Source organism: Oncorhynchus mykiss, chromosome 23, assembly GCF_013265735.2.
Source record: "Oncorhynchus mykiss isolate Arlee chromosome 23, USDA_OmykA_1.1, whole genome shotgun sequence".
Lineage (NCBI taxonomy): Eukaryota > Metazoa > Chordata > Actinopteri > Salmoniformes > Salmonidae > Oncorhynchus > Oncorhynchus mykiss.
The window spans coordinates 4,002,299-4,070,385 of NC_048587.1; the positions used below are offsets into that span (position 1 = coordinate 4,002,299).

Genomic DNA, 68,087 nt, shown 5'->3' on the forward strand with positions numbered 1-68,087 from the left:
TGATGTGCCATAATGAATATGACCCCGATCTCAGTCCCCCCGACTCTCCTCTCTGTTGACCCTTCTCTCTTGTCCAGGTACTGTTCAGTAGGCACGAAACTGAAGAAAACCCTACAGGCTACTCTCGGTGTGAATAGTTTTCAGGACAGTGATTTTGGCTCAATTTGAGACCAGGGTTATTAGTCCCAAAGCGATCTCCATTGGGCGCGTTCGATGCAGATCACTTTTGTCAAGTGCCTTTCAAAGTTATGTGGATAAACATTGTCCCACTTGCAGACGAACCTCGACCCCCAGACTTCCTGCATTGGCTAACGAAGTTTGACGCGATGGTACACCAGAGGCTTGGCATTTGGGAGGAAGGGTAATGGGAAGGAGATTACACACAGACTGACAACACATCCCATAGAATCAGATGATTCACTTTATAATATGCTCACATAAGCTCATAGCAAGTTTAAGGCATTATACTGGTCGGTGTTACCCATGATGGAGTGTTACCCATGATGAAGGAGTGTTACCCATGATGAAGGAGTACTACCCATGATGAAGGAGTACTATATGTCTGGAATTGGAGCAGTGCCAATCACTCCATAGAAAGTGAATGAACATGTAGTGCCTGTGACACTTTTATAAAAGGTGCATACATGCTTATAACAAGTTATAAGGCATTATACCAGTTGGCTCTTACGTAACGTGTTACCAAACAACCTTCCCCATTAGAAGCTTTCAGACAACAACAGATGGGTCAAATCACCTTCTACAGCAACACGCTATGGGACAACACATTCATTCAACCCTTTAGGTTTGATAGGAGCATTGACATGACATACCTGACAACACATTCATTCAACCCTTTAGGTTTGATAGGAGCATTGACATTGCATACCTGACAACACATTCATTCAATCCTTTAGGTTTGATAGGAGCATTGACATGACATACCTGACAACACATTCATTGACATTACATACCTGACAACACATTCATTCAACCCTTTAGGTTTGATAGGGACATTGCATACCTGACAACACATTCATTCAACCCTTTAGGTTTGATAGGAGCATTGACATGACATACCTGACAACACATTCATTCAACCCTTTAGGTTTGATAGGAGCATTGACATGACATACCTGACAACACATTCATTCAACCCTTTAGGTTTGATAGGAGCATTGACATTACATACCTGACAACACAGCATTGTAACAAATGGACACGTTAGTTGACAGGGTTGCACTCATTAGGGCATGCAACTGAAAACGTTTTTAAAAACGTTTTAAAAAACGCTTCTTATTGGAGCCCAGGTAGTCTCTTCCCGTTGCAGTCTGTTGTTCTTCCGTTCAGTACCTAATGAATACTTCTACCTTGTGTAGAATAGACTGGCCTCTGGGACAGAATCATGTCCACTCGTCTCATTTCTAAATCAGAAACATTTTGTCAGAACATCGCCCCCTCTTGAACGGACCCCAGTCCTCTTGTAATTAGTGTTGGGCTTTAACGTTGTGGATGGAGTGTTGGGAGTGGATAGCTGCAGTGTCAATCATACGAGAAAAGGTGTGTGACTGGTGAGAAGGGGGCGGGACAAAGGTGAAACTGCTTCTTATAGGTCCTCAGTGAGAGTACACGGTGCTGATAAGCTAATAATAATAATAATCTATCGACTCATTCTCTCAATAGAAAAGTCCTATTGAGTTTGACTTCCTTTCTCATATATTAGAAACATATACAGTTGATTTCCTGCAGGTACATTTCAACTTTGATCCTGTATCAAATGTTAGTAACACCTCAAAGTAGTGCTTCACAAACATCTACGATTGTCAGACGTTTTCAAACCTCAAGTGGTGAGATAAATCCCAAATTGGCACACCTCAGATTTGACAGAAACTTAAAAAAAAAAAAAAAGGCTAAGTATGCATCCCAAATGGCAGCCTATTCAGTTTATAGTGCACTACTTTGACCAGGACCCTATGAGAATAGGGTGCCATTTGGGACTCATTCTAAATGTGTTCCTGGCTTTAGAGGAAGGTATCTAGGCACTGTCTATCTATTTCCTACCAACTGTCTGTCTGGCACTGTCTATTTATTTCCTACCAACTGTCTGTCTGTGCACCCTGTGGCCTTGTGGTATCTAGACACTATCTCCTACCAACTGTCTGTCTGTATGTCTGTCCACCCATGCGGTATCTAGACACTATCTCCTACCAACTGTCTGTCTGTCTGTCTGTCCACCCTGTGGCCTTGTGGTATCTAGACACTATCTCCTACCAACTGTCTGTCTGTGCACCCTGTGGCCTTGTGGTATCTAGACACTATCTCCTACCAACTGTCTGTCTGTATGTCTGTCCACCCATGCGGTATCTAGACACTATCTCCTACCAACTGTCTGTCTGTCTGTCTGTCTGTCCACCCTGTGGCCTTGTGGTATCTAGACACTATCTCCTACCAACTGTCTGTCTGTGCACCCTGTGGCCTTGTGGTATCTAGACACTATCTCCTACCAACTGTCTGTCTGTATGTCTGTCCACCCATGCGGTATCTAGACACTATCTCCTACCAACTGTCTGTCTGTCTGTCTGTCCACCCTGTGGCCTTGTGGTATCTAGACACTATCTCCTACCAACTGTCTGTCTGTGCACCCTGTGGCCTTGTGGTATCTAGACACTATCTCCTACCAACTGTCTGTCTGTATGTCTGTCCACCCATGCGGTATCTAGACACTATCTCCTACCAACTGTCTGTCTGTCTGTCTGTCCACCCTGTGGCCTTGTGGTATCTAGACACTATCTCCTACCAACTGTCTGTCTGTATGTCTGTCCACCCATGCGGTATCTAGACACTATCCCCTACCAACTGTCTGTCTGTCTGTCCACCCTGTGGCCCTGCGGTATCTAGACACTATCTCCTACCAACTGTCTGTCTGTCTGTCTGTCCACCCTGTGGCTGGTGGGGCAATTCAGAGAGAAAATAAATACAATTAAAAATGATCTTTGGATTCAAAACGTTAAAACTCGATGTGTCCCTGTTGATTCTCACCGGAGAGGTTAAAGTTGAACCTCGGTGTAGTAGGCTCCACACCAACTTCCTGGACACAAATGAAAGATAGTGCTGGACTAAGAAGCTATTTCAATATGGATTCTCCATTGAGTATGTTTTTAAGTCCAGGACTAGACTTAATTTGTGGGAAGGTTTCCTGGTTGATTGTAGGGTCCAACTCAAACCTTTATAAATGCTGATATTGCAGTTTATGTAAAGATGGTGTAAATGAAATGTACTGGGGTAGTGAAGAGGTAACATTTGTTACTAACACCAAAGGAGGCTTTAGTCAACACACACACACGCACGCGCACGCGCACACGCACACGCACACGCACACACACACACACACACACTACTACAGCAGCTTTAGGCTTATCTCCTAGTTGTTGCTCTAAGGACTTGGGACAGAAGGCCAGTTCAGTTTAGAGGGGGCTGGGATCGGCCCTGGTGGCATATAAACAGAACTATCTAAAAAAAAAAGGACCTGGGTTCAAATGCTATTTGAAATCATTTCAAAGACTTAAAACTGTGCTTGATTGATCTTGCCTGGATTAATGAACCAATTGGAGTCTAAACGCTGCAAACCCCGCCCATCTGGCACTTCAGGCCGGCTAGAACAAACACTGAAATTATTTTTTATAAAATGTCAAATACTATATGAACCCAGGTCTAATATCAAACAGGCTCTCCTAGCAAACAACCACACAGGACAACAACGTACGCAAACTAAACAATTCAAGTTGTTCAACACCAAGTCGGTGTAAATAGTAGAAAGTACCTGGTTGTATGTGATACATGACATATTAGTCAGCTATAAAAAATAAAAAGAGTCCCTCCCTCAAACAGGAATGGAGGGAACAAGACAGTCACGTGGAAAGAGGAGAGAGAGAAGGACAGACAAGACAGTCACGTGGAAAGAGGAGAGAGAGAAGGACAGACAAGACAGTCACGTGGAAAGAGGAGAGAGAGAAGGACAGACAAGACAGTCACGTGGAAAGAGGAGAGAGAGAAGGACAGACAAGACAGTCACGTGGAAAGAGGAGAGAGAAGGACAGACAAGACAGTCACGTGGAAAGAGGAGAGAGAGAAGGACAGACAAGACAGTCACGTGGAAAGAGGAGAGAGAGAAGGACAGACAAGACAGTCACGTGGAAAGAGGAGAGAGAGAAGGACAGACAAGACAGTCACGTGGAAAGAGGAGAGAGAGAAGGACAGACAAGACAGTCACGTGGAAAGAGGAGAGAGAGAAGGACAGACAAGACAGTCACGTGGAAAGAGGAGAGAGAGAAGGACAGACAAGACAGTCACGTGGAAAGAGGAGAGAGAGAAGGACAGACAAGACAGTCACGTGGAAAGAGGAGAGAGAGAGAAGGACAGACAAGACAGTCACGTGGAAAGAGGAGAGAGAGAAGGACAGACAAGACAGTCACGTGGAAAGAGGAGAGAGAGAAGGACAGACAAGACAGTCACGTGGAAAGAGGAGAGAGAGAAGGACAGACAAGACAGTCACGTGGAAAGAGGAGAGAGAGAAGGACAGACAAGACAGGCACATGGAAAGAGGAGAGAGAGAGAAGGACAGACAAGACAGTCACATGGAAAGAGGAGAGAGAGAAGGACAGACAAGACAGTCACGTGGAAAGAGGAGAGAGAGAAGGACAGACAAGACAGTCACGTGGAAAGAGGAGAGAGAGAAGGACAGACAAGACAGTCACGTGGAAAGAGGAGAGAGAGAAGGACAGACAAGACAGTCACGTGGAAAGAGGAGAGAGAGAAGGACAGACAAGACAGGCACATGGAAAGAGGAGAGAGAGAAGGACAGACAGTCACGTGGAAAGAGGAGAGAGAGAAGGACAGTACACAAGAAGGAGCTTTATGAATCTTTACACCATTTCAAAATGGCAGCCACAACACACCAACGTTGTATATACACATCCATCTGTAGAGTAACAAAACCACAAAACCAAAATGGGGCATAGGACCGCTCTTCTTCTCCCTCTCCCCCTCCTTCCCCTCTCCCCTCCATGTGTTTTTGGGGTTTATGTCATTGAGGCTTCATGCCTGCCCCCGCAGCTCCCGCACGCCACCCCGGCCCGGTGGCAGGCGTGAAGGGGCGGGTACAGACAGAGACACGGCGCCACTAGGGACAACCCCAGCAGAGCTGCCCAGCGTGTGCCCAGCCTCCCCTCGCCACCCCCCTCACAGGAGCAGGGGTCTGAGTAGTCCCCCTCCGGGTCAGACATGCAGTGGTACAGCAGTGTGTCGGCCAGCCACATGCAGCTGACCCGCCGGACGCACGCCCTGATCGGGTCCGGCGCGTCCTGGCAGCGCCCCCGTCGGTTGTTACCGCCGTAGAACGTTTCGCCGCAGTATTGGCACTGCAGGCGCTCGCCAACCCCGCCCTCCTCAGACTTCTTGTCCTGTCCATCAGACGAGCCAGGGAGGAGGGGCTGGGGCTGGGTAGAGACCACGCCCCCACCGAAGCCCTGATCCCCTGGACGGCGGTGTTGCGAACCCAAGCCGGCGTAGTGGTGCCTCTTGGGTAAAGGTCTGAAGGTAGGTTTGGGGTCGGAGGAATCTACCGGTGTGGAAACCAGGGGATAACTATAGTGGTGTTTGTGTGGCTCGCTCTTAGCGAAGTGGACATAGGACTCAGAGTCGTCTGGCGGGCGGATGTATTTGTGGCGCACGGTGGCGTGGCGGTAGTCCTCATAGCCCGTGAGCCAGGAGCGATCTAGTTGGTCCATGTGGAGTTCCGAGCGGGAGGAGGATTCCGAGGGGAGCTCCCAGGAACGTTCCCGAGGGTTGATCCTGACGATCTCCTCGTCGTCCTGGAAGGTGACGTGGCGAGGGATGCGGGGCAGAGGCTGCAGGGAGGAGAGCGAGAGGAGAGAGAGGAAAGGGAGAGAGGAGAGAGAGAGAGGAGAGGGAGAGAGAGAGAGAGAGAGAGAGGAGAGGGAGAGAGAGAGAGAGAGGGAGAGAGAGAGGGAGAGAGAGAGGAGAGGGAGGGGGAGAGAGAGAGAGGGAGAGGGAGGGAAAGAGAGGAGAGGGAGAGAGAGGAGAGGGAGAGGAGAGGGAGAGAGGAGAGGGAGAGAGAGGTGAGGGGGAGAGGAGAGGGAGAGAGAGAGGGAGAGAGGAGAGGGAGAGAGAGAGAGGGAGGGAAAGAGAGGAGAGGGAGAGAGGGAGAGAGAGGAGAGGGAGAGAGGAGAGGGAGAGAGAGAGGGACAGAGAGGAGAGAGAGAGGAGAGAGGGAGAGAGGGAGAGAGAGAGAGAGAGAGACAGGGAGAGAGAGGAGAGGGAGGGGGAGAGAAAGAGAGGGAGGGAAAGAGAGGAGAGGGAGAGAGAGAGGAGAGGGAGAGGAGAGGGAGAGAGGAGAGAGAGAGGAGAGGGAGAGAGAGAGAGAGAGGAGAGAGAGAGAGAGAGAGGGAGAGAGAGAGAGAGGGAGAGAGAGAGAGAGAGGGAGAGAGAGAGAGGGAGAGAGAGAGGAGAGGGAGAGGGAGAGAGGAGAGGAGAGAGAGGAGAGAGAGGAGAGAGAGGGAGGGAAAGAGAGGAGAGGGAGAGAGAGAGAGAGGGAGAGGAGAGGGAGAGAGAGAGAAGAGGGAGAGAGAGGTGAGGGAGAGAGGAGATGAGAGAGAGGGAGAGAGGAGAGGGAGAGAGGAAGGGAGAGAGAGGAGAGGGAGAGAGAGAGAGGAGAGGGAGAGAGAGGAGAGGGAGAGAGAGAGAGGAGAGGGAGAGCGAGAGAGGAGAGGGAGAGAGAGAGAGGAGAGGGAGAGAGAGAGAGGAGAGGGAGAGAGAGGAGAGGGAGAGAGAGAGAGGAGAGGGAGAGCGAGAGAGGAAAGGGAGAGAGAGAGAGGAGAGGGAGAGAGAGAGAGGAGAGGGAGAGACGAGAGGGAGAGAGACAGAGAGAGAGAGAGAGAGAGAGAGAGAGAGAGAGAGAGAGAGAGAGAGAGAGAGGAGAGGGAGGGGGAGAGAGAGAGAGGGAGAGCGAGAGAGGAGAGAGAGAGAGGAGAGAGAGAGAGGAGAGGGAGAGACGAGAGGGAGAGAGAGAGGGGGGATGAACAAATGCCTAGAATTGAACAAATGTCATAGGATAACTAGCTACAGACATGGTGTGGATGGTGCTGTGTAACTTTCCTATTTATAGTTCCACTGTGTACATTTTACTACACAGTATTTCTAAATATATGCATTACTATTAGTAATATGCAGTGATGAAGTGGTAAACAATGGGAAAGGGAAGTGTGGAAAGCAACCGAGATTGCGTCATCTGTGGATCTGTTGGGGCGGTATGCAAATTGGAGTGGGTCTAGGGTTTCTGGGATGATAGTGTTGATGTGAGCCATGACCAGCCTTTCAAAGCACTTCATGGCTACAGACGTGAGTGTTACGGGTCGGTAGTAATTTAGACATGTTACCATGGCGTTCTCGGGCACAGGGACTATGGTGGTCTGCTTGAAACATGTTGGTATTACATACTGGGTCAGGGAGACACATCCAGTGTCAACATCATCCCATCCCTTACTCTCCTCCCATTGGCTTACCAGATCTAGGAAGTAGTGGTCTGACAACCTATAGGGTTCGTAGAGGTCGTTTCCCAGGATGCAGTTGTTGTGTAAGTGGGATGAGTCAGCGAGGGGGGAGGAGTCCAGTGGCTGCAGACAGGGCTCCAGTCTCTCGAAGGAGGAGTTAGACGAGCTGTCTGTGGCATTCTGATTGGACAAAAGACAAAACCACAGAAGAGTCAGTAAAGCTCTTTTTGGACAAGCAGTTGTCAGTGGGCAACTTTGGTTTGAGCAACTTGTCTATATTGTTGTTTGAGTTGTTTCACTGGCCATCAGTCACCCCAAAATGTCTCTCTCTGATTCTGTTTCTCTATGGCCTCTCTTTACACAGATCTACCTCTGCAGTTCCAGGACCGGCTTCAGTGTATTTCTCTCTCCAAATCTCCCCCCTCTGTCTCTGCTCCCCCCTCTGTCTCTGCTCCCCCCCTATGTCTCTGCTCCCTCCCCTCTACCCTCTTTGCTCCCCTCCCCTCTACCCTCTCTGCTCCACCATCTCTGCTTCCCTCCCCTCTACCCTCTCTGCTTCCCTCCCCTCGACCCTCTCTGCTTCCCTCCCCTCTACCCTCTCTGCTCCCCTCCCCTCTACCCTCTCTGCTTCCCTCCCCTCTACCCTCTCTGCTCCCCTCCCCTCTACCCTCTCTGCTCCACCCTCTCTGCTTCCCTCCCCTCGACCCTCTCTGCTTCCCTCCCCTCGACCCTCTCTGCTCCCCTCCCCTCTACCCTCTCTGCTTCCCTCCCCTCTACCCTCTCTGCTCCCCTCCCCTCTACCCTCTCTGCTTCCCTCCCCTCTACCCTCTCTGCTTCCCTCCCCTCTACCCTCTCTGCTTCCCTCCCCTCTACCCTCTCTGCTTCCCTCCCCTCGACCCTCTCTGCTTCCCTCCCCTCTACCCTCTCTGCTCCCCTCTACCCTCTCTGCTCCCCTCTACCCTCTCTGCTTCCCTCCCCTCTACACTCTCTGCTTCCCTCCCCTCTACCCTCTCTGCTTCCCTCCCCTCTACCCTCTCTGCTCCCCTCGACCCTCTCTGCTTCCCTCCCCTCTACCCTCTCTGCTTCCCTCCCCTCTACCCTCTCTGCTCCCCTCTACCCTCTCTGCTTCCCTCCCCTCAACCCTCTCTGCTCCCCTCCCCTCTACCCTCTCTGCTCCCCTCCCCTCTACCCTCTCTGCTTCCCTCCCCTCTACACTCTCTGCTTCCCTCCCCTCTACCCTCTCTGCTTCCCTCCCCTCGACCCTCTCTGCTTCCCTCCCCTCTACCCTCTCTGCTTCCCTCCCCTCTACCCTCTCTGCTTCCCTCCCCTCTACCCTCTCTGCTCCCCTCGACCCTCTCTGCTTCCCTCCCCTCTACCCTCTCTGCTTCCCTCCCCTCTACCCTCTCTGCTTCCCTCTACCCTCTCTGCTTCCCTCCCCTCTACCCTCTCTGCTTCCCTCCCCTCGACCCTCTCTGCTTCCCTCCCCGATAACCCTCTCTGCTCCCCTCCCCCTACCCTCTCTGCTTCCCTCCCCTTTACCCTCTCTGCTTCCCTCCCCTCTACCCTCTCTGCCCCCCCCCCCCCCCCTACCCCCTCTCTGCTCCCCCCCCCCCCCTACCCCCTCTCTGCCCCCCCCCTACCCTCTCTCTCTCCAGGTCTACTTCCAGCCTGTTTGAGTAGCATTATCCTGGCCCCTTTCCTCCTCAGGCTTTGGTCCAAGTCAAACCTTGGCCAGACACAAAACACACCAGGCCGCCGGCTAGCCGACCAGCAGCCAGCTGACTCTACACATTGTGGGTGTCTGTGTGACTCCACATTGCTGAGCGCCCAGACAGATATTTTGGACAGGCAGGCAGGTGGACAGCCTCTGGGGGCATTGCAGGCAGCAGAGTACTGACTGACAGGCTGAACATGATTTTTGCCCTCTGTGTTCCAAATGGTGCCCTATATAGTGCAATACTTTAGACCAGAGCCCTATTCCCTATATAGTGCAATCATTTAGACCAGAGCCCTATTCCCTATATAGTGCACTACTTTAGACCAGAGTCCTATTCCCTATATAGTGCACTACTTTAGACCAGAGTCCTATTCCCTATATAGTGCACTACTTTAGACCAGAGTCCTATTCCCTATATAGTGCACTACTTTATACCAGGACACTATTCCCTATATAGTGCACTACTTTATACCCAGGACACTATTCCCTATATAGTGCACTACTTTATACCCAGGACACTATTCCCTATATAGTGCACTACTTTATACCCAGGACACTATTCCCTATATAGTGCACTACTTTATACCAGGACACTATTCCCTATATAGTGCACTACTTTTAACCAGGACACTATTCCCTATATAGTGCACTACTTTATACCCAGGACACTATTCCCTATATAGTGCACTACTTTTAACCAGGACACTATTCCCTATATAGTGCACTACTTTTAACCAGGACACTATTCCCTATATAGTGCACTACTTTATACCCAGGACACTATTCCCTATATAGTGCACTACTTTATACCAGGACACTATTCCCTATATAGTGCACTACTTTTAACCAGGAAATAGGGTGTTATTTAGGACGCAAAGGCACTCCCTCTGACCTTTCTGTCTGTCTGTCTGTCTGTCTGTCTGTCTGTCTGTCTGTCGCTGCCCACACCGGCAGGCCAGGGGGAAGTGTGTAGAGCCACATAGAGCCACTTTATTTAGCTTTTTCAACCGGCCCCCCGGTTTGCTTTATGGGGGTCCGTGTTGGACTAAACTTAACCCCTCCCTCCCTCCATGGCCAGCGTTGAGATCTACCCACAGAGTGGACTGTAATGTTGATTGGTTGTTACAAAGCCCTTCAGAATGGCTGGCCCAAAAATAACAACACCCCCGACCCAAACCCCCTGTACCACCCCCTCCTCCCCTCTCTCTCTTGGGCTGCAAGTGGGTGGATCTTGGGGTACTCCTGTCTGTCAATTGGTTCTGGCTACCCCTGCCACCAGCTCTGGGTCATATTCATTAGTGCACATCGTAGGAAAAAAAATTTGCAACAGAAAACAAAAAAAACGAGTGTTTCTTATTGGCCAAGTTGAGGTAGTCCCTCCCTGTTTCGGTGTTTTCTTCCATTTGGTGTCTAGTGAATACAACCCTGCTCTCATTACTGCTGATCATTCACTACACAGACCACCTCTCTTCTGTTTCTACTGAAGCCCAACACACACAGGGGAGACAGACTGAGAGAGGACAGAGAGAGAGAGAGAGAGAGAGAGAGAGAGGATGTTGTGGAGAGAAGAGGGGGAAAGGAGGGGGGTTGAAAGAGGAAGACAGCAGCTAAATGTCTCAAAACTAGAAGAATGGTAGCAAAATACACCTCTGTCTCTCTGTGTCTCACTCTCCTTCTGAATTTCTCTGTCTCTCTGTCTGTCTCTCTGTCTCTCTGTCCTCTCTCTCTCTCAACATAAATAGTGTCCGCTCAGCGAGAGGCAGGGGAGGGGGAGTTGGGTTAAGTATAGGCTAGCCCACGAGGAATAATTGAGGAAGAATGTGCTTCCTAGCCCTGTCCCCCAACCACTCCCCCTTCTCGTGTGTGTGTATGTGTGTGTGTGTGTGTGTGTGTGTGTGTGTGTGTGTGTGTGTGTGTGTACACAGGGTAGTAAATCACTACATCCTGTCTGACACGCCACCACCCACCTCGCAACACACCGGGCCACTGCTGATAACTTTAGGAGAGGTGGTCAACAGGAGCCTCAGCCTGTGCAGAGGTGTGTGTGTGTAAACTCAGACCATTCATCTAGCTCTAACAGACAGTTGGAGTCAAGATGAGCCACATCCTCTACCCCCCCCCCCCCCCCCCCCCCCCCCCCCCCCCCCATCTCTCTCTCTCTGACTGCTGGTAAATCACAATGTCACAAAGCTTAGATGCAGCTGCCAACGTTAGTTTGATTGTGGTGAGTGGTGGGGGGGGGGGGGGGGCTAACAGGAAGTGACCTTTTGACCCTGCCTGCTGCTCCCAGTGTCACGCTACAGGAGGATGGTGTAGGTAACACACACACACACACACCACAGACCCGTAACAGAGGGTGTAGTGGGAAGCAGTGGGGGGTAGACAGGTAACAGTGGTGCTTTAATGAGTGACCTATGATAGATCAGGGCTTTGGGCTGGGCTTATGTAATGTAATGATGGTCATCACTATAACCACATCTCTGACAGTTAAAACATCTAAATGAGACAGGTCGTGTTTACGGTGAACACATCATCTCTGACAGTTAAAACATCTAAATGTGACAGGTCGTGTTTATGGTGAACACATCATCTCTGACAGTTAAAACATCTAAATGAGACAGGTCGTGTTTACGGTGAACACATCATCTCTGACAGTTAAACATCTAAATGAGACAGGTCGTGTTTACAGTGAACACATCATCTCTGACAGTTAAAACATCTAAATGAGACAGGTTGTGTTTACGGTGAACACATCATCTCTGACAGTTAAACATCTAAATGAGACAGGTTGTGCTTACGGTGAACACATCATCTCTGACAGTTAAACATCTAAATGAGACAGGTCGTACTTACGGTGAACACATCATCTCTGACAGTTAAACATCTAAATGAGACAGGTCATGTTTACGGTGAACACATCATCTCTGACAGTTAAATATCTAAATGAGACAGGTCGTGTTTATGGTGAACACATCATCTCTGACAGTTAAAACATCTAAATGAGACAGGTCATGTTTACGGTGAACACATCATCTCTGACAGTTAAACATCTAAATGAGACAGGTCGTGTTTACAGTGAACACATCATCTCTGACAGTTAAACATCTAAATGAGACAGGTCGTACTTACGGTGAACACATCATCTCTGACAGTTAAACATCTAAATGAGACAGGTCGTACTTACAGTGAACACATCATCTCTGACAGTTAAACATCTAAATGAGACAGGTCGTGTTTACGGTGAACACATCATCTCTGACAGTTAAACATCTAAATGAGACAGGTCGTGTTTACGGTGAACACATCATCTCTGACAGTTAAACATCTAAATGAGACAGGTCGTACTTACAGTGAACACATCATCTCTGACAGTTAAACATCTAAATGAGACAGGTCGTACTTACGGTGAACACATCATCGTCGCCCAGTTCTGCCTCGTTCTGGAGTGTTGAGGAGGACGTCGTGGAGCCTACGGGGAGCAAAGAGTGCCAAAATTAACTAACTCAGGTTGTGCACTATTTTCAGGTATAGACTTTTCAATCGCATTGTTACACTTTAATTCATAATAAACATTTGAAGCATGCTTATATTTGTCATATTTCACACGTACAAATGTATATTAGAGACAGCAGGGTGGCCTAGTGGTTAGAGTGTAGGGACGGCAGGGTAGCCTAGTGGTTAGAGTGTAGGGACGGCAGGGTAGCCTAGTGGTTAGAGTGTAGGGACGGCAGGGTGGCCTAGTGGTTAGAGTGTAGGGGCGGCAGGGTGGCCTAGTGGTTAGAGTGTAGGGACGGCAGGGTAGCCTAGTGGTTAGAGTGTAGGGACGGCAGGGTGGCCTAGTGGTTAGAGTGTAGGGACGGCAGGGTGGCCTAGTGGTTAGAGTGTAGGGACGGCAGGGTAGCCTAGTGGTTAGAGTGTAGGGACGGCAGGGTGGCCTAGTGGTTAGAGTGTAGGGACGGCAGGGTGGCCTAGTGGTTAGAGTGTAGGGGCGGCAGGGTGGCCTAGTGGTTAGAGTGTAGGGGCGGCAGGGTGGCCTAGTGGTTAGAGTGTAGGGACGGCAGGGTGGCCTAGTGGTTAGAGTGTAGGGGCGGCAGGTAGCCTAGTGGTTAGAGTGTAGGGGCGGCAGGGTGGCCTAGTGGTTAGAGTGTAGGGACGGCAGGGTGGCCTAGTGGTTAGAGTGTAGGGGCGGCAGGTAGCCTAGTGGTTAGAGTGTAGGGGCGGCAGGTAGCCTAGTGGTTAGAGTGTAGGGACGGCAGGGTAGCCTAGTGGTTAGAGTGTAGGGACGGCAGGTGGCCTAGTGGTTAGAGTGTAGGGACGGCAGGGTAGCCTAGTGGTTAGAGTGTAGGGACGGCAGGGTGGCCTAGTGGTTAGAGTGTAGGGACGGCAGGGTGGCCTAGTGGTTAGAGTGTAGGGGCGGCAGGTAGCCTAGTGGTTAGAGTGTAGGGGCGGCAGGGTGGCCTAGTGGTTAGAGTGTAGGGACGGCAGGGTGGCCTAGTGGTTAGAGTGTAGGGGCGGCAGGTAGCCTAGTGGTTAGAGTGTAGGGGCGGCAGGTAGCCTAGTGGTTAGAGTGTAGGGACGGCAGGGTAGCCTAGTGGTTAGAGTGTAGGGACGGCAGGGTGGCCTAGTGGTTAGAGTGTAGGGACGGCAGGGTAGCCTAGTGGTTAGAGTGTAGGGACGGCAGGGTGGCCTAGCGGTTAGAGTGTAGGGACGGCAGGGTAGCCTAGTGGTTAGAGTGTAGGGACGGCAGGGTGGCCTAGTGGTTAGAGTGTAGGGACGGCAGGGTGGCCTAGTGGTTAGAGTGTAGGGACGGCAGGGTAGCCTAGTGGTTAGAGTGTAGGGACGGCAGGGTGGCCTAGCGGTTAGAGTGTAGGGACGGCAGGGTAGCCTAGTGGTTAGAGTGTAGGGACGGCAGGGTAGCCTAGTGGTTAGAGTGTAGGGACGGCAGGGTGGCCTAGTGGTTAGAGTGTAGGGACGGCAGGGTGGCCTAGTGGTTAGAGTGTAGGGACGGCAGGGTGGCCTAGTGGTTAGAGTGTAGGGACGGCAGGGTGGCCTAGTGGTTAGAGTGTAGGGACGGCAGGGTGGCCTAGTGGTTAGAGTGTAGGGGCGGCAGGTAGCCTAGTGGTTAGAGTGTAGGGACGGTAGGGTAGCCTAGTGGTTAGAGTGTAGGGGCGGCAGGTAGCCTAGTGGTTAGAGTGTAGGGGCGGCAGGTAGCCTAGTGTTTAGAGTGTAGGGGCGGCAGGTAGCCTAGTGGTTAGAGTGTAGGGGCGGCAGGTAGCCTAGTGTTTAGAGTGTAGGGGCGGCAGGTAGCCTAGTGGTTAGAGTGTAGGGGCGGCAGGTAGCCTAGTGGTTAGAGTGTAGGGATGGCAGGGTAGCCTAGTGGTTAGAGTGTAGGGGCGGCAGGTAGCCTAGTGGTTAGAGTGTAGGGACGGCAGGGTAGCCTAGTGGTTAGAGTGTAGGGACGGCAGGGTGGCCTAGTGGTTAGAGTGTAGGGATGGCAGGGTAGCCTAGTGGTTAGAGTGTAGGGGCGGCAGGTAGCCTAGTGGTTAGAGTGTAGGGACGGCAGGGTAGCCTAGTGGTTAGAGTGTAGGGACGGCAGGGTAGCCTAGTGGTTAGAGTGTAGGGACGGCAGGGTGGCCTAGTGGTTAGAGTGTAGGGACGGCAGGGTGGCCTAGTGGTTAGAGTGTAGGGACGGCAGGGTAGCCTAGTGGTTAGAGTGTAGGGACGGCAGGGTAGCCTAGTGGTTAGAGTGTAGGGACGGCAGGGTGGCCTAGTGGTTAGAGTGTAGGGACGGCAGGTAGCCTAGTGGTTAGAGTGTAGGGACGGCAGGGTAGCCTAGTGGTTAGAGTGTAGGGACGGCAGGGTAGCCTAGTGGTTAGAGTGTAGGGACGGCAGGGTAGCCTAGTGGTTAGAGTGTAGGGACGGCAGGGTGGCCTAGTGGTTAGAGTGTAGGGACGGCAGGGTGGCCTAGTGGTTAGAGTGTAGGGACGGCAGGGTAGCCTAGTGGTTAGAGTGTAGGGACGGCAGGGTGGCCTAGTGGTTAGAGTGTAGGGACGGCAGGGTGGCCTAGTGGTTAGAGTGTAGGGGCGGCAGGTAGCCTAGTGGTTAGAGTGTAGGGACGGCAGGTAGCCTAGTGGTTAGAGTGTAGGGACGGCAGGGTGGCCTAGTGGTTAGAGTATAGGGGCGGCAGGTAGCCTAGTGGTTAGAGTGTAGGGACGGCAGGTAGCCTAGTGGTTAGAGTGTAGGGACGGCAGGGTGGCCTAGTGGTTAGAGTGTAGGGACGGCAGGTAGCCTAGTGGTTAGAGTGTAGGGACGGCAGGGTGGCCTAGTGGTTAGAGTGTAGGGATGGCAGGGTGGCCTAGTGGTTAGAGTGTAGGGACGGCAGGGTAGCCTAGTGGTTAGAGTGTAGGGATGGCAGGGTGGCCTAGTGGTTAGAGTGTAGGGACGGCAGGGTAGCCTAGTGGTTAGAGTGTAGGGATGGCAGGGTGGCCTAGTGGTTAGAGTGTAGGGACGGCAGGGTAGCCTAGTGGTTAGAGTGTAGGGATGGCAGGGTAGCCTAGTGGTTAGAGTGTAGGGACGGCAGGGTGGCCTAGTGGTTAGAGTGTAGGGACGGCAGGGTAGCCTAGTGGTTAGAGTGTAGGGACGGCAGGGTAGCCTAGTGGTTAGAGTGTAGGGACGGCAGGGTAGCCTAGTGGTTAGAGTGTAGGGACGGCAGGGTAGCCTAGTGGTTAGAGTGTAGGGACGGCAGGGTAGCCTAGTGGTTAGAGTGTAGGGACGGCAGGGTAGCCTAGTGGTTAGAGTGTAGGGACGGCAGGGTAGCCTAGTGGTTAGAGTGTAGGGACGGCAGGGTAGCCTAGTGGTTAGAGTGTAGGGATGGCAGGGTAGCCTAGTGGTTAGAGTGTAGGGACGGCAGGGTAGCCTAGTGGTTAGAGTGTAGGGGCGGCAGGTAGCCTAGTGGTTAGAGTGTAGGGACGGCAGGTAGCCTAGTGGTTAGAGTGTAGGGGCGGCAGGGTGGCCTAGTCTTTAGAGTGTAGGGGCGGCAGGTAGCCTAGTAGTTAGAGTGTAGGGGCGGCAGGTAGCCTAGTGTTTAGAGTGTAGGGGCGGCAGGTAGCCTAGTGGTTAGAGTGTAGGGGCGGCAGGTAGCCTAGTGGTTAGAGTGTAGGGGCGGCAGGTAGCCTAGTGGTTAGAGTGTAGGGGCGGCAGGTAGCCTAGTGGTTAGAGTGTAGGGGCGCAGGTAGCCTAGTGGTTAGAGTGTAGGGGCGGCAGGTAGCCTAGTGGTTAAAGTGTAGGGGCGGCAGGTAGCCTAGTGGTTAGAGTGTAGGGGCGGCAGGTAGCCTAGTGGTTAGAGTGTAGGGACGGCAGGTAGCCTAGTGGTTAGAGTGTAGGGGCGGCAGGGTAGCCTAGTGGTTAGAGTGTAGGGACGGCAGGGTGGCCTAGGGTTAGAGTGTAGGGGCGGCAGGTAGACTAGTGGTTAGAGTGTAGGGACGGCAGGGTGGCCTAGTGGTTAGAGTGTAGGGACGGCAGGGTGGCCTAGTGGTTAGAGTGTAGGGGCGGCAGGTAGCCTAGTGGTTAGAGTGTAGGGACGGCAGGTAGCCTAGTGGTTAGAGTGTAGGGACGGCAGGGTGGCCTAGTGGTTAGAGTGTAGGGGCGGCAGGTAGCCTAGTGGTTAGAGTGTAGGGACGGCAGGTAGCCTAGTGGTTAGAGTGTAGGGACGGCAGGGTGGCCTAGTGGTTAGAGTGTAGGGACGGCAGGTAGCCTAGTGGTTAGAGTGTAGGGACGGCAGGGTGGCCTAGTGGTTAGAGTGTAGGGATGGCAGGGTGGCCTAGTGGTTAGAGTGTAGGGACGGCAGGGTAGCCTAGTGGTTAGAGTGTAGGGATGGCAGGGTGGCCTAGTGGTTAGAGTGTAGGGACGGCAGGGTAGCCTAGTGGTTAGAGTGTAGGGATGGCAGGGTGGCCTAGTGGTTAGAGTGTAGGGACGGCAGGGTAGCCTAGTGGTTAGAGTGTAGGGATGGCAGGGTAGCCTAGTGGTTAGAGTGTAGGGACGGCAGGGTGGCCTAGTGGTTAGAGTGTAGGGACGGCAGGGTAGCCTAGTGGTTAGAGTGTAGGGACGGCAGGGTAGCCTAGTGGTTAGAGTGTAGGGACGGCAGGGTAGCCTAGTGGTTAGAGTGTAGGGACGGCAGGGTAGCCTAGTGGTTAGAGTGTAGGGACGGCAGGGTAGCCTAGTGGTTAGAGTGTAGGGACGGCAGGGTAGCCTAGTGGTTAGAGTGTAGGGACGGCAGGGTAGCCTAGTGGTTAGAGTGTAGGGATGGCAGGGTAGCCTAGTGGTTAGAGTGTAGGGACGGCAGGGTAGCCTAGTGGTTAGAGTGTAGGGGCGGCAGGTAGCCTAGTGGTTAGAGTGTAGGGACGGCAGGTAGCCTAGTGGTTAGAGTGTAGGGGCGGCAGGGTGGCCTAGTCTTTAGAGTGTAGGGGCGGCAGGTAGCCTAGTAGTTAGAGTGTAGGGGCGGCAGGTAGCCTAGTGTTTAGAGTGTAGGGGCGGCAGGTAGCCTAGTGGTTAGAGTGTAGGGGCGGCAGGTAGCCTAGTGGTTAGAGTGTAGGGGCGGCAGGTAGCCTAGTGGTTAGAGTGTAGGGGCGGCAGGTAGCCTAGTGGTTAGAGTGTAGGGGCGCAGGTAGCCTAGTGGTTAGAGTGTAGGGGCGGCAGGTAGCCTAGTGGTTAAAGTGTAGGGGCGGCAGGTAGCCTAGTGGTTAGAGTGTAGGGGCGGCAGGTAGCCTAGTGGTTAGAGTGTAGGGACGGCAGGTAGCCTAGTGGTTAGAGTGTAGGGGCGGCAGGGTAGCCTAGTGGTTAGAGTGTAGGGACGGCAGGGTGGCCTAGGGTTAGAGTGTAGGGGCGGCAGGTAGACTAGTGGTTAGAGTGTAGGGGCGGCAGGTAGCCTAGTGGTTAGAGTGTAGGGGCGGCAGGTAGCCTAGTGGTTAGAGTGTAGGGGCGGCAGGTAGCCTAGTGGTTAGAGTGTAGGGGCGGCAGGTAGCCTAGTGGTTAGAGTGTAGGGGCGGCAGGTAGCCTAGTGGTTAGAGTGTAGGGACGGCAGGGTAGCCTAGTGGTTAGAGTGTAGGGACGGCAGGGTGGCCTAGTGGTTAGAGTGTAGGGGCGGCAGGTAGCCTAGTGGTTAGAGTGTAGGTGCGGCAGTGTAGCCTAGTGGTTAGAGAGTTGGACCAGTAACTGAAAGGTTGATAGATTGAATCCCCGAGCTGACAAGGTACGAATCTGTCGTTCTGCCCCTGTACACCTGAACATGTGTGAATTGGAGATGTGTCATTTACATGTTCCAACTCCCCCTGAGATTGTTGGAGTCACGACCAGAGTCACCATTGCCCAGTACCCCTGGTGCAATTATGGTGAAGTGACTTGCTCAAGAGCACAACGGCAGACTTTACCATCGTAGCACCTAGCATGCTACTCCTTTAAAAAGGCCCATGTCAGACCATTCCAGAGTTTCCCCCCACCTTCTGCCATGTCCTCCATGGCTTTCCGTACGCCCCTGTCGAAGGCCCGAGCATCAGCAGGCCTCTGGAACGTCAGGCCAAACCTCCTGTCCTCCACCATCCAATGGTGGAAGGTGGGCGTGGCCTTGGTGTACACAAGGTTCTTCCTCAGAGCACACTCCAGGATCACCTGAGTAATCACACAACAGACACGTCATTCAATCAGTCAACCTGTCAATCAATCATCATGATAATTATTTAGCAGTGTTGTATTGGAGACCAACTTCAGTCGAGACGAGACCAGAACAATGAGTCCAATTTAACACTATCTTGTACTGTACTAGTTGTCATGGTGACAGCATGTTGACTACAGAAGACTAGACTATCTTGTACTGTACTAGTTGTCATAGTGACAGCATGTTGACTACAGAAGACCAGACTATATAGTACTATACTAGTTGTCATGGTGACAGCATGTTGACTACAGAAGACTAGACTATATTGTACCGTACTAGTTGTCATAGTGACAGCATGTTGACTACAGAAGACTAGACTATCTTGTACTGTACTAGTTGTCATAGTGACAGCATGTTGACTACAGAAGGCTAGACTATATTGTACTGTACTAGTTGTCATAGTGACAGCATGTTGACTACAGAAGACCAGACTATATTGTACTGTACTAGTTGTCATAGTGACAGCATGTTGACTACAGAAGACTAGACTATATTGTACTGTACTAGTTGTCATAGTGACAGCATGTTGACTACAGAAGACTAGACTATATTGTACTGTACTATTTGTCATAGTGACAGCATGTTGACTACAGAAGACTTTTTGACATTTGTGTGTGTGTGTGTGTGTGTGTGTGTGTGTGTGTGTGTGTGTGTGTGTGTGTGTTTGTGTGTCTGATGCTCACATGAGTTTGTCCCTCACCTGTTTGTCCCTCACCTGTTTGTCCCTCACCTGTTTGTCCCTCACCTGTTTGTCCCGTAGACGTTCTCCATGGATGAGAAAGTGGGAGCGACCCAGGGGGGCGAGTCCCAGCCCCAGCTCGGGGGGCAGGACCCTGCAGACTCCCACTCTACTCAGAGCCCCCCCGTCCTGGACCAACCAGCCTCCACTGGAATCATCCCTCACCATCACCACGGCTTTTACACACACGATGTAGCTGTCACTGGAGAGGGAGGGAGAGGGACCATCAACACCATTATGAGTCAGAATTATTCATCATCACATTTCCTTCAGGTTAACCATGTAGCTGTCACTGGAGAGGGAGGGAGAGGGACCATCAACACCATTATGAGTCAGAATTATTCATCATCACAGTTCCTTCAGGTTAACCATGTAGCTGTCACTGGAGAGGGAGGGAGAGGGACCATCAACACCATTATGAGTCAGAATTATTCATCATCGCAGTTCCTTCAGGTTAACCATGTAGCTGTCACTGGAGAGGGAGGGAGAGGGACCATCAACACCATTATGAGTCAGAATTATTCATCATCACAGTTCCTTCAGGTTAACCATGTTATGCTCCTGGATTCTCACTCTGGTGATGATAGACTGAGGGAGGGTGTGTTTCACATTGCAGCCGACTCTTAAGGCAAGTTGAGCCTGAGGGTTGTACATCACCTTCCATCATATACAACGAATCAATAGTACTGGGCTTCTAAATACAACTAATCAATAGTACTGGGGTTGAGAGAGAGAGAGAGAGAGAGAGAGAGAGAGAGAGAGAGAGAGAGAGAGAGAGAGAGAGAGAGAGAGAGAGACTTCATTGAGAGAGAGAGAGACTTCATTGAGAGAGAGACTTCATTGAGAGAAATAGAGACTTCATTATGAGAGAGAGAGAGAGAGACTTCATTATGAGAGAGAGAGAGAGACTTCATTGAGAGAGGGAGAGACAGAATTCATTGAGAGAAATAGAGAGACTTCATTATGAGAGAGAGGGAGAGACAGAATTCATTGAGAGAAATAGAGAGACTTCATTATGAGAGAGAGGGAGAGACAGAATTCATTGAGAGAAATAGAGAGACTTCATTGAGAGAAATAGAGAGACTTCATTGAGAGAGAGAGAGACTTCATTATGAGAGAGAGAGAGAGACTTCATTATGAGAGAAATAGAGAGACTTCATTGAGAGAAATAGAGAGACTTCATTATGAGAGAGAGAGAGAGAGCGAGAGACTTCATTATGAGAGAAATAGAGAGACTTCATTGTGAGAGAGAGAGGGAGAGACAGACTTCATTGAGAGAAATAGAGAGACTTCATTGAGAGAAATAGAGAGACTTCATTGATATAAATAGAGACTTCATTGAGGGCCCAGCCGTATACTGTATGGTAACCTGACACAACACCAGCCCAGCCTCCTCTCAATAACTACACAGGACAGTGGAGGAGGAGGAGGGGAGGACGGGTAGGAGGTGGGGGAGGGAGAGTAGAGGAAATTGTAAAGAATGACTGAAGTGAATGGTGTCGTGAGGTCATTTGGGGTGATAGACTGATGGCCATATAGACTAGCCAGTAGAAATGAACAGAATACAGGCTATCTGCCCTCCATACAGTTTAGTCTACCTGATTACCATGCAGGGTACCAACAACACAACACCATGTAAGTCAGAACAGAACCATCAGGGTACCAACAACACAACATCATGTAAGTCAGAACAGAACCATCAGGGTACCAACAACACAACATCATGTAAGTCAGAACAGAACCATCAGGGTACCAACAACACAACATCATGTAAGTCAGAACAGAACCATCAGGGTACCAACAACACAACATCATGTAAGTCAGAACAGAACCATCAGGGTACCAACAACACAACACCATGTAAGTCAGAACAGAACCATCAGGGTACCAACAACACAACATCATGTAAGTCAGAACAGAACCATCAGGGTACCAACAACACAACATCATGTAAGACAGAACAGAACCATCAGGGTACCAACAACACAACATCATGTAAGTCAGAACAGAACCATCAGGGTACCAACAACACAACATCATGTAAGTCAGAACAGAACCATCAGGGTACCAACAACACAACATCATGTAAGTCAGAACAGAACCATCAGGGTACCAACAACACAACATCATGTAAGTCAGAACAGAACCATCAGGGTACCAACAACACAACATCATGTAAGTCAGAACAGAACCATCAGGGTACCAACAACACAACATCATGTAAGTCAGAACAGAACCATCAGGGTACCAACAACATAACATCATGTAAGTCAGAACAGAACCATCAAGGTACCAACAACACAACATCATGTAAGTCAGAACAGAACCATCAGGGTACCAACAACACAACATCATGTAAGACAGAACAGAACCATCAGGGTACCAACAACACAACACCATGTAAGTCAGAACAGAACCATCAGGGTACCAACAACACAACATCATGTAAGACAGAACAGAACCATCAGGGTACCAACAATACAACATCATGTAAGACAGAACAGAACCATCAGGGTACCAACAACACAACACTATGTAAGTCAGAACAGAACCATCAGGGTACCAACAACACAACACAACATCATGTAAGTCAGAACAGAACCATCAGGGTACCAACAACACAACATCATGTAAGTCAGAACAGAACCATCAGGGTACCAACAACACAACATCATGTAAGTCAGAACAGAACCATCAGGGTACCAACAACACAACATCATGTAAGTCAGAACAGAACCATCAGGGTACCAACAACACAACATCATGTAAGTCAGAACAGAACCATCAGGGTACCAACAACACAACATCATGTAAGTCAGAACAGAACCATCAGGGTACCAACAACACAACACAATGTAAGTCAGAACAGAACCATCAGGGTACCAACAACACAACACAACATCATGTAAGACAGAACAGAACCATCAGGGTACCAACAACACAACATCATGTAAGTCAGAACAGAACCATCAGGGTACCAACAACACAACATCATGTAAGTCAGAACAGAACCATCAGGGTACCAACAACACAACATCATGTAAGTCAGAACAGAACCATCAGGGTACCAACAACACAACATCATGTAAGTCAGAACAGAACCATCAGGGTACCAACAACACAACATCATGTAAGTCAGAACAGAACCATCAGGGTACCAACAACACAACACAATGTAAGTCAGAACAGAACCATCAGGGTACCAACAACACAACACAACATCATGTAAGACAGAACAGAACCATCAGGGTACCAACAACACAACACTATGTAAGTCAGAACAGAACCATCAGGGTACCAACAACACAACACCATGTAAGTCAGAACAGAACCATCAGGGTACCAACAACACAACACCATGTAAGTCAGAACAGAACCATCAGGGTACCAACAACACAACACCATGTAAGTCAGAACAGAACCATGCAAACTGGTGGAGGTTCATACAACATAATGCACAAGCTCTTCAGTCAAGTCAGTAGACTACAATTAATTCTCAAGTGTTTAACTAACTAACTCTCTTGTCTGTCTGTCTGTCTGTCTGTCTGTCTGTCTGCCTGCCGGCCTGCCTGCCTGCCTGCCTGCCTGCCTGTCTGTCTGTCTGTCTGTCTGTCTGTCTGTCTGTCTGTCTGTCTGTCTGTCTGTCTGTCTGCCTGCCTGCCTGCCTGCCTGTCTGTCTGTCTGTCTGTCTGTCTGCCTGCCTGCTTGTCTGTCTGTCTGTCTGTCTGTCTGTCTGTCTGTCTGTCTGTCTGTCTGTCTGTCTGCCTGCCTGTCTGCCTGTCTGTCTGTCTGTCTGTCTGTCTGCCTGCCTGTCTGCCTGTCTGCCTGTCTGCCTGTCTGTCTGTCTGTCTGTCTGTCTGTCTGTCTGTCTGTCTGTCTGCCTGCCTGTCTGTCATGTATGGACCCAGAACTTCATCAAGCATCTGACCAACTACGTGAGACTTTAGTTCATTGGAATTGGAAGGGACACACACAGGTTGCTAACCTCGTTCACCTACACACACACACACACACACACACTACCAGAGACAGACACACACACACACACTACCAGAGCCAGCCAGCCAAAGTGTTATGACCAGCGTTATGCAGGCAGCTCTGCTCCAATACTGTCTGGATTTCTAGGAGAGCTCAGAATCTACACACACACACATCCCACTAGTAGGTTGGATTGCGTCTGCCTCACACACACACACGAACACACACACACGCGCGCGCTGCATGAGTCACCAGCAGACAGCGTCTCTGCCTTCAGTCTGCATACAGCCACCAGACGACTCTAAATATATGACAGACGTATGTATTGTTGTTGAAACTGGCCAAATAAAAACATGGAGAGTAGCTCTCATCCACAATGACATAAGACTGTCTAGCTGGTCTGTCTCACTGTGATAAAGATAGGCTGTAGATCTGGTCTGAACGGAGAGGAATTCATATGAGAGGGTAGTAACATATCCACCCTGTGACGACAGCAGGGTGAAACACAGCAGACAGACAGACAGACAGACCCTATAATCTGAGGTCAGGCCACAACACAGACCTACTGCACCGGGCAAGAGAAGGGTGTGCACATAACCACACACTGGAGAGAGAACACACACACACGCGCACACACACACACACACGACAGCTACTAACTTCTGCCTATCCTGGCTCCTTCCAAACCCTCCCTCGTGGTCACACCTCATCAAACACACAGGTCATTAAAAGACAGAGACGTAGAGTCTGTCTGTCTGAGTGGCGTCCATCCCTCCACCACTCCTTCCTAGCAGACTGTGTGATGCGATTCTAATCTGTTACCTAGGCCTGCTTCAGGTAGACTGTGTGATGGGGTTCTAATCTGTTACCTAGGCCTGCTTCAGGTAGACTGTGTGATGGGGTTCTAATCTGTTACCTAGGCCTGCTTCAGGTAGACTGTGTGTGATGGGATTCTAATCTGTTACCTAGGCCTGCTTCAGGTAGACTGTGTGATGGGAGTCTAATCTGTTACCTAGGCCTGCTTCAGGTAGACTGTGTGATGGGATTCTAATCTGTTACCTAGACCTGCTTCAGGTAGACTGTGTGTGATGGGATTCTAATCTGTTACCTAGGCCTGCTTCAGGTAGACTGTGTGATGGGATTCTAATATGTTACCAAGGCCTGCTTCAGGTAGACTGTGTGATGGGATTCTAATATGTTACCTAGACCTGCTTCAGGTAGACTGTGTGATGGGATTCTAATCTGTTACCAAGGCCTGCTTCAGGTAGACTGTGTGATGGGATTCTAATATGTTACCTAGACCTGCTTCAGGTAGACTGTGTGATGGGATTCTAATCTGTTACCAAGGCCTGCTTCAGGTAGACTGTGTGATGGGAATCTAATCTGTTACCAAGGCCTGCTTCAGGTAGACTGTGTGATGGGATTCTAATCTGTTACCTAGGCCTGCTTCAGGTAGACTGTGTGATGGGATTCTAATATGTTACCTAGACCTGCTTCAGGTAGACTGTGTGATGGGATTCTAATCTGTTACCAAGGCCTGCTTCAGGTAGACTGTGTGATGGGAATCTAATCTGTTACCAAGGCCTGCTTCAGGAGATAGAGGCAGTGAGGCCAGTTGCAGACCTGAGGGGCAGACCCATTCTGTGTGATAGAGATAGAGGCAGTGAGGCCAGTTGCAGACCTGAGGGGCAGACCCATTCTGTGTGATAGAGGCAGTGAGGCCAGTTGCAGACCTGAGGGGCAGACCCATTCTGTGTGATAGAGGCAGTGAGGTCAGTTGCTGCACCAAGGGACTGGTAAACTACCTACAGACAGACTGGGGTCAGTTATGGACATAGAGGTTGGCTGATCTACTCATATTCCTAGTTTGCATATGACATACAATAACCCTATCATGACAGGCTGATTATAGGAAGAACCATTCTAGTCATATTGATCATTCTAATTATAGGAAGAACCATTCTAGTCATATTGATCATTCTAATTATAGGAAGAACCATTCTAGTCATATTGATCATTCTAATTATAGGAAGAACCATTCTAGTCATATTGATCATTCTAATTATAGGAAGAACCATTCTAGTCATATTGATCATTCTAATTATAGGAAGAACCATTCTAGTCATATTGATCATTCTAATTATAGGAAGAACCATTCTAGTCATATTGATCATTCTAATTATAGGAAGTACCATTCTAGTCATATTGATCATTCTAATTATAGGAAGAACCATTCTAGTCATATTGATCATTCTAATTATAGGAAGAACCATTCTAGTCATATTGATCATTCTAATTATAGGAAGTACCATTCTAGTCATATTGATCATTCTAATTATAGGAAGAACCATTCTAGTCATATTGATCATTCTAATTATAGGAAGAACCATTCTAGTCATATTGATCATTCTAATTATAGGAAGAACCATTCTAGTCATATTGATCATTCTAATTATAGGAAGAACCATTCTACTCATATTGATCATTCTAATTATAGGAAGAACCATTCTAGTCATATTGATCATTCTAATTATAGGAAGTACCATTCTAGTCATATTGATCATTCTAGTCATATTGATCATTCTAATTATAGGAAGTACCATTCTAGTCATATTGATCATTCTAATTATAGGAAGTACCATTCTAGTCATATTGATCATTCTAATTATAGGAAGTACCATTCTAGTCATATCAGGGCCCCAAACAATGGCTATTTTCAATACAGGTTCTCATGTTTGTTCTTGTCATGGATTTATTTTCAATACAGGTTCTCATGTTTGTTCTTGTCATGGATTTATTTTCAATACAGGTTCTCATGTTTGTTCTTGTCATGGATTTATTTTCAATACAGGTTCTCATGTTTGTTCTTGTCATGGATTTATTTTCTATATGGGTTCTCATGGTTGTTCTTGTCATGGATTTATTTTCTATATGGGTTCATGTTTGTTCTTGTCATGGATTTATTTTCAATACAGGTTCTCATGTTTGTTCTTGTCATGGATTTATTTTCAATACAGGTTCTCATGTTTGTTCTTGTCATGAATTTATTTTCAATACAGGTTCTCATGTTTGTTCTTGTCATGGATTTATTTTCTATATGGGTTCTCATGGTTGTTCTTGTCATGGATTTATTTTCTATATGGGTTCATGTTTGTTCTTGTCATGGATTTATTTTCAATACAGGTTCTCATGTTTGTTCTTGTCATGGATTTATTTTCAATACAGGTTCTCATGTTTGTTCTTGTCATGGATTCATTTTCAATACAGGTTATCATGTTTGTTCTTGTCATGGATTTATTTTCTATATGGGTTCTCATGTTTGTTCTTGTCATGGATTCATTTTCAATACAGGTTATCATGTTTGTTCTTGTCATGGATTTATTTTCTATATGGATTCTCATGTTTGTTCTTGTCATGGATTTATTTTCAATACAGGTTCTCATGTTTGTTCTTGTCATGGATTTATTTTCTATATGGATTCTCATGTTTGTTCTTGTCATGGATTTATTTTCTATATGGATTCTCATGTTTGTTCTTGTCATGGATTTATTTTCTATATGGGTCCTCATGTTTGTTCTTGTCATGGATTTGCTCAACTCCTGCGTCCTCGCTCCTGAGTCCTCTCTTGTATATCCTTTTGAAAAGGTCAGAGGTAATGGAGGAGAGGGGAAGTGGATGAAAACGCGCCTTTATGAAATTAGACTCTCCTCCACTTGTGTGTCATTATGTAAATGAAGTTCACAGGGGTGGAATAAGTGTATATAGTGATCAAAACAAATGAAGATAGCTGTGCAAGACATTTAGTAGATAAAACGATAAGCAGCATATTGTTCTTAAAATGTTTGCCGTGCTTTTCTCCTCTAACGAAACAACAGCTGAATCAAAGGGGGCGTGACACATTTCAAAAGTCTTCCGTGAAGGACTCGGGTAGGATACACATGACTGTCCTCCATGAAAGGTGGCTATTGAGGACGGGAGGACTCTCTTCCGTTCGCCTACTAACTCAATTGACATCTCCTCCACCACTCGGCCACTTATCGGTTTCCGGGTCACGGAGGAGCGAGGACAAAGGGTGGAGGATGGACTTTTTCCCAAATGAGAAAAGGCCAGGGAGTCACCTTGGTAACGTCAGGTTCAGTCCGGAATAAGGTAACAGGGAAAAACGCTTTTTCCAAATGGGAATTTAGTGAGGGTTGTTGATGTCACACAGCTGACAGGGAAGGGCGGACATTGAATGACTGAAAGCTGGGGCTTATGGACACGGAGGTACTATGTCATAGAACGATCAGATAGAAATACATGATGTAGAACAAACATTCTGTGTTATATGGAATGGGATTATACAGAGCAGTTCTGTCCTGCTGGCTCAGACCAGAAGGGTTTTAGGGGGTTGGAAGCTTGGTTTGCTATTGACTGGGGATTCTCTTCCAGCTGTTGCACTTGTCTGACCACTCTTACATGTGTGTTTCCCGAGCACACACACACACACACACAGTCCAGTTATTACCTCTGTACAGGTGAAGAAAAACAGTGTCTGCCTGGACATGTGAGGGTTATCAATAACTACAGCTGACAGTTACTAGATGCAACTTTCCCTCGGGGGCCTGGAGTGTCAATAATCTCCAATGACCTCACCTCATCCAAGACCAATGGTAAATCGGACTCTCTCTCGTTCTCGCTCTCCCCATCTGGCTCTCTCTCTCTCTCTCTTTCTACGTCTGTCAGTCTCTTTCTGTGTGTGGTGGGTGACAGGTAGGTCTAGTGGTTAGAGTGTTGGGCCAGTAACCGAGAGGTTATGGATAGAATCCCCGAGCTGACAAGGTAAAATTCTGTTGACCTGCCCCTGAGCAAGGCAGTTAACCCACTGTTCTCCGGACGCTGTGGATGTCGATTAAGGCAGACCCTGCACCTCTCTGATTCAGAGGGTTAAATGACTCCTTCACCTCTCTGATTCAGAGGGTTAAATGACCCCTTCACCTCTCTGATTCAGAGGGGTTGGGTTAAATGACTCCTTCACCTCTCTGATTCAGAGGGTTAAATGACTCCTTCACCTCTCTGATTCAGAGGGTTAAATGACTCCTTCACCTCTCTGATTCAGAGGGTTAAATGCAGAAGACACATTTCAGTTGAAGGCATTCAGTTGTACAACTGACTAGGTATCCCCCTTTCTGTGTCTGTCTCTCTCACTGTCTGTCTTGCTCTTTCTGTGTGTTTCTCGCTCTTTCTGTGTCTGTCTCTCTCACTCTGTGTCTGTCTCTCACTCTTTGTGTCTGTCTCTCACTCTTTGTGTCTGTCTCTCACTCTTTGTGTCTGTCTCTCACTCTTTGTGTCTTTCTCTCTCAGTCTTTGTGTCTGTCTCCCTTCCTCTATTATCCTCTGTTTCAGGAGCCAGTAATTCCCCTAGATTATTTTCCAGGTGGTGTGCACAGGCCCCTACCCCTTGCTATGTTGTGTTTTCTGTTTTGTGTTGTCTCTGATGCTCTATGACATGTAGATATGTTGACTGGAGCTGAATGAGCTGAGAAAATAATAGACTTTTCCCCGAATGCTAGAAAGACACGCATAGAAAGAGCATCAACTGTGTTGTGAGAGGCTTTCCCCTTTCTAATCATTCTGCTGTTATGAAGACATGGTCCAACTCATTCCTACACAGACAGTGAGTGAGGGAGTGAGTGAGTGAGTGAGTGAGTGAGTGAGTGAGTGACAGTGAGTGAGTGAGTGAGTGAGTGACAGTGAGTGAGTGACAGTGAGTAAGTGAGACAGTGAGTGTGAGACAGTGAGTGAGTGAGTGAGTGAGTGTGAGACAGTGAGTGAGTGTGTGACAGTGAGTGAGTGAGTGAGTGAGTGAGTGAGTGAGTGACTGAGTGACTGAGTGAGTGACAGTGAGTAAGTGAGACTGAGTGAGTGAGTGACAGTGAGTGAGTGACAGTGAGTAAGTGAGACAGAGTTAGTGTGAGTGAGTGAGACAGTGAGTGAGTGAGACAGTGAGTGAGTGACAGTGAGTGAGTGAGTGAGTGAGTGAGTGAGTGAGTGAGTGAGTGAGTGAGTGAGTGAGTGAGTGAGTGAGTGAGTGAGAGACAGTGAGTGAGTGAGTGAGTGAGTGAGTAACAGTGAGTGAATCAGTTAGACAGTGAGTGAGACAGTGAGTGAGTGAGTGAGTGAGTGAGTGAGTGAGTGAGGGAGTGAGTGACTGAGTGAGTGACAGTGAGTAAGTGAGTGAGTGAGTGAGTGAGTGACAGTGAGTAAGTGAGACAGTGAGTGTGAGTGAGTGAGTGAGTGACAGTGAGTAAGTGAGACAGTGAGTGAGAAAGTGAGTGAGTGAGACAGTGAGTGAGTGAGTGAGTGAGTGAGTGTGAGACAGTGAGTGAGTGTGTGACAGTGAGTGAGTGAGTGAGTGAGTGAGTGAGTGACAGTGAGTAAGTGAGACTGAGTGAGTGAGTGACAGTGAGTGAGTGACAGTGAGTAAGTGAGACAGAGTTAGTGTGAGTGAGTGAGACAGTGAGTGAGTGAGACAGTGAGTGAGTGACAGTGAGTGAGTGAGTGAGTGAGTGAGTGAGTGAGTGAGTGAGAGACAGTGAGTGAGTGAGTGAGTGAGTGAGTGAGTGAGTGAGTAACAGTGAGTGAATCAGTTAGACAGTGAGTGAGACAGTGAGTGAGTGAGTGAGTGAGTGAGTGAGTGAGTGAGTGAGTGAGTGAGTGAGTGAGTGAGTGAGGGAGTGAGTGACTGAGTGTGTGACAGTGAGTGAGTGAGTGAGTGAGTGAGTGAGTGAGTGAGGAGTGAGTGACTGAGTGAGTGAGTGAGTGAGAGACAGTGAGTGAGTGAGACAGTGAGTGAGTGAGTGAGTGAGTGACAGTGAGTAAGTGAGACAGTGAGTGAGACAGTGAGTGAGTGAGACAGTGAGTGAGTGACGGACAGTGACTGAGTGAGTGAGTGAGTGAGGTGAGTGAGTGAGATAGTGAGTGAATAAGTGAGACAGTGAGGTGAGTGACAGTGAGTGAGTGAGTGAGACAGTGAGTGAGTGACAGACAGTGAGTGACAGACAGTGACTGACTGACTGAGTGAGTGAATAAGTGAGACAGTGAGTGAGACAGTGAGTGAGTGACAGACAGTGACAGACAGACAGACAGACAGACAGACAGACAGACAGACAGACAGACAGACAGACAGACAGACAGACAGACAGACAGTGAGTTAGTGACCAAGTTTTTTTTTTGTGACTGAGTGAGTGTAGCAGTTGAATCAATGCGTGGTGGTCAGCTCTGGGTTACGTTGCAGAGCAGCGACCTTAGCTGAATGTCATTGGGCATCAGAGTCAAATACTAAAATACTGACAGTGCACATGTCAGTAACCTAGAGATCAATACATCTTCCACTAATGTCTCTGTCCTCTCTGTGTGAGTGTGTATGTGTGTCCGTCCTCTCTGTGTGAGTGTGTATGTGTGTCTGTCCTCTCTGTGTGAGTGTGTATGTGTCTCCGTCCTCTCTGTGTGAGTGTGTATGTGCGTCTGTCCTCTCTGTGTGAGTGTATATGTGCGTCTGTCCTCTCTGTGTGAGTGTGTATGTGCGTCTCCGTCCTCTCTGTGTGAGTGTGTATGTGCGTCTGTCCTCTCTGTGTGAGTGTGTATGTGTGCCTGTCCTCTCTGTGTGAGTGTGTATGTGTGCCTCCATCCTCTCTGTGTGAGTGTGTATGTGTCTCCATCCTCTCTGTGTGAGTGTGTATGTGTGCCTCCGTCCTATCTGTGTGAGTGTGTATGTGTGCCTCCGTCCTATCTGTGTGAGTGTGTATGTGTGTATGTCCTCTCTGTGTGAGTGTGTTTGTGTGTATCTCTGTCCTCTCTGTGTGAGTGTGTATCTCTGTCCTCTCTGTGTGAATGTGTATCTCTGTCCTCTCTGTATGAGTGTGTATGTGTGTCTGTCCTCTCTGTGTGAGTGTGTATGTGTGTCTGTCCTCTCTGTGTGAGTGCGTGTCTGTCCTCTCTGTGTGAGTGTGTATGTGTGTCTGTCCTCTCTGTGTGAGTGTGTATCTCTGTCCTCTCTGTGTGAGTGTGTATCTCTATGTGAGTGTGTATCTCTGTCCTCTCTGTGTGAGTGTGTATCTCTGTCCTCTCTGTATGAGTGTGTATGTGTGTCTGTCCTCTCTGTGTGAGTGTGTATGTGTGTCTGTCCTCTCTGTGTGAGTGTGTTTGTGTGTCTGTCCTCTCTGTGTGAGTGTGTATGTGTGTCTGTCCTCTCTGTGTGAGTGTGTATGTGTGTCTGTCCTCTCTGTGTTGAGTGTGTATGTGTGTCTGTCCTCTCTGTGTTGAGTGTGTATGTGTGTCTGTCCTCTCTGTGTGTTTGTGTGTCTGTCCTCTCTGTGTGAGTGTGTTTGTGTGTCAAAGAGAGAAAGTCAACAGAGAACTAATTTTATATTTGGATCCTTAATTTTGCAGACAATGAGTGCAGTTACAATAATGTGATTATTGTGTAAAGTCAGATGAATATAATAGTTTGATTAAAACGTTTACATGCTTTGCAAGAATAACGATTTCCCGTAATAATCCTGTTTACACGAACACATCTGAAATCAGGCTACCCGACGTCACTCTGATAAATGCAGAAAATTGCCAATCAAATCCAAGTTTATTTGTCACGTGCGCTGAATACAACAGGTGTAGTAGACCTTGCAGTGAAAAGCTTACTTACAGGCTCTAACCAATCGTGCAAAAAAGGTAGTATGTACATGTAGGTATGGTTAAAGTGACTATATGATGAACAGAGAGTAGCAGCAGCGTAAAAGAGGTGGGTGGCGGGACACAAGGCAGATAGCCCAGATAGAGCCCGGTTAGCCAATGTAAACGTTCTACCCTAGCGTCCATGTTCTTTTAGGGAAGCATATTTGATTCTGGGTTCTATAAGTTTGTGAAAACTACTTCTAAAGATCCACACATTGTAGTTTGTAACTCACTTCACTCGCGCTAAAGAGGGGTTCGCTCCGCTGGTGCTAGAACATGCGCAGATCATATGCGCAGATTAATGTGTTTACGTGTCCTAATCGTTTGTCAAAGTGTTCAGAAAACGGGGTGTTTTAATCGCCGTATGCTTCAGTCGATTTTGACTTTAAGCCTATTAAGAGAAGCAGAGTAAGGTGTTTACATGACTATTGGATAATCTGCCTACTACCATAATCAGTTTAATATCGCGTTATAAGTGTGCCTGTAAACGTATTCAATGTGTCATTACGGATAAAAAAAAATAAAGCCTTCAAATGTGTATTGAGTAGAATATCAAATGTTTATTTTAATAAACAGCAGCTTTTGCCCTTACTAATCATTATATTTATATGCAATCAGATAACTTTTTACAAACTGGGCATTTGGCCTGGCCTGCTGTGTGTAAGGACAACAGGTTCCTGTCTTTATTGTTTGGTTGCCGCACTAATGGCCCTCATGTCAAGGTAGCAAGGCGGTGAATGGGGCGCGCTGAAGGTTACAGTTTTTATGAATGGGCGAGCGTCACGCGACTGCCACGCAAACATCCCCTCCTGTGCCCTTCGCCCTTCCGACAGCTATCTATCAGGATCTGCATGACCGACATTCTTCAGAGCCTCTCTGCTTTCAAAGCAATAGGCCTACCTATGATTCAGCACGCACACGCAGCATTATAAAGGCGAATAGCCTATTGAATATCGACAAATAAAGGAGACTGTAAATTGATGCCATTAATAATAGGCTTGAATAAACCAAAATAGGTGTTGCCAACAAGAAAGATCTTGCCTACAAATACAAATTACAAGTAGGCCAATGCATCAAACATTATGCTATATGTTAGTCTACTAGAAATCTAATCGAACTGCATCACAGTGGTTCTCCCAGTGTGTGTGTGTGTGTGTGTGTGTGTTTTATAAGGAACTCAGTCAGGCTTTCATCTTACTCTTGATGCTGTAAAAGCAGAATGCACGAGGTGAAACTAGTTGTCCTCTTGTCATTGCAGACCTTAGAGACATTTTGCGAGGCCTTTTAGCCCAAATATCACATGAATACACAGACTTGCCAAAATATATAGAACTGGAAGAAATTTTGTTTTAAAACGTCTAAATGTTCAATACAAAAAAAATCTAATCAATACAACTCATGCCAAAAATGTGTAGAATTGCGGGAAAAGCGTGACCTGCACAATTCTCTCTCCACCAACAAGAAGGGTGTGAACCGTTTGTATCATAAATGTACCCCAATGCTGTAAGGGGAGACTGAGTGAAACCGTTTGGGAATCCCTGGCCTAAACAACATTAAAACGACCCAAAGACAAAACTCAGAAAGCTATACATGCCAAGACTATTGACGAGCCTCTGTTTACATTTCAAATGCTTTCGATTTGAGCACGATAAAGGAAGGCACGGCACAATGATTCAGACTTTATGAATAGCCTGGGGTTAGAACAGGCTACAAAGAAACTGGAATAACGATCCAACGTTACAATAATGACACGCAATGTCGTCCCGCAATTCTACGGGACATAGATTTTAAACATCTAAACATATATTTAAAAAAAACGGGTTGATGTTGTCATGTAAACTTTGCAAGACAAGCCCTGTCGTCCTCGATTGGTGTTTTTATGAATGAAACGTGCTCCCGGGAAGACTTCTTCCCCTAGTCACAGTTTGAAGCAAACATACTTTCAAACGATGACCTAAACACAAATAAGCAAACGAATAGCTACAAAGAGATAACAGACGACAGTCTCTGTTCCATCAGTCGATAGATTGTAACTTGTTTCAAACTTGGTTACATTTTTAAAAGGCCCTACCGCTGCTAATCGCTTCACAACATGTTTCCGATCCACCCACGCTGCAACCCCCACCCCCTTTAACGCTTATGTAAATGAGAGCGATTGTGAAAAGAGATGGTGGATGGGGCATATCGGATATCTCATATCCTCCTTCCGAAAAGAGTTCCCCCAGCCACAGCTTGAACAAACAAACACAGAACGATGGCCTAAACGAATGTTGCATAGGCTACGAGACAATAGCAACCGCAAAGTAACGAGAAGCGACAGGCTCAGTTCCCATCCGTCGACAGAATAACTTTTACAACGCTAGAGTTTCGAACTTGGTTACATTTTAAAAGGCCCTACTGCTGATTTCTTTACAGCATGTTTCCGATCCACCCACGCTGCAACCACCACCACACCTTCCCCCCCCGCAAGACAGAATCAGTAGACTAGAACAAGGCGGGGGCCCTAAAACCCCCCCAGTCCTCTTCTGCTTTCACTGTCAATATATTATAGCCTAATCCCCCATGCCACAGACCATTTTCAAACTTTGTAAAAAAAAACTTCTTTTTTTTAAAGACTGAAACTAAAACAGATCCACAAGGCATTCGTATCCAACAAATAAAATGTAACTTAGTTGAGCATTTCTCAAAGGGAAATATATATATTGGAGTCGATATTTACTAGTCTAGGATGTGCGGTTCCAATTTGACAATCGCTCCATCTGTTGCAAGCTGTCTGGCCAGCCAGGTTAACGTTAGTCGAACGCAAGTTCTTACTAGTCCGGGTCCAAAATCTGTGCCATGTGATATTATGGGCAGATTTTCTACTAGCCCGGTCTAAAAAAGTTACCTACTTGCCTCCGGCTATCTGAATTTTGAACCGTTTTTTGAAGCACTCAAAATGTTAAACTCTGCCCGATAATCATAGCTTAGTCCAGACATACTGTGTCATATAGCCGTGTTATTGTCTTCTTGTTTGATTTGCTTTCAACGCTTTGCGATCCTTTCTGCCAAATGAAAAGCGCTAATGAAGTTTAATACATTGTTATTATAATACTTACTCGCTTGGGTGTGTTTCTTCTATCATTTTCTCGTTTCACCTGAAATGATATCCCAATGCGGGTGCATGCTTTTTGCTCGTCATTTTTTTCAACACCTATCCTCAGTCCTTTCCCTTCTATTCCGCGTAGAAGCCTATCTCTCCGCTGCCTTTGTGTGAATACACAGCGCTCTTTGCTTCAGTCTGAGACTACAGTAGGTCTCTCTCTCTCTCTGCTGTCATTTTCTTGTCATGCCAACCAGTTGCTTGTGTAAAATAAAGACTCTCCGAAAGTTTATAATCCTCAGGGTAATACGGTGAAGTAAAACATGTGCCTCCTAAATTCTGGGGGCCCGTTTTTCGACGGCCCGTTCAGCGTTGCTGAATGGGCACTGGCGTTGCCGAGGGGTGGCCCCGCTAGAGCCCCATCGCTCGCTACTCCATGTTGGATTGTGCAGGCACCCCTACGTCACGGCGAAGGGAGATAGGAGATGCCGCGTTCAAAACAACTGGGAACTGGGAACTCGGAAATCTCCGACTTCCGACCTTAGTACGTGCAAGACTTCTGGAATTCCAAGTCGGGCCTCTTTCTAGAGCTCCGACTTTCCGACCTGAAAATCACTGAAGTCATGATCTGACCTCATATTTCCAAGTCACAGTTGTCTTGAAAGCGCCAGAGCAGTGTCCTCACTGGTTACCGCAAACAAAACGTTATAAACCCCGCCTATTTCTACAATTTATCTTCTTAAAATGTCATTTTAAACCTAACCTTAACCCTAACCTTAACACACTGCTAAACTCATGACTAAACCTAAACTTAAATTGATACTACCAAGCAAATGTTAGTTTTCATGACTTATTATGATATAGCCACATTTGTATGATATTTGACTTTGTGGCTGTGGTAACCAGTGGAAACCCAGAGAGTGACGCCACGTTCAAAATGACTGGGAACTCGGGAAATTCTCCAACTTCCGACTTCAGTGCGTTGAAAACAACTGGGAACTCAGAAAAAAACGAGCTCCGAATGGGGAAAAAATAGTTTTGAACGGTCATCCATCCAACTCTTAATTGTAAGTCTGTGTGCGTCATTTCAGACAAACAGCGAATGAAAGAGAATGTTCGGCGTTGCGTCTCGTGGGTAACGACAGAAGAGAAGCATGGAGAGGCCAGAGAGGGCCAGTAAATTGGGCTAAGGAGCAGAAGATCGTCACCAGGTGACTGACTACCTCATGAAGCTGGTTGAGAGAATGCCATGAGTGTGCAAAGCTGTCATCAAGGCAAAGGGTGGCTACTTTGAAGAATCTCAAATATAAAATTCATTTTGATTTGTTTAACACTTTTATTGGTTTTATTGGTTCTGTTATAATCTCCATCCGGCACAGCCAGAAGAGGACTGGCCACCCCACATAGCCTGGTTCCTCTCTAGGTTTATAATCTCCACCCGGCACAGCCAGAAGAGGACTGGCCACCCCACATAGCCTGGTTCCTCTCTAGGTTTATAATCTCCACCCGGCACAGCCAGAAGAGGACTGGCCACCCCACATAGCCTGGTTCCTCTCTAGGTTTATAATCTCCACCCGGCACAGCCAGAAGAGGACTGGCCACCCCACATAGCCTGGTTCCTCTCTAGGTTTATAATCTCCACCCGGCACAGCCAGAAGAGGACTGGCCACCCCACATAGCCTGGTTCCTCTCTAGGTTTATAATCTCCACCCGGCACAGCCAGAAGAGGACTGGCCACCCCACATAGCCTGGTTCCTCTCTAGGTTTCTTCCTAGGTTTTGGCCTTTCTAGGGAGTTTTTCCTAGCCACCATGCTTCTACACCTGCATTGCTTGCTGTTTGGGGTTTTAGGCTGGGTTTCTGTACAGCACTTTGAGATATCAGCTGATGTACGAAGGGCTATATAAATAAATTTGATTTGATTTGATTTACTACATGATTCCATATGTGTTATTTCATAGTGTTGATGTCTTTACTATTATTCTACAATGTAGAAAATAGTAAAAAATAAAGAAAACCCCTGAAATGAGTAGGTGTTCTAAAACTCTTGACCTGTAGTGTATAGATATTTGATGAAACATTGACTTTGGCCTTCACTGTCACACCCTGACCTGAGTATTCTTTGTTTTCTTTATATATTTTGGTTAGGTCAGGGTGTGACATGGGTGATGTATGTGTTTTTGTCCTGTCTAGGGGTTTTTGTAGGTTTATGGGGTTGTTTATCATCTAGGTGTTTATGTATGTCTATGGTTGCCTAGATTGGTTTTCAATTAGAGGCAGGTGTTTATCGTTGTCTCTGATTGGGAACCATATTTAGGCAGCCATCTTCTTTGGGTATTTTGTGGGTTATTGTCTAGTTGCCTGTTTATGCACATTTATAGTATAGCTTCACGTTCGTTTTGTATAGTGTGTTTAAGTGTTCTTCGTCTTATTGAAGAGTATGTATTCATATCACGTTGCTCCTTGGTCTCCTCCCATACGACGAACGTGACATTCACTGCTATAGCCCACAGAAACACGTTGAATAACACATTCACTGCTATAGCCCACAGAAACACGTTGAATAACACATTCACTGCTATAGCCCACAGAAACACGTTGAATAACACATTCACTGCTATAGCCCACAGAAACACGTTGAATAACACATTCACTGCTATAGCCCACAGAAACACGTTGAATAACACATTCACTGCTATAGCCCACAGAAACACGTTGAATAACACATTCACTGCTATAGCCCACAGAAACACGTTGAATTACACATTCATAAACAGCTAAAAAAAGGTACCTAAAATCAATAATGAGGAAACAAGTTATGAAGTGTCTGTCTTGTATCTGTCAGATATAACAACACTTAGGAGATAAAAATATGTGTGGCGCATTTGTCCCAGATTTGACACCCTCGCACATTTTTACAGATTGCACCATTGAGAGCATCCTGTCAGGCTGTGTCACCGCCTGGTACACAGCCGCAGGGCTCTCCAGAGGGTGGTGCGGGTTAGCCCAACACATCACCGGGAGCACACTGCCTGCCCTTCAGGACATCTACAACACCCGGTGTCACAGGAAGGCCAAGAAGATCATCAAGGACCTCAGCCAACCGAGCCACGGCCTGTTCACCCCACTATCACCCAGAAAGCGAGGTCAGTACAGGCTCTGTTCAACCCCACTATCACCCAGAAAGCGAGGTCAGTACAGGCTCTGTTCAACCCCACTATCACCCAGAAAGCGAGGTCAGTACAGGCTCTGTTCAACCCCACTATCACCCAGAAAGCGAGGTCAGTACAGGTGCATCAAAGCTTGGACCGAGAGACTGAAAAACAGCTTCTATCTCAAGGCCATCAGACTGTTAAACAGCCATCACTAACTGGCCTCCACCCAGTACCTTGCCCTGAACTTAGTCACTGTCACTAGCCGGGTACCACCACAATAAGAAGCCATGAGAGGTGACTGTATAGTTCCCCTAAGGAAAAGCCCCTTTAGTAAATCTGCATTCTCTGTGAGAGCTTCCCATGTCTGGAATACACTGCCATCAGACACACATAACTGCACCACATATCACACTTTCACAAAATGCTTGAAGACATGGCTAAAGGTCAATCAGATTTGTGAACATGGTCCCTAGCTGTGTGTTGCCGCTTTCCATGTTGTCTGTTGTCTGTAGCTTGTGAGGTGTGGAAACACTTTGTTGCTTTTATGAATTTTGTCTTGCTGCTTTTTGTTTTATGTTGCTCTGTCTGTATGCTACGTCTTGCTTGTCCTATGTTGCTATGTCTGTATGCTGCGTCTTGCTTGTCCTATGTTTCTATGTCTTGCTTGTTCTATGCTGCTATTGTCTATATTGTAATTGTTTTTAATAACCTGCCCAGGGACTGCGGTTGAAAATTAGCCTGGCTGGCTAAAACCGGCACTTTTACTGAAACGTTGATTAATGTGCACTGTCCCTGTAAAAATAAAAATAAACTCAAACTCAAGCATTTTACATCTGCGCGCAGCTAGATATTTCTTCTTATTTCTTATGAAGAACTATGTGTTAATGCGACACCATACGTCTGGACACCGCCCAACTCTATTCCATATTGGTAACATGTTTAAGTTTGTAGTTCACGTTTTACAGACCATTGTGACGATGTTCTTGTCTGGATCGTCTCGTGTAGATAAAGGCTGTTTTAACAAGCCCCATGTTATGGAATACCTTTACCAAGAGATTGGTACATATTGAAAGTCAATGGAAATAAGCGATTGGTACATATTGAAAGTCAATGGAAATAAGCGATTGGTACATATTGAAAGTCAATGGAAATAAGCGATTGGTACATATTGAAAGTCAATGGAAATAAGCGATTGGTACATTGAAAGTCAATGGAAATAAGCGATTGGTACATATTGAAAGTCAATGGAAATAAGCGATTGGTACATATTGAAAGTCAATGGAAATAAGCGATTGGTACATATTGAAAGTCAATGGAAATAAGCGATTGGTAAAGGTAACTGGAATTGGACTTGTAATAACTGTCTGTGTTTCTTCGGTCCAGAGGGAGCAGGCACTTGGCCTCACGCCACCAGGGACAAGACCTGTGGCTGTCTTTGTTCTCTGGAGCAGGGTGCCTTTGAATGGAGTGAATCCTGGGCTGTCTGTGTTTCTTCGGTCCAGAGGGAGCAGGCACTTGGCCTCACGCCACCAGGGACAAGACCTATGGCTGTCTTTGTTCTCTGGAGCAGGGTGCCTTTGAATGGAGTGAATCCTGGGCTGTCTGTGACGGCTGGCGTTTGGTGAGTAGCAGACCCGGTGGCGAGCGGGGGGTGTAACTGAGAAGACTGTGCCTGTCCTTTTGAGTTTTGAAGGAGACTTTACCTGATGAAGTCATGTTAGGATATGTCAGTTGTCCAATGGGAGCGTTATGGTTCAGATGCCAAGCTTATGGTCATGTTGCAGCAGTGTGTCGGAGGGAGGTTCAGATGCCAAGCTTATGGTCATGTTGCAGCAGTGTGTCGGAGGGAGGTTCAGATGCCAAGCTTATGGTCATGTTGCAGCAGTGTGTCGGAGGGAGATTCCAGACATGTGAGAAGGGTGCCGGAGGACATGGGACAAAGGAATGTGTAGAATTGGTGTAAAAACTGTGTCAATTGTGCAGTGGTGTAAAGTACTTAAGTAGAAATACTTTAAAGTACTACTTAAGTAGTTTTTGAGGGTAGCTGTACTTTACTTTAAAATTTATATATATTTTTTACAACTTGGACTTTTACTTAACTACATTTCTAAAGAAAGTTATGTACTTTTTACTTCATACTTTTTCCCTGACACCCACAATTACTTGTTACATTTTTGAATGCTTAGCAGGACAGGAAAATGGTCCAATGCACGCACTTATCAAGAGGACATCCCTGGTCATCTCTGCTGCCTCTTATCTGGAGGACTCACTAAACAGAGAACATCCCTGGTCGTCCCTACTGCCTCTGATCTGGAGGACTCACTAAACAGAGAACATCCCTGGTCGTCCCTACTGCCTCTGATCTGGAGGACTCACTAAACAGAGAACATCCCTGGTCGTCCCTACTGCCTCTGATCTGGAGGACTCACTAAACAGAGAACATCCCTGGTCGTCCCTACTGCCTCTGATCTGGAGGACTCACTAAACAGAGAACATCCCTGGTCATCCCTATAGCCTCTGATCTGGAGGAGTCACTAAACAGAGAACATCCCTGGTCATCCCTACTGCCTCTGATCTGGAGGACTCACTAAACAGAGAACATCCCTGGTCATCCCTACTGCCTCTGATCTGGAGGACTCACTAAACAGACAACATCCCTGGTCGTCCCTACAGCCTCTGATCTGGAGGATTCACTAAACAGAGAACATCCCTGGTCATCCCTACTGCCTCTGATCTGGAGGAGTCACTAAACAGAGAACATCCCTGGTCATCCCTACTGCCTCTGATCTGGAGGACTCACTAAACAGAGAACATCCCTGGTCATCCCTACTGCCTCTGATCTGGAGGACTCACTAAACAGACAACATCCCTGGTCGTCCCTACAGCCTCTGATCTGGAGGATTCACTAAACAGAGAACATCCCTGGTCATCCCTACTGCCTCTGATCTGGAGGACTCACTAAACAGAGAACATCCCTGGTCCTCCCTACTGCCTCTGATCTGGAGGATTCACTAAACAGAGAACATCCCTGGTCAATCCTACTGCCTCTGATCTGGAGGACTCACTAAACAGAGAACATCCCTGGTCGTCCCTACTGCCTCTGATCTGGTGGACTCACTAAACAGAGAACATCCCTGGTCATCCCTACTGCCTCTGATCTGGAGGACTCACTAAACAGAGAACATCCCTGGTCATCCCTACTGACTCTGATCTGGAGGATTCACTAAACAGAGAACATCCCTGGTCATCCCTACTGCCTCTGATCTGGTGGACTCACTATTCAGAGAACATCCCTGGTCATCTCTACTGCCTCTGATCTAGCAGACTGACTAAACAGACAACATCCCTGGTCATCCCTACTGCCTCTGATCTGGAGGACTCACTAAACAGAGAACATCCCTGGTCGTCCCTACTGCCTCTGATCTGGAGGACTCACTAAACAGAACATCCCTGGTCATCCCTACTGCCTCTGATCTGGTGGACTCTCTAAACAGAGAACATCCCTGGTCATCCCTATAGCCTCTGATCTGGAGGACTCACTAAACAGAGAACATCCCTGGTCATCCCTACTGCCTCTGATCTGGAGGACTCACTAAACAGAGAACATCCCTGGTCATCCCTACTGCCTCTGATCTGGAGGATTCACTAAACAGAACATCCCTGGTCATCCCTACTGCCTCTGATCTGGTGGACTCACTATTCAGAGAACATCCCTGGTCATCTCTACTGCCTCTGATCTAGCAGACTGACTAAACACACATCCTTTATTTCTAAATGATGTCTGAGTGTTGGAGTGTGCCCCTGGCTAGCCATACATTTAAAAAAAAAAACAAGACAATCATGCTGTCTGGTTTTCTTAATATAAGGAATGTGTAAGGGTTGTCGTCAGTGGAAGAAGGAGAGGACCAAAGCGCAGCGTGGTTAGTGTTCATCTTTTTAATAAGAAACTGAACACTTCAAAAATACAAAACAAAGTGACAACCGAAACAGTTCTGTCTGGTGCAGACACACAACGACTGAAAATAACCACCCACGAAACACAATGGAAAACAGGCTACCTAAATATGGTTCTCAATCAGGGACAACGATTGACAGCTGCCTCTGATTGAGAACCATACCAGGCCAAACACAGAAATAGAAAATCATAGAAAAACTAACATAGACAACCCACCCAACCCACTCACGCCCTGACCATACTAAAACAAAAGACAAAACAAAGGAACTAAGGTCAGAACGTGACAGAATGTGAAACAATTTATACTTTTACTTTTGATACTTAAGTATATTTAAAACCATATACTTCTAGACTTTTATTCAAGTAGTATTTTACTGGGTGACATTCACTTTAGCTTGAATCATTTTCTATTAGGGTATCTTTACTTTTACTCAAGTATGAGAATTGTATACATTTTTCACTACTGCAATTGTGGGGGTGTGTGCATATTGCTGGGGATCAGAAGTGTCCGGTGTGAGAGAGACGATCCTCCTCCCTATCCCGGGGGGCAAAATGCATTTGCGTCCTCTACCCGTGAGGTTTTCAACTGTCTTTTGATTTTTTAAATAATTGCCCTGACAGTGCTCAGCGGTATATTCAATCGTTTGTGGATCTTCTTGTAGCCATTTCCATATTTATGAAGGTCTACGACCATCTGTCCCCTTTTGAACAGCCAGTTCTGTTCTTTTCTTCACAGTGTTGGATGCGTGTTACCTCATTTTTATACCCTAGTGAAACAGGAAGTGATGTAATGGCTCAATGGTAATGTAATGGTTCCTTAACACTTAGATAAACTTAAATAAGTGGAACTAATTTTGGTAGATGTTATTTACAATAATATTTAAGGGTGCCATTAATTGTGAAACCTTGATTTGGAGGACATGGATTTTGGATTTTGTTGGGTTCCATTGAAACACTAATAAAGTTGTCACGTTCTGACCTTAGTTCCTTTTATTATGTCTTTGTGTTAGTTTGGTCAGGGCGTGAGTTGGGGTGGGTAGTCTATGTTCCTTTTTCTATGTTGTATTTCTGTGTTTGGCCTGGTATGGTTCTCAATCAGAGGCAGCTGTCGATCGTTGTCTCTGATTGAGAATCATACTTAGGTAGCCTGTTTTCCCCATGTTTGTTGTGGGTGATTATTATCCCTGTCTGTGTTTGCTCCATACAGGACTGTGTCGGTTTCCATTTAATCTCTTATTCTTTTGTTTTCTGTGTTCAGTTCTATTTCATTAAAATTATATTATGGACACTTACCACGCTGCGCATTGGTCCGATCCTTCCTCCTCAGAAGAGAACAACGAAAACCGTTACAAAAGTATAGTATTTTCACACGTTGGTATTTTGAGTTTATCTCTATAATAATATTGTTTATAATGTTTTACGTATTGTTTGTGCATTGTAAGTCAGAGGTGATAGTCATTTTGGAGCCCACTGTAGGTGTTAGTTGGTGGTATGTAATTGTGGTATATAGGTGTTAGTTGGTTGTACGTGATAGTGGTATGTAGATGGTGGTGTGTAGTAGTGGTATATAGATGGTAGTGTGTAATAGTGGTATATAGTGGGTGGTATGTAATAGTGGGTGGTATGTAATAGTGGTATATAGATGGTAGTACGTAATAGTGGTATATAGATGGTGGTATATAATAGTGGTATATAGTGGGTGGTATGTAATAGTGGGTGGTATGTAATAGTGGTATATAGTGGGTGGTATGTAATAGTGGTATATAGATGGTAGTATGTAATAGTGGTATATAGATGGTGGTATGTAATAGTGGTATATAGATGGTGGTATGTAATAGTGGGTGGTATGTAATAGTGGTATATAGATGGTGGTATATAGATGGTAGTATGTAATAGTGGTATATAGATGGTGGTATGTAATAGTGGTATATAGATGGTGGTATGTAATAGTGGTATATAGATGGTGGTATGTAATAGTGGTATATAGTGGGTGGTATGTAATAGTGGTATATAGATGGTGGTATGTAATAGTGGTATATAGATGGTGGTGTGTAATAGTGGTATATAGATGTTAATTGGTAGTGTGTAATAGTGGTATATAGATGGTGGTATATAGATAGATGGTGGTATGTAATAGTGGTATATAGATGGTGGTATGTAATAGTGGTATATAGATGGTTGTGTGTAATAGTGGTATATAGATGGTGGTATATAATAGTGGTATATAGATGGTGGTATATAGATGGCGGTATATAATAGTGGTATATAGATAGTGGTATATAGATGGTGGTATGTAATAGTGGTATATAGATGGTGGTATATAGATGGTGGTATGTAATAGTGGTATATAGATGGTGGTATGTAATAGTGGTAAATAGATGGTTGTGTGTAATAGTGGTATATAGATGGTGGTATATAATAGTGGTATATAGATGGCGGTATATAATAGTGGTATATAGATGGTGGTATGTAATAGTGGTATATAGATGGTGGTATGTAATAGTGGTATATAGATGGTGGTATGTAATAGTGGTATATAGATGGTGGTATGTAATAGTGGTATATAGATGGTGTGTAATAGTGGTATATAGATGGTGGTATGTAATAGTGGTATATAGATAGATGGTGGTGTGTAATAGTGGTATATAGATGGTGGTATGTAATAGTGGTATATAGATGGTGTGTAATAGTGGTATATAGATGGTGGTATGTAATAGTGGTATATAGATAGATGGTGGTGTGTAATAGTGGTATATAGATGTTAATTGGTAGTGTGTAATAGTGGTATATAGATGGTGGTATATAGATAGATGGTGGTATGTAATAGTGGTATATAGATGGTGGTATGTAATAGTGGTATATAGATGGTGGTATGTAATAGTGGTATATAGATGGTGGTATGTAATAGTGGTATATAGATGGAGGTGTGTAATAGTGGTATATAGATGGTGTGTAATAGTGGTACATAGATGGTGTGTAATAGTGGTATATAGATGGTGGTATGTAATAGTGGTATATAGATGGTGGTATGTAATAGTGGTATATAGATGGTGGTATATAGATGGCGGTATATAGATAGTGGTATGTAATAGTGGTATGTAATAGTGGTATATAGATAGTGGTATGTAATAGTGGTATATAGATGGTGGTATGTAATAGTGGTATATAGATGGTGGTATGTAATAGTGGTATATAGATGGTGGTATGTAATAGTGTAATAGTGGTATATAGATGGTGCTATGTAATAGTGGTATATAGATAGTGGTATGTAATAGTGGTATATAGATGGTGTGTAATAGTGGTATATAGATGGTGGTATGTAATAGTGGTATATAGGTGGTGGTATATAGATAGTGGCATGTAATAGTGGTATATGGGTGGTGGTATGTAATAGTGGTATATAGATGGTGGTATGTAATAGTGGTATATAGACGGTGGTATGGAATAGTGTATAGTGGTATATAGATGGTGGTATGTAATAGTGGTATATAGGTGGTGGTATATAGATAGTGGCATGTAATAGTGGTATATGGGTGGTGGTATGTAATAGTGGTATATAGGTGGTGGTATATAGATAGTGGTATGTAATAGTGGTATATAGGTGGTGGTGTGTAATAGTGGTATATAGTTGGTGGTATGTAATAGTGGTATATAGATGGTGGTGTGTAATAGTGGTATATATATGGTGGTATATAGATGGTGGTATGTAATAGTGGTATATAGATGGAGGTGTGTAATTGGGGTATATAGATGGTGGTATATAGATGGTGGTATGTAATAGTGGTATATAGATGGTGGTATGTAATAGTGGTATATAGATGGTGGTGTGTAATAGTGGTATATAGATGGTAGTTGGTTGTACGTGATAGTGGTGTGTAATAGTGGTATATAGATGGTGGTGTGTAATAGTGGTATGTAATAGTGGTATATAGATGGAGGTGTGTAATTGTGGTATATAGATGGTGGTATATAGATGGTGGTATGTAATAGTGGTATATAGATGGTGGTATGTAATAGTGGTATATTGATGGTGGTGTGTAATAGTGGTATATAGATGGTAGTTGGTTGTACGTGATAGTGGTGTGTAATAGTGGTATATAGATGGTGGTGTGTAAAAGTGGTATGTAATAGTGGTATATAGATGGTGGTGTGTAATAGTGGTATATAGATGGTGGTATGTAATAATGGTATATAGATGGTGGTGTGTAATAGTGGTATATAGATGGTGGTGTGTAATAGTGGTATATAGATGGTAGTTGGTTGTACGTGATAGTGGTATATAGTTGGTGGTATGTAATAGTGGTATATAGATGGTAGTTGGTTGTACGTGATAGTGGTATATAGTTGGTGGTATGTAATAGTGGTATATAGATGGTAGTTGGTTGTACGTGATAGTGGTGTGTAATAGTGGTATATAGATGGTAGTTGGTTGTACGTGATAGTGGTGTGTAATAGTGGTATATAGATGGTAGTTGGTTGTACGTGATAGTGGTGTGTAATAGTGGTATATAGATGGTAGTTGGTTGTACGTGATAGTGGTGTGTAATAGTGGTATATAGATGGTAGTTGGTTGTACGTCATAGTGGTGTGTAATAGTGGTATGTAATAGTGGTATATAGTTGGTGGTATGTAATAGTGGTATATAGATGGTGGTATGTAATAGTGGTATATAGATGGTAGTATGTAATAGTGGTATATAGATGGTAGTTGGTTGTACGTCATAGTGGTGTGTAATAGTGGTATGTAATAGTGGTATATAGTTGGTGGTATGTAATAGTGGTATATAGATGGTGGTATGTAATAGTGGTATATAGATGGTGGTATGTAATAGTGGTATATAGATGGTAGTATATAGATGGTGGTATGTAATAGTGGTATATAGGTGTTAGTTGGTGGTATGTAATAGTGGTATATAGATGGTGGTATGTAATAGTGGTATATAGATGGTGGTGTGTAATAGTGGTATATAGATGGTAGTATGTAATAGTGGTATATAGATGGTAGTATGTAATAGTGGTATATAGATGGTGGTATGTAATAGTGGTATATAGATGGTAGTATGTAATAGTGGTATATAGATGGTAGTATGTAATAGTGGTATATAGATGGTGGTGTGTAATAGTGGTATATAGATGGTAGTATGTAATAGTGGTATATAGATGGTGGTATATAGATGGTAGTGTGTAATAGTGGTATATAGATGGTGGTATGTAATAGTGGTATATAGATGGTAGTATATAATAGTGGTATATAGATGGTGGTATGTAATAGTGGTATATAGATGGTAGTATATAATAGTGGTATATAGATGGTGGTATATAGATGGTAGTATGTAATAGTGGTATATAGATGGTGGTATGTAATAGTGGTATATAGATAGTAGTATATAATAGTGGTATATAGATGGTGGTATGTAATAGTGGTATATAGATGGTAGTATATAATAGTGGTATATAGATGGTGGTATATAGATGGTAGTGTGTAATAGTGGTATATAGATGGTGGTATGTAATAGTGGTATATAGTTGGTGTTATGTAATAGTGGTATATAGATGGTGGTATGTAATAGTGGTATATAGATGGTGGTATATAGATGGTGGTGTTTAATAGTGGTATATAGATGGTGGTATATAGATGGTGGTGTGTAATAGTGGTATATAGATGGTGGTATATAGATGGTGGTATATAGATGGTGGTGTGTAATAGTGGTATATAGATGGTGGTATATAGATGGTGGTATATAGATGGTGGTATGTAATAGTGGTATATAGATGGTGGTGTGTAATAGTGGTATATAGTTGGTGGTATGTAATAGTGGTATATAGATGGTGGTATGTAATAGTGGTATATAGATGGTGGTATGTAATATTGGTATATAGATGGTGGTATATAGTGGGTGGTATGTAATAGTGGTATATAGATGGTGGTATATAGTGGGTGGTATGTAATAGTGGTATATAGATGGTGGTATATAGTGGGTGGTATGTAATAGTGGTATATAGATGGTGGTATGTAATAGTGGTATATAGATGGTGGTGTGTAATAGTGGTATATAGATGGTGGTGTGTAATAGTGGTATATAGATGGTGGTATATAGATGGTGGTATATAGATAGATGGTGGTATGTAATAGTGGTATATAGATGGTGGTATGTAATAGTGGTATATAGATGGTGGTATGTAATAGTGGTATATAGATGGTGGTATGTAATAGTGGTATATAGATGGAGGTGTGTAATAGTGGTATATAGATGGTGTGTAATAGTGGTATATAGATGGTGTGTAATAGTGGTATATAGATGGTGGTATGTAATAGTGGTATATAGATGGTGGTATGTAATAGTGGTATATAGATGGTGGTATATAGATGGTGGTATATAGATGGCGGTATATAGATAGTGGTATGTAATAGTGGTATGTAATAGTGGTATATAGATAGTGGTATGTAATAGTGGTATATAGATGGTGGTATGTAATAGTGGTATATAGATGGTGGTATGTAATAGTGGTATATAGATGGTGGTATGTAATAGTGTAATAGTGGTATATAGATGGTGCTATGTAATAGTGGTATATAGATAGTGGTATGTAATAGTGGTATATAGATGGTGTGTAATAGTGGTATATAGATGGTGGTATGTAATAGTGGTATATAGGTGGTGGTATATAGATAGTGGCATGTAATAGTGGTATATGGGTGGTGGTATGTAATAGTGGTATATAGATGGTGGTATGTAATAGTGGTATATAGATGGTGGTATGGAATAGTGTATAGTGGTATATAGATGGTGGTATGTAATAGTGGTATATAGGTGGTGGTATATAGATAGTGGCATGTAATAGTGGTATATGGGTGGTGGTATGTAATAGTGGTATATAGGTGGTGGTATATAGATAGTGGTATGTAATAGTGGTATATAGGTGGTGGTGTGTAATAGTGGTATATAGTTGGTGGTATGTAATAGTGGTATATAGATGGTGGTGTGTAATAGTGGTATATATATGGTGGTATATAGATGGTGGTATGTAATAGTGGTATATAGATGGAGGTGTGTAATTGGGGTATATAGATGGTGGTATATAGATGGTGGTATGTAATAGTGGTATATAGATGGTGGTATGTAATAGTGGTATATAGATGGTGGTGTGTAATAGTGGTATATAGATGGTAGTTGGTTGTACGTGATAGTGGTGTGTAATAGTGGTATATAGATGGTGGTGTGTAATAGTGGTATGTAATAGTGGTATATAGATGGAGGTGTGTAATTGTGGTATATAGATGGTGGTATATAGATGGTGGTATGTAATAGTGGTATATAGATGGTGGTATGTAATAGTGGTATATTGATGGTGGTGTGTAATAGTGGTATATAGATGGTAGTTGGTTGTACGTGATAGTGGTGTGTAATAGTGGTATATAGATGGTGGTGTGTAAAAGTGGTATGTAATAGTGGTATATAGATGGTGGTGTGTAATAGTGGTATATAGATGGTGGTATGTAATAATGGTATATAGATGGTGGTGTGTAATAGTGGTATATAGATGGTGGTGTGTAATAGTGGTATATAGATGGTAGTTGGTTGTACGTGATAGTGGTATATAGTTGGTGGTATGTAATAGTGGTATATAGATGGTAGTTGGTTGTACGTGATAGTGGTATATAGTTGGTGGTATGTAATAGTGGTATATAGATGGTAGTTGGTTGCACGTGATAGTGGTGTGTAATAGTGGTATATAGATGGTAGTTGGTTGTACGTGATAGTGGTGTGTAATAGTGGTATATAGATGGTAGTTGGTTGTACGTGATAGTGGTGTGTAATAGTGGTATATAGATGGTAGTTGGTTGTACGTGATAGTGGTGTGTAATAGTGGTATATAGATGGTAGTTGGTTGTACGTGATAGTGGTGTGTAATAGTGGTATATAGATGGTAGTTGGTTGTACGTCATAGTGGTGTGTAATAGTGGTATGTAATAGTGGTATATAGTTGGTGGTATGTAATAGTGGTATATAGATGGTGGTATGTAATAGTGGTATATAGATGGTGGTATGTAATAGTGGTATATAGATGGTAGTATATAGATGGTGGTATGTAATAGTGGTATATAGGTGTTAGTTGGTGGTATGTAATAGTGGTATATAGATGGTGGTATGTAATAGTGGTATATAGATGGTGGTGTGTAATAGTGGTATATAGATGGTAGTATGTAATAGTGGTATATAGATGGTAGTATGTAATAGTGGTATATAGATGGTGGTATGTAATAGTGGTATATAGATGGTAGTATGTAATAGTGGTATATAGATGGTAGTATGTAATAGTGGTATATAGATGGTGGTGTGTAATAGTGGTATATAGATGGTAGTATGTAATAGTGGTATATAGATGGTGGTATATAGATGGTAGTGTGTAATAGTGGTATATAGATGGTGGTATGTAATAGTGGTATATAGATGGTAGTATATAATAGTGGTATATAGATGGTGGTATGTAATAGTGGTATATAGATGGTAGTATATAATAGTGGTATATAGATGGTGGTATATAGATGGTAGTATGTAATAGTGGTATATAGATGGTGGTATGTAATAGTGGTATATAGATAGTAGTATATAATAGTGGTATATAGATGGTGGTATGTAATAGTGGTATATAGATGGTAGTATATAATAGTGGTATATAGATGGTGGTATATAGATGGTAGTGTGTAATAGTGGTATATAGATGGTGGTATGTAATAGTGGTATATAGTTGGTGTTATGTAATAGTGGTATATAGATGGTGGTATGTAATAGTGGTATATAGATGGTGGTATATAGATGGTGGTGTTTAATAGTGGTATATAGATGGTGGTATATAGATGGTGGTGTGTAATAGTGGTATATAGATGGTGGTATATAGATGGTGGTATATAGATGGTGGTGTGTAATAGTGGTATATAGATGGTGGTATATAGATGGTGGTATATAGATGGTGGTATGTAATAGTGGTATATAGATGGTGGTGTGTAATAGTGGTATATAGTTGGTGGTATGTAATAGTGGTATATAGATGGTGGTATGTAATAGTGGTATATAGATGGTGGTATGTAATATTGGTATATAGATGGTGGTATATAGTGGGTGGTATGTAATAGTGGTATATAGATGGTGGTATATAGTGGGTGGTATGTAATAGTGGTATATAGATGGTGGTATATAGTGGGTGGTATGTAATAGTGGTATATAGATGGTGGTATGTAATAGTGGTATATAGATGGTGGTGTGTAATAGTGGTATATAGATGGTGGTGTGTAATAGTGGTATATAGATGGTGGTATATAGATGGTGGTATATAGATGGTGGTATGTAATAGTGGTATATAGATGGTGGTGTGTAATAGTGGTATATAGTTGGTGGTATGTAATAGTGGTATATAGATGGTGGTATGTAATAGTGGTATATAGATGGTGGTGTGTAATAGTGGTATATAGATGGTGGTATATAGATGGTGGTATATAGATGGTGGTATGTAATAGTGGTATATAGATGGTGGTGTGTAATAGTGGTATATAGATGGTGGTATGTAATAGTGGTATATAGATGGTGGTATATAGTGGGTGGTATGTAATAGTGGTATATAGATGGTGGTATATAGTGGGTGGTATGTAATAGTGGTATATAGATGGTGGTATATAGTGGGTGGTATGTAATAGTGGTATATAGATGGTGGTGTGTAATAGTGGTATATAGTTGGTGGTATGTAATAGTGGTATATAGATGGTGGTATGTAATAGTGGTATATAGATGGTGGTATGTAATAGTGGTATATAGATGGTGGTATGTAATAGTGGTATATAGATGGTGGTATGTAATATTGGTATATAGATGGTGGTATATAGTGGGTGGTATGTAATAGTGGTATATAGATGGTGGTATATAGTGGGTGGTATGTAATAGTGGTATATAGATGGTGGTATATAGTGGGTGGTATGTAATAGTGGTATATAGATGGTGGTATGTAATAGTGGTATATAGATGGTGGTGTGTAATAGTGGTATATAGTTGGTGGTATGTAATAGTGGTATATAGATGGTGGTATGTAATAGTGGTATATAGATGGTGGTATGTAATAGTGGTATATAGATGGTGGTATATAGTGGGTGGTATGTAATAGTGGTATATAGATGGTGGTATATAGTGGGTGGTATGTAATAGTGGTATATAGATGGTGGTATATAGTGGGTGGTATGTAATAGTGGTATATAGATGGTGGTATATAGTGGGTGGTATGTAATAGTGGTATATAGATGGTGGTATGTAATAGTGGTATATAGATGGTGGTATATAGATGGTGGTATGTAATAGTGGTATATAGATGGTGGTATGTAATAGCGGTATATAGATGGTGGTGTGTAATAGTGGTATATAGATGGAGGTGTGTAATAGTGGTATATAGATGGTGGTATGTAATAGCGGTATATAGATGGTGGTATGTAATAGCGGTATATAGATGGTGGTATGTAATAGTGGTATATAGATGGTGGTATGTAATAGCGGTATATAGATGGTGGTATGTAATAGCGGTATATAGATGGTGGTATGTAATAGCGGTATATAGATGGTGGTGTGTAATAGTGGTATATAGTTGGTGGTATGTAATAGTGGTATATAGATGGTGGTATGTAATAGTGGTATATAGATGGTGGTGTGTAATAGTGGTATATAGATGGTGGTATATAGATGGTGGTATATAGATGGTGGTATGTAATAGTGGTATATAGATGGTGGTGTGTAATAGTGGTATATAGTTGGTGGTATGTAATAGTGGTATATAGATGGTGGTATGTAATAGTGGTATATAGATGGTGGTATGTAATATTGGTATATAGATGGTGGTATATAGTGGGTGGTATGTAATAGTGGTATATAGATGGTGGTATATAGTGGGTGGTATGTAATAGTGGTATATAGATGGTGGTATATAGTGGGTGGTATGTAATAGTGGTATATAGATGGTGGTATGTAATAGTGGTATATAGATGGTGGTGTGTAATAGTGGTATATAGTTGGTGGTATGTAATAGTGGTATATAGATGGTGGTATGTAATAGTGGTATATAGATGGTGGTATGTAATAGTGGTATATAGATGGTGGTATATAGTGGGTGGTATGTAATAGTGGTATATAGATGGTGGTATATAGTGGGTGGTATGTAATAGTGGTATATAGATGGTGGTATATAGTGGGTGGTATGTAATAGTGGTATATAGATGGTGGTATATAGTGGGTGGTATGTAATAGTGGTATATAGATGGTGGTATGTAATAGTGGTATATAGATGGTGGTATGTAATAGTGGTATATAGATGGTGGTATATAGATGGTGGTATGTAATAGTGGTATATAGATGGTGGTATGTAATAGCGGTATATAGATGGTGGTGTGTAATAGTGGTATATAGATGGAGGTGTGTAATAGTGGTATATAGATGGTGGTATGTAATAGCGGTATATAGATGGTGGTATGTAATAGCGGTATATAGATGGTGGTGAGTAATAGTGGTATATAGTTGGTGGTGTGTAATAGTGGTATATAGATGGTGGTATGTAATAGTGGGTGGTATGTAATAGTGGTATATAGATGGTGGTATATAGTGGGTGGTATGTAATAGTGGTATATAGATGGTGGTATGTAATAGTGGTATATAGATGGTGGTATGTAATAGTGGTATATAGATGGTGGTGTGTAATAGTGGTATATAGGTGTTAGTTGGTGGTGTGTAATAGTGGTATATAGATGGTAGTATGTAATAGCGGTATATAGATGGTGGTGTGTAATAGTGGTATATAGATGGTGGTATGTAATAGTGGTATATAGATGGTGGTGTGTAATAGTGGTATATAGATGGTAGTGTGTAATAGTGGTATATAGATGGTGGTATATAGATGTATGTAATAGTGGTATATAGATGGTGGTATATAGATGTATGTAATAGTGGTATATAGATGGTGGTGTGTAATAGTGGTATATAGATGGTAGTGTGTAATAGTGGTATATAGATGGTGGTATGTAATAGTGGTATATAGATGGTGGTGTGTAATAGTGGTATATAGATAGTGGTGTGTAATAGTGGTATATAGATGGTGGTATGTAATAGTGGTATATAGATAGTGGTATGTAATAGTGGTATATAGATGGAGGTATGTAATAGTGGTATATAGATGGAGGTGTGTAATAGTGGTATGTAATAGTGGTATATAGATGGTGGTGTGTAATAGTGGTATATAGATAGTGGTGTGTAATAGTGGTATATAGATGGTGGTATGTAATAGTGGTATATAGATGGTGGTATGTAATAGTGGTATATAGATGGAGGTATATAGATGGTGGTGTTTAATAGTGGTATATAGATGGTGGTGTGTAATAGTGGTATATAGATGGTGGTATGTAATAGTGGTATATAGATGGAGGTATATAGATGGTGGTATGTAATAGTGGTATATAGATGGTGGTATGTAATAGTGGTATATAGATGGTGGTATGTAATAGTGGTATATAGATGGAGGTATATAGATGGTGGTGTGTAATAGTGGTATATAGATAGTGGTATGTAATAGTGGTATATAGATAGTGGTATGTAATAGTGGTATATAGATGGTGGTATGTAATAGTGGTATATAGATGGTGGTGTGTAATAGTGGTATATAGATGGTGGTATGTAATAGTGGTATATAGATGGTGTGTAATAGTGGTATATAGATGGTGGTGTGTAATAGTGGTATATAGATGGTAGTTGGTTGTACGTGATAGTGGTATATAGTTGGTGGTATGTAATAGTGGTATATAGATGGTAGTTGGTTGTACGTGATAGTGGTATATAGTTGGTGGTATGTAATAGTGGTATATAGATGGTAGTTGGTTGTACGTGATAGTGGTGTGTAATAGTGGTATATAGATGGTAGTTGGTTGTACGTGATAGGGGTGTGTAATAGTGGTATATAGATGGTAGTTGGTTGTACGTGATAGTGGTGTGTAATAGTGGTATATAGATGGTAGTTGGTTGTACGTGATAGTGGTGTGTAATAGTGGTATATAGATGGTAGTTGGTTGTACGTGATAGTGGTGTGTAATAGTGGTATATAGATGGTAGTTGGTTGTACGTCATAGTGGTGTGTAATAGTGGTATGTAATAGTGGTATATAGTTGGTGGTATGTAATAGTGGTATATAGATGGTGGTATGTAATAGTGGTATATAGATGGTGGTATGTAATAGTGGTATATAGATGGTAGTATATAGATGGTGGTATGTAATAGTGGTATATAGGTGTTAGTTGGTGGTATGTAATAGTGGTATATAGATGGTGGTATGTAATAGTGGTATATAGATGGTGGTGTGTAATAGTGGTATATAGATGGTAGTATGTAATAGTGGTATATAGATGGTAGTATGTAATAGTGGTATATAGATGGTGGTATGTAATAGTGGTATATAGATGGTAGTATGTAATAGTGGTATATAGATGGTAGTATGTAATAGTGGTATATAGATGGTGGTGTGTAATAGTGGTATATAGATGGTAGTATGTAATAGTGGTATATAGATGGTGGTATATAGATGGTAGTGTGTAATAGTGGTATATAGATGGTGGTATGTAATAGTGGTATATAGATGGTAGTATATAATAGTGGTATATAGATGGTGGTATGTAATAGTGGTATATAGATGGTAGTATATAATAGTGGTATATAGATGGTGGTATATAGATGGTAGTATGTAATAGTGGTATATAGATAGTAGTATATAATAGTGGTATATAGATGGTGGTATGTAATAGTGGTATATAGATGGTAGTATATAATAGTGGTATATAGATGGTGGTATATAGATGGTAGTGTGTAATAGTGGTATATAGATGGTGGTATGTAATAGTGGTATATAGTTGGTGTTATGTAATAGTGGTATATAGATGGTGGTATGTAATAGTGGTATATAGATGGTGGTATATAGATGGTGGTGTTTAATAGTGGTATATAGATGGTGGTATATAGATGGTGGTGTGTAATAGTGGTATATAGATGGTGGTATATAGATGGTGGTATATAGATGGTGGTATGTAATAGTGGTATATAGATGGTGGTGTGTAATAGTGGTATATAGATGGTGGTATATAGATGGTGGTATATAGATGGTGGTATGTAATAGTGGTATATAGATGGTGGTGTGTAATTGTGGTATATAGTTGGTGGTATGTAATAGTGGTATATAGATGGTGGTATGTAATAGTGGTATATAGATGGTGGTATGTAATATTGGTATATAGATGGTGGTATATAGTGGGTGGTATGTAATAGTGGTATATAGATGGTGGTATATAGTGGGTGGTATGTAATAGTGGTATATAGATGGTGGTATATAGTGGGTGGTATGTAATAGTGGTATATAGATGGTGGTGTGTAATAGTGGTATATAGATGGTGGTGTGTAATAGTGGTATATAGATGGTGGTATATAGATGGTGGTATATAGATGGTGGTATGTAATAGTGGTATATAGATGGTGGTGTGTAATAGTGGTATATAGTTGGTGGTATGTAATAGTGGTATATAGATGGTGGTATGTAATAGTGGTATATAGATGGTGGTGTGTAATAGTGGTATATAGATGGTGGTATATAGATGGTGGTATATAGATGGTGGTATGTAATAGTGGTATATAGATGGTGGTGTGTAATAGTGGTATATAGTTGGTGGTATGTAATAGTGGTATATAGATGGTGGTATGTAATAGTGGTATATAGATGGTGGTATGTAATATTGGTATGTAGATGGTGGTATATAGTGGGTGGTATGTAATAGTGGTATATAGATGGTGGTATATAGTGGGTGGTATGTAATAGTGGTATATAGATGGTGGTATATAGTGGGTGGTATGTAATAGTGGTATATAGATGGTGGTATGTAATAGTGGTATATAGATGGTGGTGTGTAATAGTGGTATATAGTTGGTGGTATGTAATAGTGGTATATAGATGGTGGTATGTAATAGTGGTATATAGATGGTGGTATGTAATAGTGGTATATAGATGGTGGTATATAGTGGGTGGTATGTAATAGTGGTATATAGATGGTGGTATATAGTGGGTGGTATGTAATAGTGGTATATAGATGGTGGTATATAGTGGGTGGTATGTAATAGTGGTATATAGATGGTGGTATATAGTGGGTGGTATGTAATAGTGGTATATAGATGGTGGTATGTAATAGTGGTATATAGATGGTGGTATGTAATAGTGGTATATAGATGGTGGTATATAGATGGTGGTATGTAATAGTGGTATATAGATGGTGGTATGTAATAGCGGTATATAGATGGTGGTGTGTAATAGTGGTATATAGATGGAGGTGTGTAATAGTGGTATATAGATGGTGGTATGTAATAGCGGTATATAGATGGTGGTATGTAATAGCGGTATATAGATGGTGGTATGTAATAGTGGTATATAGATGGTGGTATGTAATAGCGGTATATAGATGGTGGTATGTAATAGCGGTATATAGATGGTGGTATGTAATAGTGGTATATAGATGGTGGTGTGTAATAGTGGTATATAGTTGGTGGTGTGTAATAGTGGTATATAGATGGTGGTATGTAATAGTGGGTGGTATGTAATAGTGGTATATAGATGGTGGTATATAGTGGGTGGTATGTAATAGTGGTATATAGATGGTGGTATGTAATAGTGGTATATAGATGGTGGTATGTAATAGTGGTATATAGATGGTGGTGTGTAATAGTGGTATATAGGTGTTAGTTGGTGGTGTGTAATAGTGGTATATAGATGGTAGTATGTAATAGCGGTATATAGATGGTGGTGTGTAATAGTGGTATATAGATGGTGGTGTGTAATAGTGGTATATAGATGGTGGTGTGTAATAGTGGTATATAGATGGTAGTGTGTAATAGTGGTATATAGATGGTGGTATATAGATGTATGTAATAGTGGTATATAGATGGTGGTATATAGATGTATGTAATAGTGGTATATAGATGGTGGTGTGTAATAGTGGTATATAGATGGTGGTATGTAATAGTGGTATATAGATGGTGGTGTGTAATAGTGGTATATAGATGGTGGTATGTAATAGTGGTATATAGATGGTGGTGTGTAATAGTGGTATATAGATGGTGGTATGTAATAGTGGTATATAGATGGTGGTATGTAATAGTGGTATATAGATGGAGGTATATAGATGGTGGTGTTTAATAGTGGTATATAGATGGTGGTATGTAATAGTGGTATATAGATGGTGGTGTGTAATAGTGGTATATAGATGGTGGTGTGTAATAGTGGTATATAGATGGTGGTATGTAATAGTGGTATATAGATGGTGGTATGTAATAGTGGTATATAGATGGAGGTATATAGATGGTGGTGTTTAATAGTGGTATATAGATGGTGGTGTGTAATAGTGGTATATAGATGGTGGTATGTAATAGTGGTATATAGTGGGTGGTATGTAATAGTGGTATATAGATGGTAGTATGTAATAGTGGTATATAGATGGTGGTGTGTAATAGTGGTATATAGATGGTGGTATGTAATAGTGGGTGGTATGTAATAGTGGTATATAGATGGTGGTATATAGTGGGTGGTATGTAATAGTGGTATATAGATGGTGGTATGTAATAGTGGTATATAGATGGTGGTATGTAATAGTGGTATATAGATGGTGGTGTGTAATAGTGGTATATAGGTGTTAGTTGGTGGTGTGTAATAGTGGTATATAGATGGTAGTATGTAATAGCGGTATATAGATGGTGGTGTGTAATAGTGGTATATAGATGGTGGTATGTAATAGTGGTATATAGATGGTGGTGTGTAATAGTGGTATATAGATGGTAGTGTGTAATAGTGGTATATAGATGGTGGTATATAGATGTATGTAATAGTGGTATATAGATGGTGGTATATAGATGTATGTAATAGTGGTATATAGATGGTGGTGTGTAATAGTGGTATATAGATGGTGGTATGTAATAGTGGTATATAGATGGTGGTGTGTAATAGTGGTATATAGATGGTGGTATGTAATAGTGGTATATAGATGGTGGTGTGTAATAGTGGTATATAGATGGTGGTATGTAATAGTGGTATATAGATGGTGGTATGTAATAGTGGTATATAGATGGAGGTATATAGATGGTGGTGTTTAATAGTGGTATATAGATGGTGGTATGTAATAGTGGTATATAGATGGTGGTGTGTAATAGTGGTATATAGATGGTGGTGTGTAATAGTGGTATATAGATGGTGGTATGTAATAGTGGTATATAGATGGTGGTATGTAATAGTGGTATATAGATGGAGGTATATAGATGGTGGTGTTTAATAGTGGTATATAGATGGTGGTGTGTAATAGTGGTATATAGATGGTGGTATGTAATAGTGGTATATAGTGGGTGGTATGTAATAGTGGTATATAGATGGTAGTATGTAATAGTGGTATATAGATGGTGGTGTGTAATAGTGGTATATAGATGGTGGTATGTAATAGTGGGTGGTATGTAATAGTGGTATATAGATGGTGGTATATAGTGGGTGGTATGTAATAGTGGTATATAGATGGTGGTATGTAATAGTGGTATATAGATGGTGGTATGTAATAGTGGTATATAGATGGTGGTGTGTAATAGTGGTATATAGGTGTTAGTTGGTGGTGTGTAATAGTGGTATATAGATGGTGGTATATAGATGGTAGTATGTAATAGCGGTATATAGATGGTGGTGTGTAATAGTGGTGTATAGATGGTGGTATGTAATAGTGGTATATAGATGGTGGTGTGTAATAGTGGTATATAGATGGTGGTATGTAATAGTGGTATATAGATGGTGGTGTGTAATAGTGGTATATAGATGGTGGTATGTAATAGTGGTATATAGATGGTGGTATGTAATAGTGGTATATAGATGGAGGTATATAGATGGTGGTATGTAATAGTGGTATATAGATGGTGGTATGTAATAGTGGTATATAGATGGTGGTGTGTAATAGTGGTATATAGATGGTGGTATGTAATAGTGGTATATAGATGGTGGTATGTAATAGTGGTATATAGATGGAGGTATATAGATGGTGGTATGTAATAGTGGTATATAGATGGTGGTATGTAATAGTGGTATATAGATGGTGGTGTGTAATAGTGGTATATAGATAGTGGTATATAGATAGTGGTATGTAATAGTGGTATATAGATGGTGGTATGTAATAGTGGTATATAGATGGTGGTATGTAATAGTGGTATATAGATGGAGGTATGTAATAGTGGTATATAGATGGAGGTATATAGATGGTGGTGTTTAATAGCGGTATATAGATGGTGGTATGTAATAGTGGTATATAGATGGTGGTATGTAATAGTGGTATATAGATGGAGGTATGTAATAGTGGTATATAGATGGAGGTATATAGATGGTGGTGTTTAATAGTGGTATATAGATGGTGGTGTGTAATAGTGGTATATAGATGGTGGTATGTAATAGTGGTATATAGTTGGTAGTGTGTAATAGTGGTATATAGATAGTGGTATGTAATAGTGGTATATAGATGGTGGTGTGTAATAGTGGTATATAGATGGTGGTATGTAATAGTGGTATGTAATAGTGGTATGTAGATGGTGGTATGTAATAGTGGTATATAGATGGTGGTATGTAATAGTGGTATATAGATGGAGGTATGTAATAGTGGTATATAGATGGTGGTATGTAATAGTGGTATATAGATGGTGGTATGTAATAGTGGTATATAGATGGAGGTATGTAATAGTGGTATATAGATGGTGGTATGTAATAGTGGTATATAGATGGTGGTATGTAATAGTGGTATATAGATGGTGGTATGTAATAGTGGTATATAGATGGTGGTGTGTAATAGTGGTATATAGATGGTGGTATGTAATAGTGGTATATAGATGGAGGTATATAGATGGTGGTGTGTAATAGTGGTATATAGATGGTGGTATGTAATAGTGGTATATAGATGGAGGTATGTAATAGTGGTATATAGATGGTGGTATGTAATAGTGGTATATAGATGGTAGTATGTAATAGTGGTATATAGATGGTGGTGTGTAATAGTGGTATATAGATGGTGGTATGTAATAGTGGTATATAGATGGAGGTATATAGATGGTGGTGTGTAATAGTGGTATATAGATGGTGGTATGTAATAGTGGTATATAGATGGAGGTATGTAATAGTGGTATATAGATGGTGGTATATAGATGGAGGTGTGTAATAGTGGTATATAGATGGTGGTGTGTAATAGTGGTATATAGATAGTGGTATGTAATAGTGGTATATAGATGGTGGTGTGTAATAGTGGTATATAGATGGAGGTATATAGATAGTGGTATGTAATAGTGGTATATAGATGGAGGTGTGTAATAGTGGTATATAGATGGTGGTGTGTAATAGTGGTATGTAATAGTGGTATATAGATGGTGGTATGTAATAGTGGTATATAGATGGAGGTGTGTAATAGTGGTATATAGATGGAGGTGTGTAATAGTGGTATATAGATAGTGGTATGTAATAGTGGTATATAGATGGTGGTATGTAATAGTGGTATATAGATGGTGGTGTGTAATAGTGGTATATAGATGGAGGTATGTAATAGTGGTATATAGATGGTGGTATGTAATAGTGGTATATAGATGGTGGTATGTAATAGTGGTATATAGATGGTGGTATGTAATAGTGGTATATAGGTGGTGGTATGTAATAGTGGTATATAGATGGTGGTATGTAATAGTGATATATAGGTGTTACATGGTAGTGTGTAATAGCGGTATATAGACAGTGGTTTGTAATAGTGGCATATAGGTGTTAGTTGGTGGTATGTCACAAAATGTAATATGATTGACCATACACAACCGCACAGTAGGTGGTGGCATACACAAACTAAGTGTGAGGACAAAAAATTAGCTCCAACTGGGAAAAATCATTTTGAACGGTCATCCAACTCGGGCCTCTTTCTAGAGCGCCAACATTCTGACCTGAAGATCACAGAAGTCATGATTTGAGCTCGTTTTTTTCCAAGTTCCCAGTTGTCTTAAAAGCACCAACAGCTTTTATCGGATTTGACTTTTCATAGCAGATTAGGAGAATTAACATAGCAGGTTAGGATAATTAAATTAAGGTTAGGAAAATTGTTAGTTAGGGTGGGGGTTATCTAAAACCAAAACAATTAAAACATTTGATTTTAAGTTGACAAAATCCTTCTAACCATTACCACTACAGGCCAAATGTTTGGTCCTTGTGGACAGTAACCTAGCTACTCCATCCCTTTCAGCTCATTTTTACCAACTCAGAGCGGTTTTCTTACATTTCTGTGCAATGAACGCTCCAATCGAACTTAGACCACTCAAAAGAGCCCCCCCCCTTCCCGAAAGGTTCACAAACTTAACAGAGACTAAGCTACAAAAGGGACCCTGCCGGCCGGTTTCCAAGTATCAGTCAATGTTCGAACATTCTGTCCCCTTTTACTGTCAGACCTCAATTGATTACATCCGTTCAACTGATTAAAATGACTATTCTCTCGACCTATTGATTTCTCTAGTGTGTGTTTAAAAGGGTACCCATCAATCATTAATCAGGGGGTGTACTTAAAAAGGACTTGTTTGTGAGACTGTTGTTGCTCAAATCCCCCCCCCCCCCCCCCCCATGCTGGTAGACCCCTAGGCTAGTCTAGGCCTAGTTCTTCACCCTACGGTAGTCCAGGCCTAGTTCTTCACCCTACGATAGTCTAGGCCTAGTTCTTCACCCTACGGTAGTCTAGACCTAGTTCTTCACCCTACGGTAGTCCAGGCCTAGTTCTACACCCTACGGTAGTCTAGGCCTAGTTCTACACCCTAGGATAGTCTAGGCCTAGTTCTTCACCCTACGGTGGTCTAGGCCTAGTTCTTCACCCTACGGTAGTCTAGGCCTAGTTCTACACCCTACGGTAGTCTAGGCCTAGTTCTACACCCTAGGATAGTCTAGGCCTAGTTCTTCACCCTACGGTGGTCTAGGCCTAGTTCTTCACCCTACGGTGTTCTAGGCCTAGTTCTACACCCTACGGTAGTCCAGGCCTAGTTCTACACCCTACGGTAGTCTAGGCCTAGTTCTACACCCTAGGATAGTCTAGGCCTAGTTCTACACCCTACGGTAGTCTAGGCCTAGTTCTACACCCTAGGATAGTCTAGGCCTAGTTCTTCACCCTACGGTGGTCTAGGCCTAGTTCTTCACCCTACGGTGTTCTAGGCCTAGTTCTACACCCTACGGTGGTCTAGGCCTAGTTCTTCACCCTACGGTGGTCTAGGCCTAGTTCTTCACCCTACGGTGTTCTAGGCCTAGTTCTTCACCCTACGGTAGTCTAGGCCTAGTTCTTCACCCTACGGTAGTCTAGGCCTAGTTCTTCACCCTACGGTAGTCTAGGCCTAGTTCTTCACCCTACGGTAGTCTAGGCCTATTTTTAGACTTTGGTCAATGTCAATGTTGCATTTCCCTTTTTCTGTCTGAAGTGAAATAAATGTTTATGTTTGAGTATGTCAGGACTGCTGTTAGCTAGCTGTATAGGTCAGGAAGTCCGGCTATTTGACCAATATTAAGTGGGCCTATATTAGTTATGTTTGAATATTTAATTTTTTACCAAATCGTGACGAATTTCAAAAGTGATATCAGAAACAACAGAACCAGGGTAATGAGTGAAAGCAGCCCAGATATCACAGATGTAATCATGACTACATCTACCTACATCCCTTATTTTTTACACACACACACAAACAAGAGAAACCTAAAGAAAAAAATAGCTTGAATCAGAATTTCAGCCCAATGAAACTAGAATACAGAACACAAACTACAGGCGTTGAATCATATTCAGATCTTAACCAGTTAATCCCCTTGGAAAAAGCCTTTACTTCAGGGTGCTGTCCAGTTCCTGCCACTGTGGAATGACAGCTTGAGTCTATGGAGAAATCCTCTGAGCAGGAGTGCTGATCTAGGATCTGTCCATGTCTGGAGAAAGCCTCTGAGCAGTAGTGCTGATCTAGGATCTGTCCATGTCTGGAGAAAGCCTCTGAGCAGGAGTGCTGATCTAGGATCTGTACATGTCTGGAGAAAGCCTCTGAGCAGGAGTGCTGATCTAGGATCTGTCCATGTCTGGAGAAAGCCTCTGAGCAGGAGTGCTGATCTAGGATCTGTACATGTCTGGAGAAAGCCTCTGAGCAGGAGTGCTGATCTAGGATCTGTACATGTCTGGAGAAAGCCTCTTAGCAGGAGTGCTGATCTAGGATCTGTACATGTCTGGAGAAAGCCTCTGAGCAGGAGTGCTGATCTAGGATCTGTACATGTCTGGAGAAAGCCTCTGAGCAGGAGTGCTGATCTAGGATCTGTACATGTCTGGAGAAAGCCTCTTAGCATCTCTCAGGGACCATATTCACAAAGCAACGTTTTAGACATTGTTTAGAATATATTAATACATGTTACAAACATTTAGTTTCAAGGCATACTTGAGTTTTTGAATTCACCAGACATCAGAAATGTATATATCAAGTATGTCACCCACAACTGAATCTGGTCATTTTCTCACTGAACTAGAGCTAAAATATGGCATTACAGCTTCCTCTGCTGGCCAAATCACAATCCTTGCACAGAAAAGGATTTTCTTCATCAAATCAACTCCCACAACAGTCTAGAATTGGTCCATGTTATTCCTGGTAATTCCAGTACTCCTGTAGGATAATTCAGGGCAGAGGTAAGACAAGGTCGTCAGGTTACACATCATCACCTCTCTAACCGGCTGTATTGATTTCATTAGAAAGTATAACAGAGGTGGTTTGGACGTATCTTCTGTGATGAGACACCTTTACCTGAGACCTGAAGACTTGTGTTGGCTGCCCAAGATAATGTCTAGGTTGAAGCTCAGAGGGCTAACACAGTCTCATGGTAAGCAGGAGACCCGGGTTCCAACCTCAGACCGTCACACGATATCATCCAAAGCTGTCATTAGTTTAGGCTCAGTAGAATAGCTGTTGTCAGGTTTAAAGCTGGAATCCTTCATGGTGAAACTGCCCCGTCCGTTTTGGGATACTACAACGACAAAGAAGACACTGTAAACATCCGACACAGCGTCCTCTGACATCATCACACCTGCAATAGAACAGCACAATATGTGATGTCATTTATATTGACTACGCTGCTGGACGCTCCTCTCCTCCATTTCATCAACCAAAACCATAACAACGGGAGGGCGAACAGTGACTCTCTCTCCCCTAACGCGGATTTGAAACCATAACAACGGGAGGGCGAACAGTGACTCTCTTTCCCCTAACGCGGATTTGAAACCATAACAACGGGAGGGCGAACAGTGACTCTCTCTCCCCTAACGCGGATTTGAAACCATAACAACGGGAGGGCGACCAGTGACTCTCTCTCCCCTAACGCGGATTTGAAACCATAACAACGGGAGGGTGAACAGTGACTCTCTCTCCCCTAACGCGGATTTGAAACCATAACAACGGGAGGGCGAACAGTGACTCTCTCTCCCCTAACGCGGATTTGAAACCATAACAACGGGAGGGCGAACAGTGACTCTCTCTCCCCTAACGCGGATTTGAAACCATAACAACGGGAGGGCGAACAGTGACTCTCTCTCCCCTAACGCGGATTTGAAACCATAACAACGGGAGGGCGAACAGTGACTCTCTCTCCCTTAATGCGGATTTGAAACCATAACAACGGGAGGGCGAACAGTGACTCTCTCTCCCTTAATGCGGATTTGAAACCATAACAACGGGAGGGCGAACAGTGACTCTCTCTCCCTTAATGCGGATTTGAAACCATAACAACGGGAGGGTGAACAGTGACTCTCTCTCCCTTAATGCGGATTTGAAACCATAACAACGGGAGGGCGAACAGTGACTCTCTCTCCCTTAATGCGGATTTGAAACCATAACAACGGGAGGGCGAACAGTGACTCTCTCTCCCTTAATGCGGATTTGAAACCATAACAACGGGAGGGTGAACAGTGACTCTCTCTCCCCTAACGCGGATTTGAAACCATAACAACGGGAGGGCGAACAGTGACTCTCTCTCCCCTAACGCGGATTTGAAACCATAACAACGGGAGGGCGAACAGTGACTCTCTCTCCCCTAACGCGGATTTGAAACCATAACAACGGGAGGGCGAACAGTGACTCTCTCTCCCCTAACGCGGATTTGAAACCATAACAACGGGAGGGCGAACAGTGACTCTCTCTCCCCTAACGCGGATTTGAAACCATAACAACGGGAGGGCGAACAGTGACTCTCTCTCCCCTAACGCGGATTTGAAACCATAACAACGGGAGGGCGAACAGTGACTCTCTCTCCCCTAACGCGGATTTGAAACCATAACAACGGGAGGGCGAACAGTGACTCTCTCTCCCCTAACGCGGATTTGAAACCATAACAACGGGAGGGTGAACAGTGACTCTCTCTCCCCTAACGCGGATTTGAAACCATAACAACGGGAGGGCGAACAGTGACTCTCTCTCCCCTAACGCGGATTTGAAACCATAACAACGGGAGGGTGAACAGTGACTCTCTCTCCCCTAACGCGGATTTGAAACCATAACAACGGGAGGGCGAACAGTGACTCTCTCTCCCCTAACGCGGATTTGAAACCATAACAACGGGAGGGTGAACAGTGACTCTCTCTCCCCTAACGCGGATTTGAAACCATAACAACGGGAGGGCGAACAGTGACTCTCTCTCCCCTAACGCGGATTTGAAACCATAACAACGGGAGGGCGAACAGTGACTCTCTCTCCCCTAACGCGGATTTGATCTTTAAGCTCAGCAGGCTAACGCAGTCATGTGGCGAATGGAAGACCGTGGTTCCAATATAATGTCGTGTCAACGGTATTTCTGTCTCAAATGTACATGTCTTTGATGACTATCTAATGAATCTGCAGGCCTTCCGCCCATAGGGCTTGTGTTCCAGGAGAGAGGAAATATGTTGACGGACCGGTCCCGTGGTAACAGCAGAGATGGTAGAGAAAGCGAGACATCTCATAGGCGTGAGCGGGAACGCCCACTTACACAGACAGGAACCTTGAACATTTTTGTAAATTGTAAACATCTTAATTATCCACCATGTTGTTTTTCAGTGCGTTTGTTGTCTCAACCCTGATCCTAACCCTAGCTTCATGTCCACACACCGGCTCTACCCTAACCCTGATCCTAACCCTAGCTTCATGTCCACACACCGGCTCTACCCTAACCCTTAACCCTAACCCTAACCCTGTCCCTAACCCTGGCTTCATGTCCACACACCGGCTCTACCCTAATCCTGTCCCTAACCCTAGCTTCATGTCCACACACCGGCTCTACCCTAATCCTGTCCCTAACCCTGTCCCTAACCCTAGCTTCATGTCCACACACCGGCTCTACCCTAACCCTTAACCTTAAACTTAAC

The 68,087-nt window shown here is 43.9% G+C and overlaps 1 protein-coding gene and 1 long non-coding RNA gene across 3 annotated transcripts; both read right to left on the bottom strand.

Annotated features, from left to right (window-relative positions):
* Positions 1-403: 403 nt before the first annotated feature.
* Positions 404-4,024, bottom strand: LOC118943848. The gene is made up of 2 exons (XR_005039153.1): positions 1,022-4,024; positions 404-942 (listed from the first exon to the last, which is right to left on the bottom strand). It is a non-coding gene; the product is annotated as an uncharacterized LOC118943848 (long non-coding RNA).
* Positions 4,025-4,782: 758 nt separating this feature from the next.
* LOC110531385 (sprouty-related, EVH1 domain-containing protein 2) lies at positions 4,783-35,977 on the bottom strand. 2 transcript variants are annotated; one of them, XM_036960372.1, is made up of 6 exons: positions 35,519-35,977; positions 19,722-19,932; positions 18,777-18,945; positions 12,687-12,751; positions 7,578-7,745; positions 4,783-5,903 (listed from the first exon to the last, which is right to left on the bottom strand). In XM_036960372.1, the coding sequence occupies exons 1-6, from the start codon at positions 35,542-35,544 to the stop codon at positions 5,076-5,078; spliced, it is 1,467 nt and encodes a 488-aa protein (XP_036816267.1). In that variant the 5' UTR covers positions 35,545-35,977; the 3' UTR covers positions 4,783-5,075. The 2 variants fall into 2 exon arrangements, with proteins under 2 accessions (XP_036816267.1, XP_036816268.1); XM_036960373.1 differs by having other exon boundaries at positions 19,737-19,932; positions 35,519-35,975.
* Positions 35,978-68,087: the final 32,110 nt, after the last annotated feature.

What these genes read in the sequence shown, in the direction of transcription:
- LOC110531385 (XM_036960372.1), bottom strand. Translation starts at nt 35,544, where the DNA reads ATGATAGAAGAAACACACCCAAGCGA. An exon ending in GCGACGATGATGTGTTCACC is followed by an intron (nt 7,746 to 12,686) that starts GTAAGTACGACC and finishes TTGTCCAATCAG; the next exon opens with AATGCCACAGACAGCTCGTC. An exon ending in ACCACTACTTCCTAGATCTG is followed by an intron (nt 5,904 to 7,577) that starts GTAAGCCAATGG and finishes TCCTCCCTGCAG; the next exon opens with CCTCTGCCCCGCATCCCTCG.